This window comes from Benincasa hispida, chromosome 12, assembly GCF_009727055.1.
Source record: "Benincasa hispida cultivar B227 chromosome 12, ASM972705v1, whole genome shotgun sequence".
In the NCBI taxonomy this organism is placed as follows: Eukaryota; Viridiplantae; Streptophyta; class Magnoliopsida; order Cucurbitales; family Cucurbitaceae; genus Benincasa; species Benincasa hispida.
This window is the reverse complement of record NC_052360.1, coordinates 50,786,447-50,858,535: the sequence shown is the minus strand read 5'-3', so window position 1 is coordinate 50,858,535 and position 72,089 is coordinate 50,786,447. Positions and strand designations below refer to the sequence as shown.

At 34.0% G+C, this 72,089-nt stretch overlaps 5 protein-coding genes across 9 annotated transcripts; 2 read left to right on the top strand and 3 right to left on the bottom strand.

The window, feature by feature from the left end:
• Positions 1-17,596: 17,596 nt before the first annotated feature.
• On the bottom strand, positions 17,597-20,473 carry LOC120067896. 4 transcript variants are annotated; one of them, XM_039019517.1, is made up of 5 exons: positions 20,295-20,473; positions 18,618-19,385; positions 18,332-18,517; positions 18,122-18,247; positions 17,597-17,986 (listed from the first exon to the last, which is right to left on the bottom strand). In XM_039019517.1, exons 1-5 carry the CDS (start codon positions 20,340-20,342, stop codon positions 17,879-17,881), a joined length of 1,236 nt encoding a protein of 411 aa, XP_038875445.1. In that variant the 5' UTR covers positions 20,343-20,473; the 3' UTR covers positions 17,597-17,878. The 4 variants fall into 4 exon arrangements, with proteins under 4 accessions (XP_038875445.1, XP_038875444.1, XP_038875446.1 ...); XM_039019516.1 differs by lacking the exon at positions 20,295-20,473 and adding an exon at positions 19,526-19,724; XM_039019518.1 differs by lacking the exon at positions 20,295-20,473 and adding an exon at positions 19,554-19,739 and having other exon boundaries at positions 17,598-17,986.
• Positions 20,474-26,058: 5,585 nt separating this feature from the next.
• Positions 26,059-30,310, bottom strand: LOC120067782 (oxidation resistance protein 1-like). 2 transcript variants are annotated; one of them, XM_039019364.1, is made up of 8 exons: positions 29,896-30,310; positions 28,774-29,252; positions 28,597-28,669; positions 28,439-28,519; positions 27,979-28,042; positions 26,727-26,814; positions 26,554-26,638; positions 26,059-26,305 (listed from the first exon to the last, which is right to left on the bottom strand). In XM_039019364.1, the coding sequence occupies exons 1-8, from the start codon at positions 29,998-30,000 to the stop codon at positions 26,267-26,269; spliced, it is 1,014 nt and encodes a 337-aa protein (XP_038875292.1). In that variant the 5' UTR covers positions 30,001-30,310; the 3' UTR covers positions 26,059-26,266. The 2 variants fall into 2 exon arrangements, with proteins under 2 accessions (XP_038875292.1, XP_038875293.1); XM_039019365.1 differs by having other exon boundaries at positions 28,774-29,247.
• A 24,319-nt stretch (positions 30,311-54,629) lies between these two features.
• On the top strand, positions 54,630-56,619 carry LOC120068131 (plasmodesmata-located protein 2-like). The gene is made up of 3 exons (XM_039019829.1): positions 54,630-55,742; positions 56,060-56,173; positions 56,265-56,619. Exons 1-3 carry the CDS (start codon positions 54,950-54,952, stop codon positions 56,270-56,272), a joined length of 915 nt encoding a protein of 304 aa, XP_038875757.1. The 5' UTR covers positions 54,630-54,949; the 3' UTR covers positions 56,273-56,619.
• Positions 56,620-58,488: 1,869 nt separating this feature from the next.
• On the bottom strand, positions 58,489-59,309 carry LOC120068132 (mitochondrial import receptor subunit TOM9-2-like). Its single transcript, XM_039019830.1, has one exon. The coding sequence runs from the start codon at positions 59,146-59,148 to the stop codon at positions 58,837-58,839; it is 312 nt and encodes a 103-aa protein (XP_038875758.1). The 5' UTR covers positions 59,149-59,309; the 3' UTR covers positions 58,489-58,836.
• A 9,948-nt stretch (positions 59,310-69,257) lies between these two features.
• On the top strand, positions 69,258-71,738 carry LOC120092818. The gene has a single exon (XM_039051021.1). The coding sequence runs from the start codon at positions 69,705-69,707 to the stop codon at positions 71,376-71,378; it is 1,674 nt and encodes a 557-aa protein (XP_038906949.1). The 5' UTR covers positions 69,258-69,704; the 3' UTR covers positions 71,379-71,738.
• Positions 71,739-72,089: the final 351 nt, after the last annotated feature.

The following is a 72,089-nucleotide window of genomic DNA, read 5'->3' as shown; positions in this document are numbered from 1 at the left end:
TGGAGATGAAGTCGAAGGAAAAGAGAAATGCATTGAAAAACACATTGTATTAATTTCTTAATTCCAAAATGTTATACAATATAATATGAGAAAAGAAAGGAAAAGAAATGACCGGCTGGAAGCAAAGATTTGCTTTTAGTAGATGTGCGTCAAGGCTGTCGGTGGTGCCATGGATGGGTGGAGCAGCTGACTTTTTCGAGATCTAGCTCCGGTTGAAGGCTCCGATCGTCACTCAGAATGGATGAAGGAGGTGAAGAACTCTCAGCCATCTTCTCACGCAGTTCATCTGGATCATGGGAAAAATCCCCGTTTGAAGGGATAATCACTGGATGATTTGGAATTTTGCTCATCGACTTCTATTTATAGAGCTTGACCATCACCAGCATTAATTAGACTGCTCTGAGTCTAAAATTCGACATGTTTGTCCTTTCTGAACCTCTACCACTAATGGCGTGGTAGGTGAAATGTCAACATCATCTTTGGATTTTCTCGAGGTAGATGCGTTGATGCGTTCATTCCACCTACCTTGCGTTGATCCCGTTAGTTGCGTCATCTCAATCATTCAATGACCACATTCGCTTAATACCACAACTCTACACGATGACCGCATTTACTTGATGAGCGCAACTCCCATGCGATGGATGCATATGGCTGATTACCTCAACATCCATGCGTTGATCGATGCGTTTGCCTTGCGATGGAGTATTTCTCCGCATGCGGTCATCTATGCGATGGTCCGGTTTCTGTCTCTTATACACATCTAGATGTGTATAAGAGACAGCCGCAACACCCATGCGTTGATCTAATGCGTTTGCCTTGCGATGGAGTATTTCTCCGTATGCGGTCATCTATGCGATGGTCCAATTTCTGCGTTTGTATTCATTTCCTGCATTGGCTACAAAAATAGAACATTAAACGCATAATTAACACAAAGTAATGGGTTAGCTGAGATTCGCCATGCTGATCGATGCAAACTCCTTTTCTCATGAATTCCTATCATGATCGACGCAATTTCTGCCTAACAACCTTCATAATTCTAAGTAAAAGGACTAAGATGGCATGCATTTCTGCATGTCATCAAGACCGTTAACCTTAAGTTCCTTCCATAACACAAAGTTGTTTAAATCTGCCGTAACTCAATCTAAACGTCAACAAATTTCTTCAAAAGAAAATTCCTAACTTTGGTACCTTCGATTAAGGCATATCAATCTCAATAGGATTAAGAGATTGGTGAAGAATGGACTTCTAAGTGAGTTAGAAGAAAATTCTTTACTAGTGTGCGAATCTTGCCTTGAGGGTAAGATGACTAAAAGACCTTTTATTGGAAAAGGTTATCGAGCCAAAAAGCCTCTTGAGTTAGTACATTCTGAACTTTGTGGTCCTATGAATGTGCGAACCTAAGGTGGCTATAAGTATTTTATCATTTTTACTGATGATTACTCTAGGTATGGGTATGCTTATTTGATGCAACGGAAGTCTAAATCCTTTGAAAAGTTCAAAGAGTTCAAGACTGAAGTTGAAAATACATTGGATAGACGGATTAAAACACTTCGATCGAATTGAGGTAGAGAGCTTTTGGACTTGATATTTCAGGACTATTTGATAGAACATGGAATCATTTTCCAACTCTTAGCATCGGGTACACCTCAGCAAAATGATGTAGCGGAGAGGAGAAATAGAACCTTGTTGGACATGGTTCGTTCGATGATGAGTTACGCTTCCTTACCGGACTCGTTTTGGGGTTTCACAGTGGAGATCGCGGTATACATTATCAACTGTGTTCCTTCCAAGAGTGTTGCGAGAACACCTCTGGGGTTATGAAATGGGCGTAAAGCTAGTTTACGTCACTTCCATATTTGGGGTTGCCCGACACAGGTGAATCTCAAGAAGGTGGAACCACAGTCGAGATTATGCCTCTTTGTAGGCTACCCCAAAGGTACACGAGGGGTTTTTTTTTATGATCCATCGAAAAATAGGGTGTTTATTTCCACGTACGCTACTTTCTTGAAGAAGGATCATAACAGGGAGCACAGTCCACGTAGTAAAGTTGTGTTACGTGAGCTTTCCAATGAAACTATTGAAACTTCAACAAGAGTTGTTGAAGGACCTACTTCATCAACAAGAGTTGTTGATGATAGTTCATCTAGTAGATCTGTTCCACCTCAAGAGTTGAGGGAACCTCAATGTAGTAGGAGGGTTGTGCACCCGCCCGTTTGCTATCTGGGTTTCATGAAAATCCTTGCTATGGTAGTAGATAGCGACGTTGAGGATCTGTTGTCTTATCAGAAGGCAATGGAGGATATAGACTGAGATGAATGGGTCAAAGCCATGGATCTCGAGATGGAGTCGATGTACTTCAACTCAGTATGGGATCTTATAGATCATCCTGATGGGGTAAGACCTATAGGTTGTAAATGGATCTACAAACGCAAACGGGATATTGATGGGAAGGTGCAAACCTTTAAGGCTCGACTTGTGGTAAAGGGTTATACCCAGGTAGAGGGAATCGACTATGAGGGGACTTTCTCACCTATTTCCATGTTAAAGTTGATCCACATCCTCCTGTCCATTACAGCTTATTATAATTATAAGATCTGGCAAATGGACGTCAAGACGGCCTTTCTGAATGGCAATCTTGAGGAGACCATTTACATGGTGCAACCTAAGGGATTCCTAGTCCAAGGTCAAGAGCAAAAAGTTTGTAAACTAAATCAGTCCATTTATGGGCTGAAAAGGTGTCTAGATCTTGAGACATACGGTTTGATACTACGATCAAATCGTATGGCTTTGACCAGAACGTTGATGAACCTTGTGTCTACAAGAAGATTGTCAATACTTCAGTAGTTTTCTTAGTGTTGTATATAGACGATATACTACTCATTGAGAATGATGTAGGTCTACTAACTGTAGTTAAGAACTGGCTAGCGACCCAATTCCAAATGAAAGATTTAGGGGAGGCTCAGTTTGTTCTGGGTATACAAATATTTTGGGATCGTAAGAACAAAGNTAAACAATTGCTTACCTTTACTAGACGATCGCTTAGTGCCCAAGCTAACTAAATGGTCGCTTACCTTTTGATAGACGATCGCTTAACATTTACTACACGATAGTGTACCCCGACCTAAACGATCAAGCACCCGACTATACGATAGCTCCCCTTTCTCCCACTTGCTTGTTCGTAGTACATGATTGCTTTTCCTCTTCCCCTCTACCAATTCCATCAAAGTCCACCCTTTGGATTCTCACTCTGAGAATACTAGGGGCTTCGAGTGGTGGTATCGTCCCCGTTGCCTTGTGTTAGTGCGTCGCTGTTCGTGTAAATGATCGTGGTGGTGCTAGGCGATTGCTTGCTGGACGAAAAAGAGCGAGAGGAATTAGTTCACAGTTGGACCGAGTTCTTATGAAGAAATTCTTCAATTGGTAAATTCTTTCGGTCTTTTGTTTTTTTATCTTTTAAAGCATGCTAGTCATTAGAGTTTTCAATATATATTTGTATGTTAGAATGTGTGTGTGAAAATTTTGTTACAATGAAATCGGAAAGACCCACTTCCGCTCATAGGTATTGCCCATGGATAAAGAAAAACTGTTTCAACAAAAAAAACGAGAGTTCCTTCAATTGGTATCAGAGCCAGGTTAACTTCAATTTCCTTCAATGAAATTGAATGTTCTGTCTAGGCTGGGGTATTTAAGTTGATAGAAACGTAACACCCTTACCTAGGAACCTACTTGGAAAGATGAATTAGATAGATTTGATGTATGCATGTAAGTTAAGAATAATCCATTGAAGTGGACGAGAGAAGTCAAGTTGGTTTTATTCTACAATCTCTTCTGAATAGTTTTATGTAATTCTGAATGCATTAAAGAATAAAATTGAATACAACTTGACTACTCTACTGAATGAACTATAGGCTTATTAGACAATGTTAAGCACAAAGGGTTTGAAGTCAGATGTAAATGTTATTACTGCCGAGAAGAAAGGAATGTCCTCCAAGCCTGATGTTGCCTCCTCCTCGAAGAGTAAGAGTATACCTGTGAAAAAGGGCAAAGGGAAAGGGAAGAAGAAGCCTATTGGAAAGAAAGGCAAGGATAATGCTGCAGATATAGGGAAATATTTCCATTGCAACAAAAAAAGGCACTAGAGGAGACACTGCCCTCGGTATCTTGTCAAGAAAAGAGCAGAGAAAGGTAACCAGGCTAACTTGACCTTGGGACCATTTGCTCAGCTCATCCAGTGGGAGAAGTTGCTACTTGGTTTTGCAAATCTTAAAGAACAAATTGTTTATATTTTTGTGATAAACGAAATGTTCATTTTCAAAAATTATTTTTATTTTAGAAACCTCTGTTAAGAATTAAATTGTTAAAAGCCATCTGTAAATATTCAGATATTTAAATGGCTAGATCAAAGTATAGAAAGTTTAAAAGATTTCTAGATCTGACTGTTAACAAAGAGTTGTTGAGATAAGTCAGATGCATTTTGCTCAAAGAGTTTAGAGTACCTCAATGTAGTGGGAGGAAGTGTGTTTCCTGGCCATTATTGAGAATAAGATGCAATCCTCATATAATTTTATCAAAAGCCTATTGTATACTAACATGTTTACAATGATTCTCTCGACTAAAGTGTTTGAGAATTACCTAGTAGGACTAGGAATACCATATAACCTAGGGCAAGTGGGAGAAATATTGGGTATAGAGTTACCGAATGATAAAAGATGGGTATGGGATGCCTTAGTTTATTGTATTTCTCTATAAAACTCAGAAACTCAGTCTTATATATCAGATATATAAGTTACCACTAGAGTTTTAGTCCAAGTGGGAATTTGTTGGGTTTTATGTCCTAAAACTCGTGGTATGTAAACAATGGAACTTATTCTGAAAAATTCAATAAAGGTGTTATTGATTAGATCTATTGCTTGAATAGAAATCCAATAAACCTAAAAGTCCCTTGACTATTGAATGAGTACTTGAATTTTATGTGGAGACATAAAGGTGGATCAAGTTCATATAAATAGTCAAAATGATCTTTAGTATATGAATAAGGTTGGGTACCTTATTCTGGTAACATTATTGGATGCGACCCGTTCTGTAGTTGTTACAAGGAGTTGTAAAGTGTTACAAACGACATGATCTTAATTCGTTCATGTTGAACATGAGGAGTGGGGGTGTCCTTATGCAAAAGGGTTTGTATAAGATCGGACCATGAAATGAGTCACTCTTACTTTACAACGTTGTTTACTGTTTAAAACTGACTATTTCAAAGCGATGACCTAGGTAACTTGACCTTAATCCTGAGCTAACTATGAACTCCTGTTTATTCGGGATTACTCTTAGATTTGCATAAGTGAGGGTTGGCTCAACAGCACAGGCTCAATAAGACTCCCATTTCAGGGGTAAGATCGAATAGATAACTGGGGACATAGGATGCAAGAGGGAATTCACTCCTACTCGCTTTTAGGGATAGTAGAGAGGTTGTTCCCTTAAGTGTTGATTCTGAGGCTTGAACAAGGGATCCCACCCTTTCATTTGGCATCAGAGGGACTCGATTTTGTTGATTGGATCACAAAACAATTGTTTATTAGGGGATCAGTGGAGACTTAAGAAACAAGAGGTAATTCGGGGGTAAAACAAAGATTTGACCTAGCCGTTATTACGAACAACTTGTGAAGGTTTAACTTACTAATCATAGTTATATCGAGTAGACATAATATATCTACAGGGAGGGGAGTTCAACTACTTTAGTGAAGTGACCCATTAGTTAATGAATGAGGGTTAGACCGGTCTAATGAGTTTAGCCTATTAATCTTAGATCGTTGCAGCCCATGATCTGTAGGTCCACGATGTCCCCCTACTAGCTCGAAAATGGATTAGCTCTAGAGTAACGTGATAAATTAATTTGAAATGTTCAAATTAGACTCAAATGGAATTGGAGAAAATATATTTAAATATGATTTAAATATATGAAGATGAATTTGTGTAAAAATTAATTTAATATTGGATATTAAATTAATTAGAATTATTTAAATTGTTTAAATAATTATTTATTAATTTTATTAGAAAATTAATTTATGAAATTAATTTGTAAAATTTATAAATTTTGGTTTTAGTAAAATATGATTTTAAAATCAATTTTGGATTATGGAAATAGAAAAAAACACAAAAAGGAAAAATGAGTTTTTCTATCTTCATCTTCAAGTAGCTTATAATGAACCCACCTCTTCCTTCATTTACTCCAAACATAAGCTGCATCCTATGCAACAAATCTCTTTGCATATTAGTCTGCAATATATTGAAGAGATTGGAGGAAAGTGAAGGTGATTAACCGATAGATTTTTTCCTGAAAAATTCGGATGAAGAAGCTGTTCTTCATTATGAGTTGTTGCAGTGAGATTTCTCCATATTCCCTTTGATTTAAACTTATTTTAAGTCTCACAACTTAATCTAGAGCACCAAGAGAATAATAGGAAAGATCTTGTAGTGGTCTACACAAAGATTAGAAGCATTTAGCAGCCGAAAATAAAGATTTCAACGGTTCGGCCAAGGTATGTTCTTGAAACCTATTAAACTCTGTTTTAACATGTTTCTTTTCTGCCAAAATTAATGAATTAGAGTGCTTATGGATCCTGATATCTTCCGCTGCATGCTGGTGTCGTTCCAACAAATAGGGCCATAATATTGTTGAATTATCTGCCTGATTCTTACAATGAAATTAAAATGGCTATTAAGTATGGCAGGGATAGTCTCATGATGGACATTGTTTTAAATGCCTTAAGATCAAGAGACTTAGAATGAAGGAAGACTAAAGGAAAATAATCTGAAGCCTTAATGACAAGGGGAAAATCAGATAAGAAATCCACAAAAAATTCAAATCGTGATAGATCAAAGTCTCAAGGAAAAATGAAGAAGTGCTTCTATTGCCATTAGGAAGGTCAGATTAGGAGGAATTGTTTCGAGCTGAAAAATAAAAGGAAAAATGAAAATAGAAAAGAGGATGATATTCAAAATGTCAATGTGACAGAGAACTACCTAGAAGCTGGTCCTCACTATTTCGGATGGCAAGTTCAAATCAGAATGAATTCTTGACTCCAGATGTTCTTTTCATATGATTCCTAACCGAGATTGGTTTCAACAGTTCAAAAAGATCAATAGAGGAAATGTTCTTCTAGGAAATCATCAAGAATGCAGTGTTGAAGGAATTGGAATAGTGCTGGTGAAGATGTTTGATGGACAGATCAGGGAACTCACCTTAGTAAGGTATGTTCCTCATTTGAAGAGAAATCTTCTTTCTCTTGGAGTTTTTGACACTGCAGGATACTTTTGTAGACTTGAGAATGGTACCTTAAAAGTCATAAAAGGAGTGATGGTGAAACTTAAAGGAAAGCTTTGACATGGACTATATGTTTTGGAGGGAAATACAGTAGCTGGTGCCTCATCAATTGTTTCACAGAAACATCACATAGAAGCAAGAATATGGCATCAAAGGTTGGGGCACATCGGTGAGAATGGTTTAAAACATCTTTTCAAGTAAGGCTTGTTGGGAACAACTTTAGAAATTAGTCTAAGCATATATGAGCACTGCATCTATGGCAAGTCAACCAGAGTTTCATTTAGTAAAGAGCTGCACACGTCTAAAACAATCTTAGAATATATGCATACTGATTTATGGGGTCCTGAACAAACTCCTACAATAGGTGGGGCACGTTTTTTCCTCTCCATTGTTGATGACTATTCAAGAAGGGTTTGGACCTATTTGCTGAAAAAAAAAGTTGAACCTACAGGAAATTTGTTGAATGGAAGAATTTGGTTGAAAATCAAACTGACAAGAAGTTTAAGTCATTGAGGACTGACAATGGTTTGGAATTTTTTAACAATGAATTCAAGCTTCCGTGTGAGAGAGATGGAATTCAAAGACACCTTACAGTGAAAGGAACACCTCAGTAAAATGGCCTGGCTAAAAGGATGAGTCGTACACTGCTGGAAAAGGTAAGATGTCTCATGTAAAATGCTAACCTACCAAGGAATCTTTGGGGGAAAGCATTGGAAATAGCCACTTACCTTGTTAATAGAAGTCCTTCTTTAGCTATAGAGTTTAAAACTCCCATGGAAAAATGGACAAGACATCCACCAGACTTATCTAACTTGAGATTTTTTGGGTGTGTTGCATATGCATATTTCAAAGAGGGAAAGATAGAAAATCATTCTAAAAAGTGTCTGAAGGAAATCGAACACGAGGATTTCCATGAGCAGCGGAAAGATCATTCCAAATTACAATCATATATGAACTTTACAATTACAGTCATAAACAAAAACATACGGTTATGCATTAATTACAGAAATTACAGCATGATAATACAAAAGCTCAAGGACAAAAGCTGCACACTTTTGTAGACTCGTCGCCAAGCTCCTTGATCACGAACGCTCGATCACAACAACACAGCAACCACAAACGTTCGTCCAACACGACCGCTACACTGCAAGAACACTGCGCACTTGAACTCAACAATTGCCTAGGTCATGAACATCCCAACAACACGAACGACCTCCATAGAACCTCGACAGTGTCGAGTTGTGTATGACACCACCAAGAAGGCTACCTTGGTATTCTCGGTGTGGACTTGGTTTGAGGCAAAAGATAGAGGAAACAACAATCGTATAAATGATTGAGCAAGTGGGAGATGGTAGAACCTATCGTATAGGTCGATGCTCAATCGTTTAGGAAAAGTTGAGCGATAGTTTAGCTCATCGCTTAGTTGCGTATCTGTCGCCTACAAACACTCCACCATCGTTTTCTTTATCCAAGTTGTCGCTTAGTAAATCCAATTTACTTGACAACTTCCATAAGAATATTTCCAAGAGAGGAAATCTCAAATTCACAAAATCCAACTTTATTAAAATTAGGAAAACATTTTCCCTTTTATCCCACGGTTACCATGAAACCACCATTAACCTCCCACTCAATTGGTTATTAGAGAAAAAGAGTTAATTATCCAATAATTAATATTATTATAAATATAAATGATAACCAACTTATCATACTATATTTATAACCTATAGTTTTAATATTTCATCTTATGAAACATATAAACCATAACTCTTTTTCCATGGTACTTAATGTAAATCTCATTTACATTAATCCTCCACTAGATGTATCTCATACATCATACCGATCATATCATATATAATCGAATTACCTCTTGTCAATTTGAACATTTCAAATCAACACTAAGAACTGATCCTCAATTGAATCCATTGAGCTACTAAGGGGGACCTTATGAACCTGTAGCTCAAAGCTCTAACAGTACATGAATAACTGAGTAAACTTTTTAGTCACGGAATCTACCATCCATTAACTTCCAGGCACTCTACTAAAGGCACTCCACTAAAGACCGACAACTGAACTCTTCTTACCACATATGTATTATGTGTCCACTTAACCAATCAGTAGTGCGACAACCCTTCACAGATCGCTCGTAAGTACAGCTCGGCCAATAACCGTTATACCCCTGTAGTCACATCTAACTTCTTAAGTACCACTGATCCCTCTAATGAACAAAGTCATAGTTCTACTATGACTGAGTTCTCTCTTCCAAAGAGAAGCTGTGGCCACTATGTTCAAGCCCCGGAATCAGCCCTTAAGGGAGCAATCTCTCTATTTATCCCTGCTTCAGAAAATAAGTGAATTCCATCTTGTGTAAGTGAGTTCCCAGCTCCCAGATTAGACAAGTCCCCAAAAAGGTAGGCATGTTGAGTTGGAAATTTGGCCACTCTTACCTATATTAATTAAAGGATCGTCATCAAAGGCAGGAGTTTCCAAAACACTCAAGATTGAGGTCGTGTCACCTATGGTCGTTTAGGTGAGATGTAAGTCTCTAGTATCAACGACGTTATATACAGAGTCTAGTCATCTCGTGGTTCGGTCTTATACAAACTCTTTGTATAAGACACCCCGCTCGCACGTCTCCACATGAATGGTTAGGATCTACCATCTGTAATAGTTTACAACACTTGCAAACCTCTAAAAGTGGGTCGTATTTGTAGTGTCACCAGGATCAGGTATCCCACCTTAATCCTTATACTACAAACCTATTTAGGTTATCACGGGCATGATCCACTTGTATATCACATATACATGTTTAAGTTTACATAAGATAACCATGGAACTTTGTTTATTGGATATGAGTAAATGCCAAAATGAAATAACAGTTATTTTATTCATCAAATAATGTGTATCATTACAAATAACGAGACTCCGGGAGAATCAAAGACACTACAGTGTCTTTTTTTGGGCTACCTTAAAGGTGTAAAAGGCTATAAATAATGGTGTGTTGTAGAAGGACAAGAGAAATGCATCATTAGTAGGGATGTAACCTTTGTGAGACCAAGATGGCATTAAAAAACAAAGAGAATAAGACTGCACAAGAGCCAAAGGCAGTATCTGAAACTTATATTGAGTTTGAAGTACCGAGCTATACTTCAAATGAATCTGAGAACCAGGAAAATATAGAAGATATCTCAGGTGGAGATAGTTTAAGCAGAAACTTCTCAAGGAGATAATCTTCAGTCATACACTCTGGCTAGAGACAGACTGAGAAGGCAGATTAGGGCACCTTCCAGGTATGCAGATGCTGATATAGTTCACTATGCATTATGCATTGAGCTGAAAGATGCTAATAATGAACCACTAACCTTCGAAGAAGCAGTAAATTCTAAAGAAAAACTCAAATGGCAGCGAGTAATGCAAGAAGAAATAGATTCTTTGATCAAGAATAAAACTTAGGAATTGGTGGACAAACCACTTAAGCATAAGATGATTGGATGTAAGTGGATATACAAGCTTAAACATGACATTCAAAACAAAGATTCACCAAGGTATAGGGGTAGACTAAAACGAAGTATTTTCATCTGTAGTGAGACACGCCTCCATCAGAATACTATTATCATTGGTTACTAAATAAAACATGGAGTTGGATCAGCTGGATGTCAAAACAACATTCTTAAATGGAGACATTCTGAAACTATCATGCATCAACCACCTGGATTTGTAAAAGTAGGAACTGAAAATAAGGTATGTCTTCTTAAGAAATCCTTGTATGGTCTAAAGCAAGCACCTAGGCAATGGTATCTTAAGTTTGATTCTTTTATGCTGTCATGTGATTTTAAAAGAAGTATGTTGGAAGATTGTGTGTACTTTAGACATGAAGTAGGAAGACATTCTGTTTTCTTATTGTTATATGTTGATGATATGATAGTAGCAAGTATAGATAGACAAGAGGTGAATAAGCTAAATAATGACTTAAAAGGGGTCTTTGACATGAAAGATCCTGGACCTGCAAAGAAAATACTAAGGATAACAATTGATAGAAATAGAGATGTTGATACTGTGAAACTTTCTCAAGAAGCATACTGCCATAAGATGCTTACAAGATTTAGAATGAATGAATCTAAATCAGTTACAAAACCTCTTGCATCTCATTTTAAGTTATCCCTTGAGCATGCCCCTAAATCTGAGGATGAAAGAGATCAAATGCAAGTTGTACCATATGCTAATGTTGTAGGAAGTCTCATATACCTTATGGTCTGTACCAGACCAAATTTAGCTCATTGTTTAAGTGTTGTCAGTAGATATATGGCTGATCCAGCGAGTTATCATTGGCAAGCAATCAAGTGGATCCTGAGATATGTTAAAGGAACTGTATCATATGGGTTGTTATATACTAAACACTTAAGTAATCAAGATGTCCTCACAGGTTTTGTGGATACAGATTATGCAACTGATAAAGTCAAGAGAAGATCTTTGTCCGGTTTAGTTTTCAAGTTCTTTGGAAACACAGTGAGCTGGAAATCATCCTTACAATTAGTGGTTGTTTTATCAACCACAGAAGCTGAATATATGGCTCTAACTAAAGTATTTAAAGAAGCTATCTGGCTTAATGAGTTAGCAGAAAATTTTCATATTTTCTTAAAGGATGATTTGGTGATTTTTTGTGATAGTCAAAGTGTAATTTTTTTTGTCAAAGAATCAGACATACCATGAAAGAACCATGCATATAGATGTTAGATTCTATTTCATAAGAGATGTAATTGCAAAAGGAAGAGTAAGGATTGAGAAAATTTCATCTTCTGAAAATGCAGCTGATGCCTTGACAAAGACTTTACCTGCTTATAAACTTGAGAGTTGTTTGAAGGCTCTCAAGGTTGGTTCTTTGTGAACACTGTTATTGGGAAAGATCCTAAATTTTTCTTACTGATGTATTATGTAGCAAGGTGGAGAATTGTTGTAGTTTTTGCTAGCCTAATACATTTGGCCCTTTATTATATTCAGTAGGCCTATCTTCTTTTAGCACATTAATTTGGCTTCTTATTGGGCTTGATATACTCTTTGTAGTCTGCAAGGAAAGAGTATTATTATTATTTCTTTTAGGCCCATCTTAAAGTTGTTTGTGAATGAGCTAGAAGAAGGAATATTCCTCCACAAATCTGTTATAGAAGGTTGCATGGGATTGGTTGATTGGTTGAGGTATGTCACTTGAATTTATTTATCCTTCCAGGGATTTTATTGTGTGTAAAGTGGTCCCAGCTGAAGCGTTTCCCCTGATGTAATTAAATGGTTGGTTGAGCAAGCATTCGGGGGAGCATCGAGGAAGTGAGTAAGCATGCATCGAGTAAGCGAGTAAGTATGTAAGCACGCAAGCTTTCAGGTGAGCAGTGAGCAGTGAGTAAGCGAGCGATCGAGCATTGAGTAAGGTGCTAGCGAGGATCGAGTATGAGTATGCAAACTTTGAAGCACTAGCTATTTAAGTGTTTTCTTCTTGTTGCTGTGATGATCGACTTTGTATTTCCTCTTCCGAAAAGAATTCCTCTGTATTCCTGTTATGAGTATCAATAAAGAAGATTGAGAGTCTCACATTGAGATTAAACTACTATAGTTTCTGTGTTGTTTGTTCTTTCTCCTCTTCTCCTTTTATTTTCATTCGAGTATTTCTGTTGTTACAACACCAAGCTGAAAGGTTAGTAAGTATAGTTCAGGTCAACAAGACATATTTTCCAATTTAATAAGCAACTTACGGATATTAGGTTATAGGCAAACTGAGGAACGAACAAAACATCTCGTAACAACAAGCTATTCATTATTAATAAACTCAATGAAATTTGACGACCATTCGACAACACAATAGAAACATTATGCACACAACTCTCAATTTCGAAAAATAGTACGATTATGACAAATATGCCTAGAATCCCCCCAAGTTGATGATCCAACTATCACTTGTTATAGTAGAAATAGATGCTAAGGAACAAATACCTGAAGTATGAGTTATGGTGAAGTCTTTGCAACATGTAAATGTGAATTAAGAAGATCCATAATTCAAGTTGGATAAAAGAAAATTGGTGCAGTAGCGTGTGCAACAACAGTATTTGTACTAGTCTTTCAACACGTGCTATGCAATTTTTAAATGAATGTAGCAGAATTATAATAACTAAAGGGCTGTTTTTAAATATAGAAAAATAAATCAAAATATTTATAAAACATAGCAAACTTTTAGAACTATCAATGATAGACGCAGATAGACACTGATAGACTACTATCAGTGTCTCTCAGTGACATTGTTAGACACTGATAGAAGTCTATCAGTATCTATCAACGTCTATCATTTATAGTTCCAAAATTTTGCTATAAGTAAATATTTTCAATAATTTTATCATTTGAAATAATGTTTCATAACTAAAAGTAAAATTTCACAAGACAACTAAATTCAACAAATTTACTTCTAAATAAAACCTTCTTTTTAGAAACTCAAACTTACATGATTCATATAAATATTGATTTTTTTTTTTTTTTATCATAACAAATCGCGACAAAAAAAAATTTGAACCTCCAAGTACACAGAGATAATAATTGGTAATTATGCTAATTTAGGTCTTATAAATAATATTTTTTTTTAAGAAAAGACGTGAGGAAATTAAAAAGTAATATATTTGACAGCTAATGTTTAAATTGAAAAAGTAGAAAATGTAGTAACAATAAAACAACATTATCATTATTTTACAAAAATCTAAATTTAAAGAAGGAAAAATGTGAGAATATTAAACTTGATGTTTTTGGAAGTTAATATTTAAAAGTTTAACGTGTTCATAAAACATATTAAATTTTTTTAAAGATAGTATCAATTAAAAAAAAATTGAAAACATCTTTCGAGAGGTACATACACTTGAGATTATTTTTCTTCTTTATCTCTCATTGATCGGTGTTTAAAATCAAACTAATGACAATTTTTTAAAATACATATATTCTAAAGAACTTAATTTGATATTTTATTCTAAAAAATTATATTTACAATGTGATCATCTCTTTTTAGTAAAAAAAGAACCAAACAAATAACGGAAATCATGCAACAACGGGAACATTCATATTTGATGGCCTCAAAAAAACCCAAGAATGGTGTTAAAAGCCAATTTTCATTCCACAAACATCTGCGAGTATGAGTGGAAGAGTGGAAGAGTGTGCACAACATTATTAGAGACTTTTAGGATGTGACAAAGTCATTAATAATCCCTTCCACTTTGTCGGTCAAATATATAGAAAGTTGTTAGAGAAAGGAATTGAGAGAGGAAGAGAAATAAATTAGGGGTGTTCAAAAAATCCGGTAATCCAACTAATTCGGACTACCCAACCCAAACTGCAAGAGTTGGGTTGGGTTGGGTTAGGTTAGAAATTTTTAAAAATATTAAATTCGGATTGGGTCTCGAGTTACCCCATTTCAAGGTCGGGTCGACCCGACCCGACCTGTATATATATATAATGAAATAAAACATAACACCGGCAGACCGAGACACGAGACCGGCAAACCGCCTTTGGTAAATGATCGTATAACATTTGGTAGGCGATTGTATAATATTTTGTTACTCAGCAATCGTGTTGGTAAGCGATCGTATAGTATTGGGTAGGCGATCGTATAGCATTGGATTGACGATCGTATAGCATTTTGTTACTCAACGATCGCCTAGCAGAGCTCAGCGATCGTGTAGCATTTGATAAGCGATCGTATAGCATTTGGTAGGCGATCGTATAACATTTTGTTAGTCAGCGATCGTGTAACATTTGGTAAGCAATAGTGTAGCATTTGGTGAACGATCGTATAGCATTGGGTAGGCGATTATATAGCATTTTATTACTCAGCGATCATGTAGCAGAGCTAAGCGATCGTGTAGCCGAGCTCAGCGATCGTGTAGCATTTGGTAAGTGATCGTATAGCATTTAGTAGACGATCGTATAGCATTGGTAGGCGAACGTATAGTATTTGCCAATTGGTAAGTGATCCTGTAACAGAACCAGTGACCCAACCCGGCCTAATCCAGAAATTTTGGGTTAGGTTGGGTTGGGTTGACTACTAGTAGGGTTATTTTTAACCAACTCGAACAAAATTTTTCCAACCTGGACTATGTACACCCTTAAAATAAACTACGACTTTTTTTAGAGAGAAAACGGTGCTTATCTATTATTCTCTAGCACACCAAATCAAAAAAATGAACTTCAAGAGGAATTGAGTTGAGTGAGAAAGAAAACAAATCGAGAGAAGTTTTTTTTTTTTTTTTTTTTTTTTTTTTCAAAGAGGAGATGCTACTTATATAATTGCAAGAGTTGGTAATGTTGTAAAACTATTAAAATCCAAAAACTTTGGAAACTCCAAAAGTAACTCTAATTAAATGTAAATGCATAAATTCTAGAGTGGTTTCTTTTAGAAATAAATGAACAAAGACTTTTCATATTTTGCCTTCTTTGCATTTGGTTACATGTAATTATAATAATTAATAATTAGAAACCATTTTATTAATAAGACAACTCAAATAAAAAAAAAACAAAAAACAAAAAAGGGAATGGAATGAAGAAAGAAAAGAAGAAGAAAAAACCTAAACACAAATGACGCAACCAACGTGGGTGGCGGTATTTAAAATTAGGAAATAATTAATGTGAACATTTGAATTGAAATAACAAAAGTACCACCAAAGTAATAATGAAAATGATTATAAGGGCATAATTGGCACAAAACTTTCTTTCTATTGTGCGTTTTATGTATAATATAGATGATCAACCACGTATATTTTTATTCCATAAAAGAAACAAATAGGAAGTTGACTATCCTTCTTGCAATAACGATGATTAAAAGAAGTGTTGATATTTGCAATGGTGAGCCAAGCCACAAGATCAGCAGGAGAATGTAAAATATCAGTAGGACGATGATGCTCCTCTTGAATAAGAAGATAAAAACAGTTGTGATAGATGGCAAAGCCTACATAAGAAGAATCTGAGCTTTAACTATCGCATAAGAATCGTTCAATCCTATCAAGAAGGTCATTGAGTATTCGGAATCAAGATGAGTGAGAAAAGGCTTCAGACATCCACAGGTGCATTCATTGACTAGCCAAAGATCATGAAGATCCTACCAAATTGTTTTAAGTTTTGTATAACAGTTAGTAAAGCACCTTGGCAAAGAGTAACAAGCTCTTTATGTAGTTGATACATGCTTGTGCCATTGGATTGCTTGAATCGTTCATGAAATTCATCCCAAACCTCCTTGACAGAACCAGTGTAAACAATACTAATAGCAATTTCTTCGGAGACAAAACTCCATCAAATGGTTTCTTGAGTTTTCCTGTGAGAGAACCAGCCTTATTCCTACCAGCAATGGCCCATGACTCCATGAAGTAGATAACAGCATCGGGTAACGGTCGGTCCAAGAGAATTATGAATGAAATAATGATTTAATTGTGTATGAATTTGAAAAGTAATGGTATTGGTTGAATTAAAATAATTTTAGATCCAGTAACTTCAATCTTCTTTTCAGCCACTGGAACTGGGATGAAAGATGAAGAAGAAGAAGAAGAAAAACACGCAAAAAGAAGAAAATGGAAATTAGAGTGCATGAAAGAGAATCCGAAGCAAAATATGCTCTAATATCATATCACGACGGGACAATGTATTTCTCAACTCATTAATAAAATAATCCCAAGAATACATACATACATTTCTCAGAGAGTAAATAAAGTAATATGAAACCTCCCCATGCAACTAACTAATAAAAGTATATGTTGTAACCAAGATGAGATGGTAACTAACAAAAAGAGAGAGGTTATTGGATTGTTATTCGACGTAGCTTTGTGTCTACTCTACTCAAAATTGGTGGAAGTTAAGTTCTAAACATTTTATCCATATGTTTTAGATGCTATTTTCAAAACATGTTTTTTTTTTTTTTTTCAATTTCTTATAATATCTCAAAAACTTTCAAGTTATATTTTTTTGTGTCCCTATAACTTCAAAAGTAAAAATTCATAATTAGTTCTTATAGTTTGATATCACTCTCGAGAATTAATTATAATTTTTAAACACTAGGAACTAAATTCTAAGTTTCTTCGAACGATAGAAGCCAAATTAGTAATTTAATCAAAATAATTTGAGATTGAATATGACCGTGAAACATAAATATGAAGTGAAAACCTTAAAACAAATAAAATGAACATGAGAGAGTTGTTGTATGGTAACAAACCTTATAATTAAATTTGAACATATATATTAATTATTGCAACTTTGAGGGCATAAACCCCTAACATGTACAAATTAAGGATTTTGAATTTGTTGATGAGATATCTACAAATTGAAAACTTCTAAAGTCTGATTGCTAGGTGGCCTGACTCAAACTTATTTCTATTTTATGACCCTTCTTCACTATCTCTTTCTACTACATATCATAATTATTATTCTTGTGTTCATATCTGTATTTGGGTCCTGCAAAATTGTAGTTTCTTCCTCTCTTCTCCTTTTTTTTTTTTCTTTTTCTCATTTTTTTTCTTTTTGATGATTTATTTTTAATAAACAACATAAAAAAATTCAAATCCAAGACTGGATTGGATAGTTGCACTTGAAGGAGTTCACTCCACTGATATGAGCAAAGATATCTGAGGAATCAACCATGCTATCTTCTTCCTTCACAACTACCTGCAAAACAAAAACCATTGATATATATATATATATACACATATATATACATATAGTTCTTTTTTTTTCTCTCTAAAAAACTCTGTTCTCCCAAGTGGAGAAGCTTTCAAAAGTTGGCTCAAAGAGGAGCTTTACTTCTTCTTCTTCTTCTCCTTCATGGTTGCTACAAGCAGCCCTGTGATTCTCTGCCAATTCGTCGTTCTTTGCGAACCGTCCCCGAACCCTTGGCCGGCTATCTGCCAGCGTTTTTCTGCAGGCATACTGTTGATTTGCTTCCGCCATTAGAAAGATTTCAAGTTTGATTATAAAGAGGGGAGGGGTGAAAAAGAAACAATGAGTGAGGACCTTGATTTTCTTGCTGAAGTTCCTTTCATTTCTTTTCTTCATATACCGATGAATCTTCTCCTTTCTCTCTTCCATGGAGAGTTTTCCTACTTTGAAAGTACTGTCCTTTAAGCTTGAGAGATCTGATGCTAAAGAAGTGCAGTTCATTGCCCCAGCAGGCAGTTGTAGATTCTCATTGTTAAGCACCTTTTATATAGAACAAAAATGTTGAGTGACAATCATTTCGGTCTGTTTATTTTGTCGTTGTTGAAGACGGAGTATAGTCTAATAGCATTTAGTTAAGTACCTGAAGGTCTGCTGGATTGAAAGTCCCCTGCATACAGTCTTGGTTGTAGAGTCCACAGTTGTCTCCTTGATAGTCGAGGTCTTGTGGTTGCAATTCTGCGCCAAGGAGAGAGAACATTCCACAACTTTCGACAGTCGATGTAGCAGGAGTCATTGATGTAGTGGGGAGGTAAGTTGCCATGGTTGCTCCGACAAACGAGCATGAAGGGGAAGAAGGATTCAGTGGCATGTAGGAAGTCAAGGAAGACAGGCAATCATCGACATAAATTGACGGTAGATCTTCGTCGATGAGAGTTCCAACTGGAGCCATAGGACACTGCACAAGCCCCTCAATCATGGGATCTATTAATGGCATTTGAGACTGCACTTGAGAAACGTCGAACTGCCCCGACTGGATGGTGAGATATTGAGGGATCGAAAACGAAGCCGATGGAGAGAAGTCTATGGAAGCAGAGATATCATTGTCAAGTTCTTCTTGGGAATCAAAGATAGCAGTCAGATTACTAGTACTGTTGGTTGTTATGTTAGTTGCAGCCGATGCGTCATTAGCAGGTACAAACGATGCAGCAGCGGCAACAGTATTGCCATTGTCATTGCCGTTGTTATCTGTTTGATCCGGGGAATTAGATAGATTTGTAGTATATGGTGAATTCTTGTCGTAACAACAATTCGAGCAAGAATTGAACTCGGAGCTCTGAAGTGTCTCTGCGAACAGCTCGGGATCACAGAAATCAAATATTTGCGCATTGATCGGACTCGAGATTTCATCCTGAAAAGACAATATCAAAAGCCAACATCAACTTCTACACCAATGCATACAAAAACCAAAAACAAAAGGGGACTAAACAAGAACAAGAGACGGTATATTTTGATAGATCAACAAGAAGAAATCTAATTCTACCAATATGCCTTTAGGCACGGCTTCAGAGAAATCGACCTTTGTTTCAAACAAGCAAGAAGCACCATTCTTCATATTCACAACCGAACCGAGGAGAATTATAAATAAAAACACGCAAACACATAAAGTCTCTCTTCTCAAATATGCAACTTAGTAAAAGAAACAGGATAAAATATATATACTAGAAGATGAAGATAAGGTATTTAGCATAACAATGTTAAAAAAAATGTAAACCAACCAGAATTTTCATAGGATTTGGGTAAAACAATATGTAATGCACCAAACTTTTTCAAAAAGGAAGGGAATGGTCTCTAATGCTGCATGTTTGTTGTGCAAAGTTGAAAAGGATGTGCATTTATGCTCATGTGATATGTGGGAGTGCAAAAGAGAAAAAAAAGCTTCAAGCTAATGGAATACTAAATTTGGCTGGACTAGTGGTAAAAATTTCCCAGTCTGGACAAACAAATAGAATTTAAAAATCAACTCCAACAACACATCCATGTGAGATGCTTGTCAAGCATGGATTCTCTCTCATTTATCTTAGATATTTTGAATAAGAATCCAACCCAGAAATGTTGTAACAAGAAGACTTACAAGCCACATGTTTCCACAACAATCAAACCCATTTCTCAAGCACAAAGAACTCAAAATGGGCAGCTAGGAATTTTGTCATAAACCTTATAGGCATTCATGAAAATGAAAACCCAATATCAAAACCAAAGCTGACTCAAACATTCACGAATATTGTAAAGCAGAGATGAAAGCGTTATAAAATATTACAATGGGAAGCATTTGCTCCGGTGCAGAGCGGACAACGTCCTGCAACATAACTTCAAAGATAAAAGGAACAAAAAACCAAAAGGGTTTGTTTTAAAATGAAAGAGAATGGAAGAAAGATGGAGTTTTGTGAAGCAAAGAAGAAGTTTGAGTGAAATGGAAGAAACAATGACAATAAAACTCCATGAAGCAAAACAGAAATAACAGAGGCAGAGCTTTTATAGAAAAGGAGGAGAAAGGGAAATTTGTTTGTCCTGTTTCTGTGTGATTTTTTTTTTTTTTTAAATAATTATTTTAAGAGAGAGAAGGAAAATTTGTTATTTTTAGTTAAGAAGAAAATGGGGTGTACAAAGTTAGTTGGTTAAATTATGGGACAATTTTTTTCTTTTTTTATTTATTTATTTTTTCTAATTTTGGAGCTGTCCGTACGGAACAGTCAGCATGGCATTCCACGAGTGGTCAACCCGATAGTCACGGTGGGCCATTCTATATCTTGGTTTAACGTTGTATTTTGATCTCCTTGTGACACGTGGACAACTTCTGTCTTAGGGAAAAAAAATATATAATTAGTTGTTTAAATTAAACAAATACAAGGTTTTGGTTCTCCAATTTATATATTTTCAACCAATCAAGTTTGCAAGGCTTAAACCATCTTCGAAACAACGTTGTAAATGTTTGTCTAGCTGTTAGAGTTGTATCAGCATTGGTTTAGAAAACATTACTATGAAAAAGATTAGTTGATTTGATATAATTTGATTGTTTTCTAGTGATTATAGGTGATGTAGCAAGCAAAGCATAATCATTTATCTAAACAAAAAGATGACGAGACATAATTGGTTTTTCATTCTCTAATCCATGAACTAGACATTTCGCTTATAATAATATGTTCATATTCTAGACACTTTGGTTTGCCATTTCTTTTTATTCATATTCTTGATGGACATAAGTTACATTTATCTTACATAAACAAATTTCATAACAAAATATCTCACCGCTAATACATAACTATTATTTTATCTTAAAAGAAAAAAGATCTTCTATATGACTAAATTTTATGACCATGTTATATAATTTTAAAACCTTAGAAATATGAAATAATATCAAATCACCCAATGAGAAGAGGACACCTGGCCACATATATATAATAATAATAGTTGTTATTATTATTATAAAGGAAAGAAGAAGAAGAATGAGATAAGATTTGATTTTCTAGAGTTGGATTGATACCTAAGCAATCTTGATCACTTGTCATCTCAATCTATTTATTGATGTATTCATATGCTTTTTTTTTTTTTTTTTTTTTTTTAAAAAAAAATTTTTTATATGCTATTTTTATTTGGAAAAAAAAGAATTCTCATTCTTGTTTGGTTGAGTGAGAAGAGAACCTTGACTTGATTTGACCAACATGTGTGATATAATTTTACCATCCTTTACAAGATATGATTTGATTGAGAATATAAAAATGTTCTAATCCTAAACTTTTATATTTACTCATCTTTGAGATACCTTGGTAAATTTTCAAAATTGCATTTGATAAAATTCTTATATTATCTGTCTATGGATAAATATATAAACCATAGAGTTCAAGTTGACATATTTTAAATTAAAATTTCAAGTTCCTACCTAAGCTTAAAAGGTGGATAAGATGACAATGTAAACATTCGATTTTAAGTGAACTAGTAAACAGATTTTTTATTTTATATAAAAAATAGGGTGATTTTCAATATCAGTTGAATTTTGTAGACATTATTTTCATAAATTTGAAAATCGATGGATTGTAATACCATGAATCTCATTTATTTATTCAATCCTAAATATTAATAATTTGAAGAAAATAGGTATTTTGTGGTTTTTTTACAATATGTGGGATGGCGAATCGCGAATCTCTAATCTCAAAATTGATAATACATATTTGATGTCAATTGAACTATATTCATTTGACAAAAAAAAAAATATGTATTTTGAAGTATAATTTGATGAAACTTGAAATTTTATCTTTAAAAAAATAAGTCATATATAACATTAATAATGTGTAAAATATAAATACTACACTTCTTTTTTAAAATAAATAAATACTACAAGGTCTTTGATTTTAGTTAAAAGGGAAGAAAATACATCTTATGCAACTACTTTGATTTGTGATTGAGAGAGAATTTGTTTCGTCTTATTACCTTCTTTTAGAAGAAAAAGAATTTTTTATCCCATATAAGAAGAAGTTCATACATATTATTTATTCATAATTATAAATATTTGAAATATGAATGAAAAAGAAAATATATAAATCATGTACTCAAAAGATAGATAAATCATTTTAAATAATAAAATTGCTTAAAATGCTTACAAATAATAGCAAAATACCACAATCTTAAATCGCAATAGACTGCTATCTATGTCTATTATGATCCAGATAGATACAAATAGTAATCTATCACAATCTACCTCGATCTATTGCAGATAGACAATAAAATTTTGTTATCTCTATAAATATTTCAGTTCATTTTTTTATATTTAAAAATAGCCTAAGATAGATCGCAATGAAAAAAAATCAATCTTACATGATCAAGAAATCGAACGTTTGAATCTCTCACTTCATGTGTTGTTATATTTTAAAAAAAATATTAAAATACCATTTTGATCCACATACTTTGAAATTTGTTCAATTTTAATCACAATATTTTCAAATGTCCAATTTTAGTCTATGTACGTTCAATAAATCTTAAATTTAATCCATACTACTAATTTATTATAGATTTTTCATTACTTTTTATTTTTTTTATTAACATTTTTACTATAAATTTTAAAAACATATTCATACATTGTATTTCTTTGCATGAAAATCATTGTTATTATTTAAATAATTTTGATAAAAAATTAATGTTGAAAGTACATAAACTAAAATTAGACATTTAATAGTACAATGACTAAAATTGAACAAATTAGAGAGGATAGAGACCGAAATAGACTTAAAAAAGAAAAGAAAAAAAAAACCATACAAAACCACGTACATTTCCATTGTTACAAAAACACAAAAAAATGAAACTTTATACTCTTCTTTAAAATAAATAAATAAACAAATAAACCATACCTCTTATACTGTAATTTAAAGATATTTTTAATTGATGTGTTACCACGAAAAAGGAAGAATTAATCAACATTATAGTAACGCGATATTTCTCAGCACCAGTTGAGAGAGGATCAAACCATAGTAGCCCACTATACTCACACCCACTAAACTTTGGAAACCATTTGCAACAAAATTTAAAATAATAATAACAATTATAAAAAGCCAATGTTGGATTCAGATTCAATTTTCTTATTTGTTTAGTTTGCACTAAAAGTAAACCAATAGATTTTGAATACAATTCATAACCAAATTACATGTAATTTTCCTTAATTACAAATTGAATGTACAATAGATTATGCTAAAATTCAACGACCTATCGAAATATTCTAAAGTTCTGAAACTAAATAGACACAGCGAAACGAGGTTCTACTTGAAACCAAACAAAACCAATTTATTTTATAAATATCCAAGATATGGACAAACAACCAAGATTGTTATTATTGGGTAGATCTTCAAGCATTTGCCACATTTGGCAACAAAATTCCCTTTTAAAAGAGCAACTAAACTTTTCTAATTTAAGTAAAACAAAAAAATAATAATAAAATAAAGAGAGAGAAATAGGAAGGTCATGTTTGTAAGTGGTTCAGTTGCCTAACTCAAATTCCTCCATGTTTTGAACCTTATGCTGTTTTGCAGTTCAGAGATATTGTTCCAATCCATAGATCTTATGGACACTTTTTGCCTTTACTAAAGATGAAAACATATTCCAAGCGTTGAGGGGATGTGGGGATGCAATTTCTACAGTATTTTTGTGTACCTATTCAGAACTCGTCCTTTTGCTCCATAGATTTATAACCCAAATTTCAAGGATCCTGTGTTCATTTTCCTGGTTTTGTTTTCAGGGGAAACAAATTCTTAACACAAAGATGATGCTTTATGAATGCCAATGAATAAAAGCTCATGAAATGTGTCATTTTTAAGGGAAAGAAGAGGGAGGCCCTGGCTGAAAGGGAATAAATAAAACTATATAATGCAATGCAACTTTGTCAGTAAAATGTTTGATTGAAACAAAGGTTTACAACCAAATTACAGAACACCTACAAAGGCTGTCTTACTTTTTAAATGCCCCTATAATGTCAGGATTTGGTTTAGCAAGTTCTACATATTCTTGTTCAATTGCCCCCCTCCGTCGCTCTCCTTCTAAATAATGACATGGGTACTTTGACAGAAGATTATTCAAGGCATCCAAAAATCATATCAAATGACCTTAATTGGTGGATAAGGCTTTCAAACTAACGAGAGAATCCCATTTTGAAAGGGCACCTTATCAAGTATACTTGTGTGAATCATTGTGAAGTGAATATATTCAACTCTTTTAAGTTTATGGCCCTTGGCCCTTTTTTTATTTTTGGCTCTCTTCACTGATATACCCAAACAAACTTGCAGCTACTTTTTCCATAACTGCAAGCTTGTCATATCCAACTGTCTCCCCTGTTTCTCTCTCTCTCTTTATCTTGTTTAGGAAGAAGGGGAGTGGGGGCATCCATTCGGCTTAATTTTCATTTTTCATTTTTTTTTTTTTTGGTATCCGAAAGTGTTCAGGCCAGCTTATGCGCACCTCAACTAATCTTACAGACGGCTTAATTTTCACTTGTGACCAGGATTTCTATTAGCATGCACACAATAGGATCAATAAATAAAAGACAGTAGATATTGGTTCAATATGATGAAGAGAGGAGAGAGCTCTTACCTGTCCATCTGCTATTGGCAAGTGGTGAAAGTAATAAACTGCACATTGACAATTTAATTTATGAAATGTAGCCTGATAACAAGAATGAATTTGTACCATAGCGTGTCAAGCATACTGAGAATCTACCATCAACAATCCAGGGAATCAAAACCCAAGAAACACATTGATCCATGAGTGTAACTAAACCAAAATCTCACGAGAAGAAACCAATAATGTCTAAGCCTCTAGATAAAACAACCAAAGCCTTAAATTAACACACATCATTCTAAGAATCCAGAAAATACTTGCTATGATAAATGAAAATACTCAAAGCTCTCTCTCGCTCATTCATATGGAGGGAATCCTCAAATTAGAGGGATCCAACTTCACAAGAGGGGTCACCGTCTTATGTCTTTTTCCTCCTAAAAGGAGTAAAAAAAAACTTCAATTCTTACAAGTTTCCCATTCTCTCCTCCAAGAAGCAAGAGGGAGCTTCCTCCTGGGAAGAGAACTCGTTGAGTTTGTAGTTCGACGTCAAAGCCAGTCAGGTTAGAAAAAAACCTCATTGAAATAAGAGGCTCAATCGAAGGTCTAAGGTAAACAAAGTAACCTGCCACCTAAAACTGAGGATTATGGACTCCTAAACCTGAGTAGTCTTCTAAAGAGATGCCTACATCACAGTTTGATTTGATAACTAATAAAATTTGCTCACGTCAAGTTAATTCCTGAGCTTTCTAAATTTCTTCTTTTTCATTATTTGCTGCATTGCTAATGAGAACCAAGTGAAACGGATGCCTATCAATGTTCATTAAGGGGTAACTAGAAACGTCAGTACTATGTTCTGATCGATACTCAATAAGAAGCATAAAATTTCATCAGTCAAATTAACTAATTCTTGACATTATGGTCTACGCTTGGAACTGACAACTGACTGGCGATTAAGTGTAATCAACAGTGCAATAAGAAATAATTGCTAATCTGATACATCGATGAATTATATTACACCAAAAAGTTAAGGGGATGAATTATATTACACCAAAAAGTTAAGGGCTTCTTTTAAATGATAGATAGTTTAAATTGAATAATCAATAAAATAGTTAAAAGAACAGAACGGAGAATGAATAATATAATCACAAATAATTAAATATAATCACAAACTTGGAAAGGAATTACAACAAGTCTTCAGGTCAAGTATCTTGACGCATGTGCAAAACCCCACAACTGCAAGAACCACAAAAGCTAATGTAAAAGCCAGCACTTTCACTTTAAATTACTAAAGGTATAGAGGAATAAGGCACGTGCATAGCAATGGCCAATAGAATACCGTACTGCGTCACATAAAGCACATGATATAATGAAAGGTGACTTATTGAGCACCAGATCTCCCGTCGAATTTTACAATATTTTTAAATGATGAATCTTTAATTGGTGGATATTCGAGCTATGCATGTTTGGGAATTTAATTTTACCTCGACATTTTTTAGCTCAAACTCTGGGTTATGTGCCAAGCATAAGCTACCAAATGTGTCACATGGTCCGCTAGTTCCACTTAACCTTGTTACATGAAAGAAAACATTTTAGTCAATTCTCCGTATAGCAAGAATGGTGGACAAAAGTTCCAAGGAAAAACCAAGTAACTCACAAGTCACCATCCAAACATAACGCGAAGCTACCACCGCCTCCAAGTGCCAGTAAATCGTTCAAGCAAATATAATAATAGTGGTTGGCTCCTGCATCAATGCCACAGACAAAAAGAAAAGAATTATAGCCTCTTTTTTTTTGGGTGGGGGGGGTGTGGGGGTGATTGGCTGGGAAGAGATAGAAAACAAATAATGAGAAAACCCAAAGGGGAGCATGCAATGTATCAAACTCCACCCCCTTCCCTCGGACTAAATTTTCAAAAGGGAGGGGAATTCACAAAGAAACTCTTCCTCTATTATAGAACAGCAAAGCAAAATCAACTACTCATCAGAGCATGGCAATGTCCACTTGGAGCCCAACTAACTCTAAAAGCAAATTAAGACATCCATTTAATATGATTCAAATCATTTGACACTTGTTTTTAGAGAATCCACCATTGAGGCCCAATACCATAGACAAGGTCCTTTGGACAAAGTTGATGATAATCCTCTCACGAGCAGCAAAAATACAAGAGAAAAATCCTCGAGAATTCAAAAGAGACAAATACGACTATCACTATATCCCAAGTGAAGACAAACTCCTTGTCTGATAAAGCAAGGACATATCGACAGTCTCCTTAACAGAAAAGTCTCACCTCAGATGAAAATACAAGAAAGAAGCCCTCTCACATAGAGAAAATAGAAGAAATGCATGCCGCTTTTGTGGAAGAAATGTAATAAAAGCAAGGGAAACGAAAAATGGAGACTGAATTTCCTCAACATTGATATATTCATATACATCCACAAACAAAGGAACACGTATATAGATGAGGTAAATTGATTATAAGCTAACTAATATATCAAAGGGATAGTTGCAAATATAGCAACCAGAACCAAAGTATTAGCAGATATAGCATAATGTAAAAAGATTTACAAATATGGCAAAATTTAGATAGTCCATCAGTGATAGATCATATCGTTGGTAGGAGTCTACCTATGATAAACCATATCACTGGTAAGAGTCTATCAGCAATAGAAGTCTACCACTGATAGACTTTGTTATATTTGCAATTTTTTTAAAATGCTTTATACATTTGGTTACTATCCCTGAAAATGTTACTCATTGCAATTACCCTATATCAAAATCTAGAATTCACCGAAGAGAACTTTCATAAATTGAAGACATGAGCAACAGATAATATAAGACTGATATTTAACATGACAGTGAATCCTCCAATAACAAACACGTGTGGCAAGCAAAAACAGAATATTCACCAGTTGCTCGGAAAAGCCTTGGGTCACCATATTTCGTTGTAAAAACAAATGTCTGGTGTGTTCCCTATCAAATACACAACCATAAAAATTAGATTATAGTTGCAATATAATGGATAAAGAAATAGAGGCCTATGTAGTTCATAATAATTTCAATTTACAGATTAGCTTACATTAATTCCGGAGCAATAAACTATTGTGAAAAGAAGCCATATTCACCACAGAATTCTTATGAATATAACTTTCTATTTCTTTTCTTTTTATGGCCAAAGACAACATAAGTTTAATAGTTAATATTAACCTATTGAAAGTGAACTTGAAACTGGGAAGAACTTTATAATTTAATATGAAGCAACTAAAAGAACTTCTAAAAGTCAATTGCCTTCCCTTTCCCCAGGATAAAAATTGCTATCAGTTTGCTACCATTAAGAAGGGATGGGAGTTACAAGAAAAAGGCACCAACTTGATATTTTCTTTTGGCTGTAGGCTTCAACGGGCATTCTAGAAGACCACCAAATATAGCACCTCGAGTATCTCCAACAATCTAGATCAAATAACTACAGTTTTAGCATTTAAAAGCTCCACCATCAGTGAAATAAATACAGTCATCAGACAGCATACCAGTAAACAAGGGCCAGGAAGATTGTGGCTGTTGCGAATAAGAGTTTGAAGAGATATACCATGCTTCATCGTACTGCCCTTCATTTGAAATGTAACGAATTGGAATCACAGATCAAATAAAAAATTAAAAAAGTTAATTCATTACGGGTTAAACCTATAATATTTCAGCTAAACTACCTGTACAGTAAGACCCATTTGCACCCTTTCACAATGTTGGGTAGACAACATCCGAGGAATTCATACAAGTCTGAAGTGATAAAAGCCGACTCGTCCATGAGGTCTGATAAAGGATTTCTTGGAGTGGATTGCTCCATAGCTTCTTCAAATCCATCTGAACTACAAGTGCTCTTTCGGGATGCTGAGTCATAATCAACTCCTAGTTTATTCAGTTTTACCTCCTCGTATGCTGAACCACAATCCTTATTTTCACCCTGATTACTAGGTATTTCTTCCTCCTTGCATAGTATACTACATTCTAAACGAGTATCTGAGCCTTCCTCCTGGAAATCATTGTTTGCATCACAATATCGAACTGAGGGAGATTGAACTGCATCACTGTCTTGACGAGAACCGGAAGGTTTAGATCCATGTATGGAAGGGATTACTAAGGATAAATATGAAGACAATGATTTTCTTCCTTTCGATTTTGGCCTGGCCTACATAATTGAAACCATGTCACAAGCCAGTAAGCAATTAAATCCACAAATGAATCCATCAGAGAAAAGAGAAAGCATAAAGATTGAAACCTTAGCTCATATACTAGTTTTTCCCATCAAGCAGTTCTAAACCCCAATATTAGGGAGTGGATGAACTGAAGTAACTAAGCCTACGCCATATAATTGCAAGTTACAATTACAACACAAAACTTCTGCTCTTGTTAATCTCAGCCTCAGGCCTATTACCTTATCAAGTACCCAAGCCATTGCAATTCAAAAAAAAAAAAAATAAATAAAGAAAACCAAAAAACTACTAGTACTAAAAGATGTAAACAAATGTGAATCAAAACCCAAGAACACTTATATGAAACCTAATTCAGGCCCTAAATACCTCAACCATAATCCCTCCTCAGTCTTATATCTCGTTTCCTATCAGTACTTGCCAAAGAATACCCAAACATTATGGTCTGTGGCAGATATTTTTTTAAAACCCTATATGAAATCATTAATCCCATATCCAAATACCCACAAAAAACGCACAATGCCTAATCAAACAATCTCTAAAAAGCACACAAATCCTTCCAGTATATCATTGAAGCCAAAAACACCATAAATCGAACAAACAGAAGACAAAAACAAGAACCTGAGCATGAGGATCAGGCGCCCACGGTTTAGGGGATTCGGAGGTAGTGGAATTAGAGAAGAGGCCGGAGAACCTCTCGGAGACTTTCTCCTTCAGAGCATACATTTGGTTGGGTGCAAGAAAAAGAAAGAAATGAAAAGGAAAAAAGAGTAATTGAATAATGATTCAAAGTGGGGTTTATTCTTCAACCTTCACGGTTCTGGGTGTTCTTCAATCTTTGGGAATGGGTTCCCCCAAGGCCATGATTGAAGAAACCAAACAGAAAAGAAGGTACGAAGGCGGTGGCGTGTGGCGATGAATCACAATCAAAATCAACAAAGAAATTGAGGAAATTAGAAATGTGGAGATGTGATCTTCTCTGTCAAAGATTTTCCCACTCGCCTTTTGGCGCTGATTTTGAAACTTCCTTTCCAGTTGGCTTTCGCATGTTCCATTTTAGGATCCTAACTTTTTTATTTATTTTTTGGGTTTTTCAAAAATTAAAAAGAGAAAAATAAAAAAAAATATTTACACAAAATAGTAAAATTTTAATCTTCTTTGATAGTGACCGATAGATGTATACCAATGCTAGAAACCGATAGAAGTCTATCGCTCTATCAGCGTCTATAAGTATTTTTTCTATTTCTATAAATAATTTGACATTTTTCTATCTTTGAAAATTTTTCATTTTTTTATATATAAATATTTTGTTAAATTATCGTTAATACCTAGTGAACTTCGTATTTTTTTCAAACACATCTTGACATTTGAAAACAACTTTCATAAATGTTTTAAATGGTTAACTTAAGTTTGAAATAAGAGAGAGGATCGAAACAATGAGATTGGTTTAGTAGTATTGGCATGCACTCCGATCCAAGAGATTAGAAGACGAAGAGTAGTCCACCTATCACCTGAGACCCCTTGGTTTTTCCAACGTGAGATTCTCAACACAATCCCCTACCCCCATAATTGTTATACTAAAAAAAATGGAATTTTCCTAAATATTATCCTTTAACTTGTCAAGTAGTATCAATATTTATTCTAAACTTTTAGTTTCATCAAAATGTACCTCAAATTTAGAAGAGAGTTGCACTCTTAATTCTATTAAAATTTGTTGCAATTTATAATCATTATAAGTTTTTTTATATCTATAAATCTATTAAAATATATTTTAATATGTGGGGGCGGGGGGAATGGTATATATAAAACTAAATATACTAGCAAACTAATTACATCTCAATTACTAGAAACAATACACTTAATGTATATTTAAACTCAAACGAAATTCCGATGGTATGACAATGCTTAGATATGAAAAAAAACCAAAAACTTGAAAGAACATCAAAATCTTTGGAGACTCAAACCGTGGTTGATGCACACTTCTAATAAGTGTTGTCCTAAAGACAATTATTCGCATGCACGGACTGCAAGCAGACTACAGCGATCATCTCAACAGGATACAACGACTAACTCCAATAGAACTGCAACCTCCAACTACTCGGATATGGCAGAACTCTTTGATACTTACTTTCAACTCAACTCAAGAACAAAAGAAAGAAAGAAAGAAATGAAAGTACTCTTCACTTTGGAGTGGGATACTACAAATGAAGAACCAAGTTTCTATTTATGGCCTAGCAACTTATTAACTCTCCAAAATACAAAATAAAATCAATATAAAAATTGAAACATTTGTCGATTTTAACTCAATTGAGTTGTTATTTGTTAAAAATCAAAATAATTCATTCAATTTGAAGAAATTACAAATTTAACTTTCGCACATGTTAAGTTTGTACATGAAACATCATTTTAATTGGAAATTTCAATCCAATTTGAAAGTTTCTAAACAATGAATTTAATCTACACAATTATATTCAATTTTATGTTTCGAAACATACATACATACATATACATACATACATACATACATACATACATACATACATACATACATACATACATACATACATACATACATATACATACATACATACATACATACATAGATGTGTGTATGTGTATGTGTGTGTGTGTATACAAATACATACATACATACATACATACATGTAATTCCTCACATGAAAGAAAGTGGAAAAAATCAAACAAAAACCATTGAGAGCAAACGTACCAAGTTATGCATCAAGAGAGGTGTCTTCTGGAATTGAACCTTCCTTAGTGAATATCCATCAAATTTACCGAAGAAATAATGAGACTAAACTCTAGAACTATCCTTCTCATTGGTGAATTGAGACAACAGATATCACACACAACTCATCTTGTATCTTTGAGTTCTATACATTTGTGTCCATTTTGGTCCTAGACAAAATCTTAAATTCACAAGAGCTTTAGAGAACATAAGTCATTTGAAAAATTTTCATAGAAGTGACCCCATTTCTACTCTCATATAGGTAATATTTATTAAGAGCATCCTATCACTACTCCTCCTGTGAAAGAAGATATCAATAAAACCTAAACATCAATAGATCGCACACTTTAGAACATCATAGAAATGGAAAGAAACTATAAGTTTCTTAGTGTGTCAACTATGAATTATCCAATTAGTTTGTCTATTGAACCTAGATCTTAGGAACTCTAGTAAACTAGGTTAGGTTACCACTAGATAGCTCATTTCATAGGCTTTAGCCCCATTTCCCTCGATGTATATGTGATTTGCTCTCTTGACAATCATTTCTTTAAAGGATCTACAATATTCTCTTTCGAATTCACATAATCAATCGAAATTATTCCGTTAGAGAGTAATTGCCTTATTGAATTATGCATGTGTCTAATATTTTGTGATTTGCCATTATAGACAGTATTCTTGGCTCTCATAGAATCACTAAATTGCCCAATACATATTGTTAGATTTTATGCCCTAAAACTCATAGATAGTAAACGTTATTAGTTGACCATCATCAATAAAGAGTTATAGATGTTAAATCAATAAATGTTATTATTTGTGTTGCTTGTCTATTTTTGTCTTAATAACCTTAAACCTAATAGACTAACATCCAAGGTTGTCTTATGAGTCTTGAATTGTATGTAAAGACATACAAGGATCAATGTTCAAGATACAGCCTGAAGAGTCTATAGTATAGGGATAAGTTTGGGTACCTTATCCTGGTAACACTATGAATACGACCCACTTTGTATTTGATACAAATGCAATGATCCAACACGTTTATGTAGTTGACATGCGAATGAGGTTATCCTTGTTGGGATTAGTGTCCTAATTCTCCCAGAGTCTCGTTGTTTTGTAAAGATACATATTGTTCAATGAATAAAATAAGTGTTATTTAATTCTGGCATTTACTCATATCCAATAAACAAAGCTCCTTGGTTATTTTAGTGAACTTAAACATGTATATGTGATATACAAGTGGATCATGGCTTAAGTGATAATCTAAATAGGTCTGTAGTATAAGGATTAAGGTGGGATACCTGATCCTTGTGACACTACGGATATGGCTCACTTTGTAGAGGTTTGCAAGTGTTATAAACTACTACGGATGGTAGATCCTAACCATTCATATGGTGACGTGGAGCGGGGGTGTCCTATACAAAGAGTTTGTATAAGACCTGAACCACGAGATGACTAGACTCTGTATATAACGTCGTTGATACTAGAGACTTGCATCTCACCTAAACGACCATAGGTGACACGACCTCAATCCTGAGTGTTTTGGGAACTCCTATCTTTGAGGGCGGTCCTTTGATTAGTATGGATGAAAGTGGCCAGATTGTCAACTCAACATGCCTACCTTTTTGGGGACTTTTCTCATCTGGGAACAGGGAACTCAATCCACAAAATGGAATTCACTCTTTTCCTGAAGTAGGGATAAGTAGAGAGATTGCCCCCTTAAGGGCTGATTCCGGGGCTTGAACATAGTGGCCACAACTTCTCTTTGGAAGAGAAGACTCAGTCATAGTAGAACTATGACTTATGTTCATTAGAGGGATCAGTGATACTTAAGAAGACAGATGTAACTACAGGGGCATAACGGTTATTGGCCCAGCTGTACTTACGAGCGATCTGTGAAGAGTTATCGCACTGCTGATTGGTTAAGAACTATGACTTATGTTCATTAGAGGGATCAGTGGTACTTAAGAAGACAGATGTAACTACAGGGGCATAACGGTTATTGGCCCAACTGTACTTACGAGCGATCTGTGAAGAGTTATCGCACTGCTGATTGGATAAGATGGACACATAATATATATGTGGTAAGGAGAGTTCAACTGTCGATCTTTAGTGGAGTGACTGGCAGTTAACGGATGGTGGATCCCGTGACTAAAGAGTTTAGTCAGTTATTCACGTACCGTTGGAGCTTCGAGCTACAGGTCTATGAGATCCCCTTGGTAGCTCAATGGATTCAGTTAAGGATAAATTCTTGGTGTTGATTTGAAATGTTCAAATTGACAAGAGGTTTTTTAATTATATATTATATAATCGATATGATGTATAAGATACATCTAGTAGAGGATTGACGTAAATGAGATTTACATTAAGTACCATGGAATAGGAAAAGAACTATGGTTTATATGTTTCATGAGATGAAATATTAAAACTATAGGTTATAAATATAGTATGATAAGTTGGTTATCATATGTTTATAATAATATTAATTATTGGATAGTTAATTATTTTTCTTTTAAATAACCAAAGTAGTGGGTGGTTATTGAATCATGGTAATCGTGAGGTTAAAAGGAAATTGATTTTCCTATTTTGAAATGAGATTTTACAAAAGTTTGAAAAAGTTTTGAGTTTTCTCTCCGCACAAAAGAAACTCACAGGGTCGTCAAGTAAATACGAATTTACTAAACGGCGGCTGGGCGAGTTAAACGATTATGTAGAGTAAAGCTAAACGATCGTGCAATATTTACTAAATGATCGCATAGTTTTGCTAGACGATTGTTGGCCCAAGGTAAACGATTGTGTAGTATCTGTAGGCGACAGACTGAGCTAAACAATAGACTAAATGATCACATGGCTTTTGCTAGACAATCGCATAGCTTTATCTAAATGATTGGACATCGACCTATACGATAGGTCTTCGCCTTCTCCCACTTGCCCAATCGTGTACGCGATCGGTGTTTCCTCCTTCGTCTACCTCATACGAAGTCCAAATATAGCCCACCCTTTAGATTTTCACACCGAGAATACCAAGGTCGCCTTGTTGTTGGTGTCAGACTCAACTTGACACCGTCGAGGTTTTCTAAAGGCTGTTCGTGGTGCTGTGGAGGTTGTTCGTGTTGCAGAGGAGTTCGTGACCGAGGAGAACGTTGAGGACGAGCGCAAAGTGTTTGTGCTGCTGTGTTGCGGTCATGTAGTTCAGGCATTCGAGGTTGCTGTTGTTCGAGTGATCAGAGTGCGCAACGGAGCATGGAGACACATCTTCATATGTGCGTAGAGTTGCTTTCTATGCATTGTAGTTTTTCATGTTGTAATTTCTCTATATGAATTGTATAACCGCTTGTTTAAAGTCGATTGTAAATATATGTTCATTCATGATTGTAGTTTGGAATAGTCTTGTTCCGCTGCTCATGGAAATCTCAGAATCCGATTTCCTTCAATCCTATGCAATGAATTTTCATAAGACCGGATCGCGAAATAGTAACCATTAGATGTAACACCGTTAACTAGTTAGGTTACTATTTCAATAATGACCTAGGCAACTTAGTCTTAATCCTAAGTATATTATGAACTTATGATCACGGGGGATTGTCCTTTGATTTATATGGGAGAAGGTGGCCAGTTCACCGATCCAAGATGCCTACCATTTTGGGGACAAGACCGAGTGGATATTGGGAACATAATAATACAAGATGGAATTCACTCCTTCCCATCTTAAAGGTAAGTAGATGAAAGTGGTATCTTTGAGACTTGAACAAAGGTTCTACCCTCTCATTAGCTCGAGAGGGGTTTCTATTTATTGGTTGAACCATAAATAGGTTGTTCATTAGAGGAGCATTGGTACTTAAGAATCAAAAGTAATCCAAGGGTAAAATGGTAATTTAATCCAGTTGGAGTTACAAATACTCGTGAAGGACTAACTTTCTATTATTGGTCTATATTTGTGGACATAGAAATATATTCATAGTGAGAAGAGTGCAACTGTGGGTCTTTAGTGGAGTGTACCCACAATTAACAAGTATTAATTAATTTGGTCAATGAGTTTAGCCAATTAATTTCATATCTTTGGAGCTTTTAATCTAAAGGTCCACTAAGTCCCATTGTTAACTCACTAGAGAATATTTAAGAGGGATGATTTGAATTGTTCAAATTAATTTGATGAAACCATATGTTAATGTGATTAATATATAATTTATTATGGATATAGTCTATAATTTAAATTAAATTGGAAAGTAATATTTGAATAATATTCAATTAATTAATTCAGTGAATTCAATTCACAAAGAAATAATTAATAAAGAGGTATTACACATATACATACGATGTTTATGATAATTAAATACATATACATTAAATTAAATTTAATATATAAATAGTTATTTAATTGATGTGCAAATTAAATTAAATAAGTATTATTTATTTGAGCTAATTAATTAAATAAGTATTAATTAATTAATTAATTGTGAAAAAAAGGAAATAGAAAAAGGATTAGAAAAATGGCTTGGTTCTTCTCTATATAAAGACTCTCCTATGGCCCCTTTGGGAAAAACAAATACTAACAATATACAACAGTGTTATTGTGTAAAATTTTCCCTAAGCCACAAAGAGAATCTTCTATACTCTCCAAACCCTTTTCTCCTATCTCTCTCCTAATAGTTGGATACCACTTATCCCTCTATTGAAATCCTAGAGAATAACAAGGTTACTCTCGTGGTAGTGTTCGAGATTGTTCAAGAAATCGTTCGTGATCAAGATCATTGGAGGAATCGTTCATTGGAACTTAAAGAGAATTATTCATAAAGATTAGGAATCTACAAATGTAAAAATGATTCTAATCTTTTCCCAAAGCATGCTAATTTACATATTTATATTTTGTTTCAGTATAATGAATCTGTTTATGTAAAAATCGAATTGCGGGATGCAAGGTGTTCTCACACAAACGCTTCCAATGCGGAATTTGATTCCTTCAAATACATGTTACACTTACAGGCTTTAGCCACAATCTAATATCTCCAAGAAAATTTCAGAGCCATTCAACTTCTTCTCTTGCTTTATCAAGAGCTATAAACTCGTATTCCATAGTAGAACATGCCATACACGTCTGTTTGAATATTTCCACGATATAGTTGTTTCACCTAAGGTAAAAATATACCCATTGGTTAATTTAGTCTCCATGCTATCAGAAATCCAATTAGCATCATTAAATCCTTCCAATATATGTAGATACCTCATATAATGCAATCTATAGTTTAGAGTGTAATTCAAGTACCTTAGAACTATGACTAACACATTCTGATGATCATGCCCAGGGTTACTGGTGTATCTTGCTAACCTTCTTACTGAATATGCAATATCAAGTCTTGTACAATTCATTATGTACATTAAGCTACCAATAACTCTAGAATATTCTAGAGAAGATACACCTTCATCATTATTTTTTTCAACTTACAATTTGGATCAAATGGAGTAACAACAGGCTTAAACCCAAAATGATCAAATTTTCTTAGCACATTCTCTATATAGTGAGATTGAGAAAGTATGTATCCACTTGGATTTTTTGTTATCTAAATTCCAAGGATAACATCAGCATGACCAAGGTCTTTCATATCAAAGTTGGATTTCAACAACCTTTTATGGAATCAATGACACTTCTATTTGTGTCTATTGTTAATATATCATCCACGTACAAACAAACAATGACATATTCTTGTTTATGGTTTTAACATAGACACATTTATCACACTCGTTTATCTTAAATCCACTTGATAACATAGTGTGATCAAACATTTCATGTTATTATTTAGGTGCTCGTTTCAACCCATAAAGAGACTTAACAAGTTTATAAATTTTGTCTTTAAGTCATTTAACAACCCTTCAAGTTGTTCCATATAAATTTCTTCATCTAAATATCCATTTAAAAATGCAATTTTTGCATCCATTTGGTGTATTTTTCAAATTTTGTAAAGCTGTTATTGTAATTAACATCCTTATAGATTTAATCCTCGTCACTGTAGAATAGGTATCAAAGAAATCTGGCCTTTCTTTTGGCAAAAGCCTTTAGCTACCAAACGAGTGTTGTACTTATCATTAGTGTTGTTAGCTTTTAGCTTTCTCTTAAAAATATGTTTACTCCAAATTGGTTTACTTCCAGGAGGTAAATCAACCAACACCCAAGTATTGTTTTGTAAAATGGACCCTAGCTCCCTATCGATAGCTTCTTTGCAATAAGGTGCATCAGGATATGATGCAGCTTCTTGAAAAGTCTGAAGTTCACCTTCTATTATATAACTTATAAAATCAGGTCCAAAAGAAGTAGCTTTCTTAGCTATTTTGCTTCTTCTAAGTTCAAACTATTCTGATCGTCTTGACCTTTCGAAGTGTTGAATTTGATGCCCTAAATCTCGTAGGGTCCTATAATTTGTAATTGTAATGTACAAACATCTTATTTATTTAATAAAATATATGATGTTTCATTTCAATTTTAGTTACATTAACCACAAACCAATAAACTAAGATCCAAGGTTATCTTATAACTTAAACATGTATGTAGAGACGTACGGGTGGATTATGTTTAAGTGATAACCTAAATGGTTTGTAGTAGATGGATAAGGTTGGATACCTTATCTTGGTGACACTACGAGTATGGCCCACTTTGTAGATGTTACAATTATTGTAAAGCGCTACAAATGATCTGATCCTGATAACTCATGTGGAGATATATGAGTGGGGATATTCTGTATAAAGGAGCTTGTATAAGATCGGACCACAAAATATTTAGTCTCGTTATATAACACCGTTCATAATAGAGACTTATATTTCACCAAGATGACCATAGGTAACATGACCTGAATCCTAAGTGAGTCATGAACTCCTACCTATGAAGGCGGTCCTTTGATTTGTATAGGTGAGAGTGAAAAGATCTTCGACTCAATAAGCCTACTCTGATTGAGGAGCTGGGAACATAGCTACACAAGAAAGAATTCACTCCTTTCCCAATATTGGGGTAAGTAGATAAATTTCTCCCCTTAAGGACCGATTCTAGGGCTTGGGCAATGTGGCGCCACACCCTTTCCTAGCTTGAGAGGGGTTCGATCATAGTTAGACTATGATTTATTGTTCATTAAAGGGATCAGTAGTACTTAAGGAGTTAGATGTAACTATAGGAGCAAAATGGTACTTTTGGCCTAACTGTACTTACGAGCAATTTGTGAACGGTCATCATACTGTTGACTGGTTATATCCAATGGACACAAAAATATATTTGTAGTGCGAAGAGTGCAGCTGTCGGTCTTTAGTGGAGTGTCCGACAGTTAACGAATGACGAATAATTTAATTAAAGGAGTTTAATTAATTATTCACGTACCATTGAAGCTTCTAGCTACAGGTTCATTAGGTCCCCTTGGTAGCTTAACGGAATTAAATGAGAATCAGTTTTTGGATTAATTTGAATTGATCAAATTAATTGAGGAAATTAATTATATATGATATAATTACTATAATGTAGTTGTTACATTATAATATAAAGTATACTTGAGAGGAAATGAATATTTGAATATGATTCAAATATTAATTAAATAATTAAATATAAATGTTATATTTGATATAACATATTAAAAGTCATTGGTAAGAGAGAATTGAAACTATAGGTTATATTGTATTTGATACAATATAGAAACTATAGGTTATATGTTATATTTGATATAACATATAGTTTAATATATATTGTATGATAAGGTAGTTATCATATATATATATATATAATATTTTATTAAATAAATTTAATTTAATTTATTAATTTATTTAGAAAAACTATTTTTTAGAGGGAGTTGTAATTCCCTCCCCTCCTTTTGCTCTCTCAGACGTGTGGTGGGAAAGTGATTCCCGATCTTCTACAGTGTGTGAAAACAGAGAAAGAGATCAGAAGAATTCTCTCTGGAGAACTATTTTGTAGTTTTTCCCTTCTCCCTCCTCTCAATCAAAACCTTCATTCTCATCCAAAATAGCTAGAGCCCACAAATTCCTAAGTTCTCATCCCAAAGAATACCAAGGTTTCCTTCGCGGTGGTGCCCAATTGAAGATTGAGAATTTTTCACAGTGAAGATTAGATCTTCAAAGGTTAGGGTTCTTGAACCTATTTTTTTTATTCTTCCACATTTTCATTATGAGCATGTAGTAATTTCTGTACTAAATGCATAAATTGTATGTTCTTCTTTTGTAAAATTATGCATTCTGTGAAAATTGGAAATTGGGACAATCTGCTTCCGCTCAAGGACCTTTAACCAGGTTCCTTCACGATGCGTTGGCCTCATTAATTCTTTTGGCACCAATAATTTTGTATTCTTCTTCCTTTAAAGGAAATATATCCTCAAATAATTCAGCTTCAATAGATTCCATTATGGTATTATTATTAAGATTATATATTTTTTATTTGATACTATGAATCTATAAGCAGTACTATGCATTGCATAGCCTATAAAGACACAATCAATTGTCTTAGGTCCAAGTTTGGTCCTTTTTGGTAGAAGAACTTGTACCTTTGCCAAACACCATCACACTTTCAACATTTTATCTGAGGGTAACTTTCCATTCCACACTTCGTAAGGTAGCTTACTGGCCTTCTTATATAGAATTCTATTTAATATAAAATTTGCTGTCAACAAAGCTTCCTTTCACAAATTATGAGGTAAACATGAATTATTTAACATGCAATTAACCATGTCCTTTAAAGTTCAGTTATTTCTTTCAGCTGCACCATTTTGTTGTGGTGTGTAAGCTGTTGTGATTTGATGGATTATACCATTAGCATCACATAATTCATTAAATAATGATGATTCATATTCACCACCTCTATCTAATCTAAGTACCTTTACTTTCTTCTCAAGTTGATTTTCAACTTTTGCCTTGTATGTTTTAGAAACATTAAAGGTTTCATGTAAACCCCTAAGCTTGTCTTACTAGTTAATTAAGTTTAAGTTCTCTTAATTATGTGTTTAAGACATGAATTAGTAATAATGGAAAATGATGCACTAAGTATGTTTAATGAAGATTACATTTGAAAGGCTAGGAGAGGAAAGATTTTCTAAGTGTTGCTTGTATATGTGACCAAATGGTGAACCTGGTCGACACATAGAAAGTGAAGAATAATAAAGGCAAGCCAGAGGAAGGGCAAGAAAATATGCTAAGTATAGAAGTTTAAGCTCTCGGGTAGAAAGGGATACAATGATGCCTAGTGGTAAGATGGAGAAATGGTTGTATGAGATAGGTGTTGAGAGCCATGGTGAGTTCAAAAAGGTAAACACATAGAGGATACGGCAGGGGAGAAGTTAAGTCAATGGCTAGATGGGTCGCGAGACATAAGGCGTATGTTGACTAAGGGTCAAGCCTGGGTGTCGTGCTTGCGAGGCGATGGCCAAGTGGTTGAAGCTTATGCAGCGGACAAGGACGCGCGTATAAGCTTGAAAGAACGTTGAAAACAGTAGTGGAGGCTTAGAAGTGTTGATAAGCAGCATGCGTTCATGTGTGGGTTTAAGCCGTGAAGGCATGACGCAAAGGCTGAGATACTTTGGCCGAGATAAGGGAATGCGTTGCAAACTTAGCCAATGCGATGGTTTAATCACCTAGGCATTGGTGAGGAGACGGAAAATTTTAGCTTAATCACTGAGCTTAGTGGGACAACTGTCGTGTTTAGATGCTCTAAACATATTTAGTGGGCTAGCTATCATGTTAATCATACATGATAACCATGCACTCCTAAGTATATAAGGGAGGTTGAAAGAAGAGTTCAGTTTGGTTGAACCAATTGTGTTAAAGGAGAAGAATTCAATTAACTTAAAAACTTCATTGAGGTTGAAAAGGGTTGAAGGTTCCGAGAGGAAATTCTCTGATTTTGGGTTAGAATTTGAAGAATTTTCTAAGGGTTCAAGAGCTTGTAGACTTGATTGAGCAAAGTGAGAAGATTGATGAAATCTGGGCTCGTTAGGAAGAATCGGGAGCTCAAAATTTGAGATAAGGAAGTTAAGATAATTATGAATAAGTTTTTAGAAGGAAATTTCTTGAATTAATGTCTGGAATTTAAGTTATTCATGCGAGAAAGTTGAAGTCTGAAAATTGGTGGTTGAATAAGTAGGCAGCTACTTACGAAGAATAAGCAGGCAGCTGGAAGCTCCAATTAAGGCGTTGGCGAGTGCATGAGCGTACATGCCTGTGGTGTGTGCAAGGGGAGAACACACATCCGCAAAGCAGAGTTTTGGCTAAAGTCAAAAAGAGATGTGTGAGCAAAAGCACGAGACATTAGCACGGTAAGCATGTCTTAAGGCATAAGCAAACGATTGTGGTCGTATGGCACCCATAAGCCAAGTGCAAAGAAAATTTGCCTAAGTATGGGATGCGATAGGAGGTGAAATGTGATGGTGGGTGCAATTGATGGTTAGTGCAATGGTTACCTTAAGTTCAATGTTAAGCTTTATTGTTTAAGTTAAACTCAAAAGGGAGTTGGTGCATTAACCCAAGTATTCCCTAATGTTACAGGACAAACGCATATAGGAGAAGCCTTTCATCTGAGATGGGAAGTAGCCAAAGACTGTGAGTGACAAGTTTTAATAGATGTTTTTCCAACGTGATTTTCATAAACAAATCTTAATGGATAAGCATTTCATATGTTTTATATCACGATTTTTCCAAAGCATGCCTGAAAAATGAATGTTGAATGCATAATCGATGTTCTCAAATGTTGAAGTTATTTATGAATTTAGCATGCGTTTTATAGTGATTCTATGCTATGTTGTACCACATGATGGAAGTTTTCTAAGGAAACTTTATGAGCATATTCCATGTTTTACAAGGCACTATGCATTACTATGAAATCATGAAGTTTAATCATTTTAAATGTATACTCTGTATATGTTCTATGCATTTATATGTCTAAGCCTTGTACAAACCCTACTCCAACGTTAGTACCGAAGGTATGGTAAGGTACCTAGATTCTAGTGATATTAGGGATATTTGACACCGAAGGTATGGCAAGGTGGTAAAGGTCCACTTCGGCTCTACGTGCATGTATGATGACATTGATGAGATTGAGTAAAAAGGCTCTCTCTTTCAACTAAGATTATTAGGGATTGATTAAGAGGGCTCTTGATAATTGGTAGAAATACAAGTTATTTATATCATCTTACTTAGAATATGTGGAAATAGGAAGGAAAAGTTGCGTCAAACATATTAAAATTGGCTTAGAAATGCAAAGATTGTAAAGTATCAGAAACACACCCGCTGGCCGCATTGCGATGGCAAAAAGGATGTCCAAATCTTTTTTTTTGTAGGTAACAGGTATCACCGCATGCGACGATTGCTCATGGACAAAAAGAGCAACGCATTCTCAAAGATTTCTGAAGTTGTACAACTTTTCTGATGTATGACCTGACAAATTGAACGTGGAGCAAAACGGACATTCCCACTAAGCCTCGACAGGAAAAAGTAGCTTTTCAGAGCGGGATCACTGATGTAAGAGGTGCTAAGGTCTATAAATAGCAACATCAACAGTCAGCACAAAAAAAAAGGAAACACACGGAAAAAGAGACGAAAAGAAGTTTTGTGCAAGGGACATTCTTCCCTCGAGAACTCTCCTGAGAAGGAAGTTCTCCACCTCATTCCTCCATCACGTCGATAAGCAAATAGCTCCGATCAGGATTTGTGCCAAGACATTGACACGCTGCTCTCAATTGTTCTTACTTTTCGTTCATCGATTGTTGTTTATTGTTCTTACTTTCCGTTCATCAATTGTTGTTCATTGTTCTTACTTTCTGTTCATCGATTGTTGTTCATTTCTTTTCTTTCATTCATATCTCTGTAACAAACGCTTTATCTTTACCAGTTAATATCATTATCATGTTCATGTTCATCTCTCTGTTCACCATAACGCATTCATCTTCCATTTATCTCACCCTGAGTAACTAAACCTCCAGGGTGTGAGGGAAGGATTGAGCGAGTAAGTCAATCCATGTTGAAGAAGTAAGCTAAGTTTATTTAACGCATGCTCAATGGCATCTTCACCTACGAGAGCAAAAGTGAAGACGCTAATCCACCTCTCGAAAGAAGGTTGATAGAATGTGTTAACTAAAGCAAGAAGTATTTCTAGAGATGGAAACAACCTTGCGTTCGAAAATGTTTGTCCCTGATCATCATAGAGATATGGTGACGCAGGCGATCACCGAGAGGTGTAAGCCAAGGGAAGATGGAACCTTAGTTACTTCCTCAACAGGATTGACAAACTTACGATATTCTTTTCGCTAAACCGTTCTCACTCTGATTCTATCCACAAGACTTGCCATCGCATTCTCTCACACACACTTTACACAACTTCAGATTTATTTACCTGTTTATTCATTTATCATCGCATTTTACTCTTTACCTGTTTATTCATTTATCATCACATTTTACTCTTTACCTGTTTATTCATTTATCANTTATCATCGCATTTTACTCTTTACCTGTTTATTCATTTATCATCACATTTTACTCTTTACCTGTTTATTCATTTATCATCGCATTTTACTCTTTAGCACCTCACAATCTTAATTTGATTACGGTCACATATATCACATCATTGTTGTATTAGTATTGCAAATCCTCGTGTTCGACCTCAGATCATTATGAGAAACTTGCGGTGGAATTATACTTGGTTTCATCGCAAGAAAACTTGTGACACGCATAAACTACATGAACGCATTGATTGGCATTCTACATTAAATTTTGTAGCATCGCATATATTATCTGGTGGCATAATTAAGACATTGTATATGCCACCGCACAACAGCTCTCCCGCATGATCAGACAGTGGAATAATGGAGTTTTTTTTAATGATGTTAATGAGTTTATTTTAGGGTTTCACAAAATGTATCTTATGATTTCAATTTCATTTTCAAAACCCTGATTATGGTTTTATAAATATTTTTCAACATATGTTTTTTATGATTTAAAGTATGATTTTTATTTAAGATAGTCACTCACTGGGCTTCCTAGCTCACACTTTTAAAATATTCTCCTCCCCATGTAGCGATCGATGTCCCAGAATTAGCTATTCTACTAGTCAGTCACATCCTAGATCACACAACCAGTGAAAGTTTAGGTGGCTCATTATGTTTTGTCTTTTAGTTTATGTTCATGTCAAGGGAAAGGAATCTGAGGAAAGTTTGTGATGTATATAAATCTGGTCTCCGAGCTGTTATATATTTGTTGATATTTCTGAGTAGCAGTAAACCATGTGTTGAGTTCTATAATATTATAAATTGTTAGTCGAGTTGAACAGGTGTCAGTTATACAGGTGTTCAGGAGTTGTGGGCAGTAGTTGTCATAAAAGGATTGGCAATTGCTGTCTTCACATCCCTTCTCGGATTAAGAGGGTAATCTGGGGAAGGGTGTGACATTTCATCTTTACTATGTAATAAACATACATAGCAATATTTACTATAATCATCAATGAATGTGATAAAGTATCTCTTATGACCTCGTGTGGGAGTACTTTTCATGTCACATGCATCATTGTGGATTAACTCAAGTAACTGATTACTTCTTTCCACAAATGAAAATGACTTTCTAGTAAACTTTGACTCAATACAAACTTTACATTTGTGTCTATTATCAATGTTAAAAATCAACAATAGTCCTAAGCTTACCATTCTATTTAAAGAACGATAATTGACATGTCCCAGTTTAGAATGCAATACATCATACAACTCAACAATATGAGCAGAAAAGTTGATATTATTATTATTATTATTATTATTTGGCATTTGTGCCAGTATATTCAATTTGAACATATGATCACTCAGATAGTCTTTCCCTACATATATACCCTTCTTTGTCAGAATAAATTTATCTGACTCAAATGCAAGTTTGAGCCCATTTTTATTAAGTAGAGTCCTGACCTAGATTCTTTCGAATCACATGCCACACATCATTGAGGGTAAGTATCTTTCCATAAGTCCATTTCAACAGAATCTTCTCTTTGCCTTCCACAGAGGCGGTTGAAGCATTTTTCATGTATAGCTTATCACTGTCATCTAGCTTCTCATATGTAATGAACAATGACTTGTTCTTACAAATGTGCTTAGTAGCACCAATAACAATCCACCAATCTTTGGTGTCTGAAGCCATATTTACCTCAGAAATGAGACAACCATATCGTCATTCTCCACGATGTTGGCCTAATTGTTGGAACTTTGTCCCTTCTTGTGTTTGCACATTGTAGCAGTATGACCACTCTTACCACAAACCAAGCCTCGAATGCATTTGCTAGCACCATTCCTTGACCTATGACTCGCATTTTTCTTCTTGAAATTCTACTTATTGGGTTTTTGTTTTACAGCTTTAGCAATGTGAGTCTTGGCTTCAACTTCTAGCGAAGTTTTATCTCATTTTCCATTATCCTCTTCTATACGGTGTTTTACTGCGAGGTTCTCCATGGATAACTCATTTTGCTTGTGTTTGAATAGCATTTGAAGTCCTTCCAAGAAGGAGGCAATTTCTCAATCATAACAGCAACTTGGAATGACTCACTAATGTCCAATCCTTCACTTTGCAAATCATTGATGAAATATTGCAATTCTTCCATCTGATTGACTACCAACTTGGTATCAATCATCTTATAATCTAAGAAATTTTCAATAATAATTTTCTTAGTACTAGCATCTTCCAGCTTATACTTCTTGTCTAATGCCTCCACAATAGTTTTAATGTATTGTAAGCATTGTAATAAATATTATATAAAGTGTCCTTAAGATCACCAAGTATATAATTATGGCACAGAAATTCTAAATGCATCCATGTTCGTTTTGCAGCTTCCATTTTAGGAGTTATAGTTCCTGATAGGGTAATTGGGCAATCTTCCTTCAAAATGTGAGCAAGATTCAATGTGGTGAGGTAAAAGATCATTTCCTATGGTCATCTCTTAAAGTTGTCTCCCTTGAACTTCTCTGGTTTTTCAGCATGAGGTTTGCAATGGGTGATCCCATCATGGCAGAAGTAGCGACATTGGTGAAGTTTGCAGTCATCAGTTCAGATATATTGACTGTCTTCATATTGTTAGGGGGAAATGGTATATATAGAAATGAATACACTAACAAACTGGTTATACCTCAATTACTAGAAACAATACACTCAATGTATAATATTTAAACTTAAATGAAAGCTAGATGGTGTGACAATGCTTAGATATGAAAATAAACAAAAATTTCAAAAAACTTCAAAACCTTTGGAGACTCAAACCGTAGCCAAAGCACGATTCTGATAGGCGTTGTCTTGAAGACAATCATTCGCTTTGCACGGGCTACAAGCAAACTACAGTGATCGTCTCAGCAGGATACAACGACTAACTCTGATAGAACTGCAACCTCGAACTACTCAGATCTAAAAGAACTTTTGGATACTTGCTCTCAACTCAACTTAAGAACAAAAGAAAGAAAGAAAGAAATGAGATAACTCTTCACTTTGGAATGAGGTTCTACAAATAAAGAACCAAGTTGCTATTTATAGGTTAGCAATTTAGTAACTCTCTACCATAGTACAAAATAAAATTAAATAAATACAAAAATTGAAATATTTGTCAATTTTAACTCAATTGAGTTGTTACTTGACAAAAATCAAATATAATTCATTCAAATTGAAGAAATTACAATTTTAACTTTCATACATGTTAAATTTGTAAATGAAACATCATTTTAATTGGAAGTTTCAATCCAATTTGAAAGTTTCTAAACAATGAATTTGATCTACACAACTAAATCCAATTTATGTTTTCAATATGTCCAACTGTTTCACTTTCTTTAACTATATATATATATATATATATATATATATATATATATATCCAAACATAATATACTTTGAATAAATTATAAAATATAATGTATAATAACAAAATGATAAGATTGAAAAAAAAAAAAAAGAAAACACACTATTATGGCTAAATTTTTATTAGAATTTTTTAAATGAACAATTTATTTAATTAGTTAAGTCTATGATAGTCAAATTTAGACTTCGATTTATGCAAAAACTGGTATTATCATAAATAGTTAGTTGTAGAAATTCTGACATTACTTTTTATTAAAATTAGAAATGGAATGAAATGTTAGAGATGTCCACGGAGCGAGGTGGGGTCGGGGATGTCATTCCCCATTCCCGTCTCCGCTCCTCATTTCATCCCCATCCTCGTGAAATTCCACAGGGATCGAGGCGGGGATTCCCGCGGGGAATTTTTTCACAGTTACCTATATTTTTTCTTTTTTTTTCTGTCAAAAGCCAATTAATTTAAATCACTAATGTCAGCAAATTTTAATTTTAATTAAATGATTAACTTTATCACTAAATTGTTTATTATGGTTAGTTTTATATGACAATTTGAATTTAAAGATAAATTATTCAAATTTTAGCCTAAAAAAACTAATTAATTTTTTTAGTTGAAAGAAATAAATATAAATCAAATTATTCACATATATAATCTAAATTTAAACATTCAATTTAAACATATTCATTATTTTTCCCAATAAATAATCAAATTTGAAATTTAAATATAATTTTTATATAATTAATAATAACATAACATTAAATAACTATACTAAATAAAAGCTAATCGGGGCAGGGATGAGGAACGGGGCAGGATCGGAGGCTCATCCCCGTCCCCGTTTAGCTCACGGGGAACTTTTTTTTCTCTCCACTCCCTCCCCATTTCTCGCCTAATCGAAGAATCCCTGCCCAGTTTGAGACAGAATCCGTCCCCATGAGAAAATTGGACATCTCTATAAAATGTCACCTACCTATGAAAGAGTCAATGATAAAAATGTTGCACTTTGGTGGCATTTTGCACTTCATTTCTTCAATCTTTCGTAGTCATTTGGATGTCATAAAACAAAGACATTAGAAACACACCACTTTAAATTTTCAAGTCCCTCTATGAAATCACTATCTTATTGTTAGATGAGATCTTGAAAGAAATTTAATTAGTTAAATTTGAACTTCATATTTTTATTAGTTTTAGTATAGTGAGTACATTCTCTGATATTTTATCATTTGATACTTTCTCTTGAAAAGTAAACTTTAATCCTTATTTCCTTAAACTTGTTATTCTTCTTGGATGATCGGTCTCTAACATTTCTGAGTTTGGAAGTTGCATGATCCTCAAATATTCAAGAGAGTTATATTCTTTAGAGTTGCAATCTTTTAGTCTACTTCAATCTTCAGGTCTCCAGATTATCAGATGTTTAGAGTTTTATAAGAGTTATATTCTTTAGAGCTACAATCATTGAAACTTCATATCTTCAGAGCTTGGAGTTATATTTTGTAGATCTTTAGATTTTCGACCTTTCGTTCTTACAATCCTCCCTCAAAATGAATGAGTAAGGTTCTCCATGGGCCTTACATGGACTTGAACCACTATGGACTTGAACTGGGTTGGACTTTAGACTCGAGTAACTTTAATTATTCGATCTAATCCAATTTATAATTTTAACGATGGGCTTGGGTATTTGTTGTGATGACAAAACTCACAATTAGCTTAAATTTTTTCATCAACGTTTATGTTTCCAATTCATTATCTTGTGAATTTTTTGTGCTTCTTTTTTCCTTTTTTTCCTTTTTGGGAAAAGTATCAATTTTTTTGGTTTTCATTGCAAAAATGATGGACAATTAGGTGGTGAGAACTTTTTATTACTAACTAAATTTGAGAGCGATGATGAAAATGGTTGAAGAGAGAAGTGATTATCTATTCCAAATTCGTATGCATGAATGTCAATCACAATTATTCATTCAAATCAAATACCACTGTCTATCTATTTACGAATCTTTCAACTTTTCCACAAAATAAAAGTGAAAGTTTCACTTCCATTGATTACCATAGCTCAATAATCTAACATATACTTCATTTTTCATCATCCAACAAAGCCATCTTAACCAACAATGACATTGAATCTAATTATTGAAATGAAGAAAAGAAAAACTTCGACGAACACAGAAAATTAAAAGAAAAAAAATATTGACGAGTGAAAACGGTTCAGTTCGATTCGGTTTGGTAGTCAAATCGAACCGAGTTTTTTAAAATGTGAAACTGAACTGAACCGAACCAAACCGCATATATACAGTTCGGTTCGGTTTCAAATTTGGTTTTGGCATTTTTTAAAAATTCATGTTATATTTTTTTTTTAAATTAAAAACGGTTCAGTTCGGTTCGGTTTTGTTCTTTAAATTAAAAGCGGTTCGGTTAAAATTCGGTTTTACTCTCTATATATATTTATATTAGTTAAAAACGGTCCGACTCGATTTCAAATTCGGTTTTCGAATGTAAAATCGAACCGAATCGAATTAATTCGGTTTTAAAATTTCTTCAAACTGGATCAAATCGCATTTTTCGATTGGATTCAGTTCGATTTTTAGAAACGAGCACAAGAATGAAATGAAGTGGAGATACAAGGGATGAACAAAGCATTATACATAGGAAATGGAATCTAATAAATGACACGATTTAATTATGAATTTAATGTAGGCGTTAAATAGATGAGAGAGATTCAAACATAATTAAGAAAAATTAATGGATTAAGGTTCAATCTTTTTTTAACACAAAATTAATTCTCATTTTAAAATGAGGTAGCCATATACTGAATAGTTAAAATGATTTGAAGTATTGTTTCTTTTCTGTTAACATTTAATTGTAATTAGAGATAGTAAGTATATGAATATTGAATAGAGAGCAACTTTTCATATTCTAACTTTTTAAAATTTATTTTTTGAGATAAATATGAGTAATTATAAATAATTTATTTTTATTAGTGGCATGTTTAGTAAATTTAAATTTTGATAGAGTGATAATCTAAAATAGTTTTTTTAACTTTTTAATATAGTATAGATTATAGATTAGTTAGTGAATGAGTGGGAGTTGAATAGCCACTAGAAATTAAAATATTTAACTAAGATTAAGGTCTATTCAAAATGGAAGTTAATACCATGCGACAAGTTTAGTGGTAAGAGTTGAAAATTTTCCAATTTTATTTTAGAGGTTGTTTTAAAAAATAAATAATCAAATTATACTAGAGCTTATGTTGTATCATTTGATTCGAGTACTTTTATATTATACTATGTTAATACATACATCTTACTGAGTGTTTGATTGTCATGTACTAATAATTTTAAAATAAAAATTTAATGAATGGTAAAATATGATCGATCTTTAATTCTAAAGCTCCGTTTAATAGTTATTTGATTTTTTTATTTTTTAAAAAAAATTAAGCATATAGATACTACTTTCATCTCGAAATTTCTTCTTTTGTTATCTACTTTTTACTAAATATTTAAGAAATCAAGCCAAAATTTGAAACTAAAAAAGTAGCTTTTAAATACTTATTTTTGTTTCTAAAATTTGGTTAAGAATTTAATGATTATACCTAAGAAAGATATAAATCCTCATAAGAAATGACAAAGAAATATGCTTAATTTTCAAAAACATAAAAACAAAAAACAAAATAGTTACCAAACGAGATCTAAACTATTACTAGTTTTGAGTTTTAATTAATGCGACTTTCAAAATTTATAAAATAGATTCATCTTTCCCTTTAGAATAATTGTTTTAAATGGTAAAACAACTAAAACTATTTTCAAATATAACAACATGTCATTATCTATAAGTAATATATCGTAATAAATCGTGATAAACATCTATCAGTATCAGCGATAGATGTCTCTCACGGTCTTTTATTGATAGATAGTACAATTTTGTTATATTTATAAATAAATTGACTCATTTTTCTTTATTTTTATTTGAAAATGACTTTCCCTTTATTTTTTTTTAGAAATGATAAAAAGGAAAATTACGGAAAATGAGAGCCATTATATGGTATTGTCTCATGGTACACAAAATGTCCGAAGAAAACGAATCTTTAGTATTTTGATGGGCCAAGTGGGCCCACTTAAATCTGGGCTTACTTTTGGGCTGGATCTGAGCTGGCACTTCCAACCTTTTCTACCGATGGAATAAAAGTGTAAAAGTAGTTTTTTGTCCATGTTTTTCAATTACTTAAATCACAAAATTGATTTCTCTAGCTTTGAAAAATTTTAGAATTTGATCTTTATGGTTTTAGTGTTAAAATTTTAGTTTTTATAATTTGGTAAAATTTTATAAATAGTCTAATACACACTAAATTTTAATTTTCTTCAAAATACAGAGATCAAATTTATAGAAATTTTAACAAATCATATGGATTAAATTCCAACCTTTCGATTTGTTTAAATAATTATTATTTGATGTCTTATAAAAACAAGTCCAATACCAATATGAGCATAGCCCAATTCGCATAATGCTTATACTATCAACCTTAAGATCGAGGTTCAATTCTGCCAAAATGAATATAGTTTAATTGACGTAGTGCTTATACTATCAATTTTGAGGCTAGAGATTTGATTTCATCACCCTACACATTAATCTAATACCTTTCGAAAAAAAACCCTAAACCAAATCGTTGTTTCTTTTATTGAATTATCATTCACAAGTAAAACATATAATTTTGATTGAATGAGTAATTTATTTATCATGTATTGTTATTTGTCTTCTTTAATCATGCGATGTCAGCCATTGTTTTGTTAGCAGCTTTGACAACACGTGTTAACACACAAATACAAATTTTATGTCAAAATGAAAAATTTTAGACTAAATGTTTGCACATGACCTAATTTTATATAGTTGAATGGAATAGATATCAATTTTTTTTTGTACAACTTCATGGGACAATGAATCGAATCTTTTACTTCTAGAATGGTGGGTCATGTCAGTTAAATTCATTTTGACTTTTGTTTAAACTTATGTTTTATTGATAATAATTAAGACAGTCATCTTTATTTACATGCATAACAATTTATACATAGTTTAATAGATAGAAAAATTAAATACCATCTCAAAAGTCAACGGTTTGATATTCCACTCTATAATTCTTGAACCAATAAAAGGAGAACTTCATCTATATACAAAGAAAACTCGGTTTTGATAAGAAAAAAATGAAAATTTCCAAAACATTCTGATCCTCATGTTTAAAGAAAATAATCCATGATAGTTACAAGTAGCCAATGATCTTCAACACACATGCAAAACAATATAATATCATTTTAGGTTTTATATACATTATGATACAACAAACAAACCCAATGAATCTTTGGTCGCCAGAATTAAGAACTCAATTAATCACATGGAATTTGGCATAACATAGTACAAGTGTAACAAACAATACTTAAAATAATGGAAGTATAACTATTTAGGATTTGGACAATTTGAAACAACAATTTTTTTTCTCTTTCTTTAGTGGAAGTTTGGAATCAGTGTAATGTTAAGTTCTTCGGTGAAAAAAAAAAGTTGAACCACGGCTAATTATAGTGGACTTTTAATGTGACCAAGGGTGACCGATGGACGGTTCTTTGAAGGTTAATTTAGAAGCCTCTCTCATATATCCTCAGACATTGTAAGATTTTGCGTGCTAGTAAAAACTTCAAACAATGAAGCTATATTGGAAGTAAAATATTCAAAGATTGTCTAATTAGGTGAAACTTACTGAAATAGTTACTTTTTTGGTCGAAATTGTGACAACTTTCGAGATAGATTTTTACTCTCAATAGGCCGAAACAAACTCATTGATTCTTTGAAAACTTTTAAAGAGGAAGACTAACTTAACAACAAACTCCAACTAATTCTTGATGAAATTCAAGCTTATCATCAACAACTTATATATGGTTTTCTTTATGCTCCTCAAAGTTGCAAAATGGTTGCACATAACTTAATCAATCATGCGAGAACGAGGAGTACCGTTGACATTTGAATTGAAAAATACATATGGTAAGTGTTTGAAACTGTTTCAAGACATTTTTGCTCCCTTTAATTGTGTAGATTCCATTTTGTAAACATTTAGTTTCTCATTTTTTTTAAAATTAAGTCTACTTCATCCCGAGTTGAAAACTAAAAAGTAGTTTTCATATTTTTTTTTTTGTTTTAAATATTGATAAAATGTAGATAACAAAAAACAGAATTTAGAGATAAAATGAAGGTTTAGGGGACGTTTGGGACAATGAGTTAGTTATTATAGAATTTTAATTTGAAAAGGAAATAGTAAACACTGTAGTAAATAATAAAAAAAAATGATGAATATAAAATAGTAAAAATTGTAGTAAATAGAAAATACCGTAGCAAATGGAGATTTTGAAATAGTGTTGACTATAGCTAATGAGAGATTTTGAAATAGTTTTACTATAACAAGAGGTGTCTATCATATTTTGATAATAACTCTTGTCCCAAAGGCTCCCTTGTATGTTTAATTTTCAAAGATTAAAAAAAAATGATTATAACTGATGAGAAATCTTTTTTCTTTGAAGGAGAAAAGAACTAAGGACATGGATGTGGACTAGTAAAAGTGTAGTCAAACTAAGGAAGCAAACACTCTGTCTTTCCACAATTAGATTCCCTTTGCCATTTATTACCATCCAAAACCACACCTCTCGCTCAATCAAACACCCAAAATTCTGTATTTTCAATTCAACATTTTGTTCTCATTCTCCATGGAGACCTTAAAAACTTCATTATTTTAATACTCATTGGTTTCACTGTTTCACTATCTCAATAAAAATGCATTTCCCCTCACTTTTTTCCTTTCCCCCCAAGTTTCAGTTTCTCAGTGCTCTCTCCCTTTCTCTCTCTGAGGTGGGGACTGAAGGAGGAAAAAAGATTCCCCTCTCTCCATCTCCACATTTTACAGAGAGGTAAGCTTTGAAATGAACTAACCCTCCATTTTCATAAGAAACCAAAGCCGTAAACTACTGCATTTCCACTTTTCATCCGATTAAACCAAAACCCATCTCTCAAATCCCACACGATCCTCCAATGAAATCAAAATCTCTCCATGATTTGAAGCATTAAAGGCCAAACTCCAGATGGGTTTTCACTCCAGACCCTTCTTGTTCTTCTACTTCTTCTTCCTCCTCCTGTTTATTGTTTATCTTGCTAGTCAGGTTGAATCTGGTTCTGATTACACCACATTAGTCTACAAGGGCTGCGCCAAACAAGGATTCTCAGATCCAAATGGCGTTTACTCACAAGCCTTGGCTGCTTTGTTTGGCTCTTTAGTTTCACAATCTGCCAAAGGCTCAAAGTTCTTCAAAACCACCTCCGGCACCGCCCAAACCGCCATCACCGGCCTTTTCCAATGCCGAGGGGATCTCAGCAACTCCGATTGCTATAACTGTGTAAGTAAGCTGCCGGAATTGGCCGATAGTCTGTGCGGCAGAACTATTGCCGCTAGAGTTCAACTCTCAGGCTGCTATTTGTTGTATGAGTTTCCTGGGTTTGTTCAGATTTCAGGGTTTGAAATGCTGTATAAAGCTTGTGGGGCTACGAACATTGCTGGAAGTGGGTTTGAAGAGAGGAGGGACACGGGTTTGTCTGTGTTGGAGAATGGAGTGGTGAGTGGCCATGGATTTTACACTACTAACTATCAATCTCTGTATGTGTTGGCACAATGTGAGGGAGATTTAGGGGATTCAGATTGTGGTGAGTGTGTGAAGCATGCTGTGCAGAAAGCTCAAGTTGAATGTGGAAGCTCAATTTCAGGGCAAGTTTATTTGCATAAGTGCTTTATCAGCTACAGTTATTACCCAAATGGGGTTCCAAAGAGATCTTCCTCTCCTTCATCTTCTTCATCATCATCATATTCTTCACCACCATCAGGTAAAACCCAGAAACTTCCATGATAGAGACTAAATAAATTTATGCTACATATTCTTATCCACTGATTTTATAAACTCATGGTTTGAAATGAATCATCATTTTGAAATTACACATCTACTTCTATAAATCTCAAAGGCAAACACGTGTGACAGAGACTAAATAAATTTATGCTACAAGAGTTAACATTCCCTGAAGGAGCTTATCTTCATTACTGATAAAAGAGGATATATGTTTCCTTCTCTTTTGAATCTCAACTAAACTTGTGTCGTTGATTTTTAGCCACTGTGTTAATATGAAAGGTTTACATTTGCTGTTAGGGATGGGGCAAAACACAGGGAAGACAGTGGCTGTGATATTAGGAGGGGCAGCAGGAGTGGGATTTCTGGTCATTTGCTTGCTTTTCATTAGAAATTTGAAGAAGAAACATGATGGTATGCATCAAGACATGAGCTTGATTCAACTTTCCCCCATTTTTGTTTTGAAAACTTACACTGATTAATTGACATTATCTTCTATCTGCAGATTATTGATACAGAGGAAAGAGTGAATGTTGTTCTATTGAGGTAAAGAAAAAAAATCAAATTGCTTTCATCTTTTTTTACTTTGTTTTATAAAAAGGATGGTTTCTGGTGGGGTCTGGGATTTTTTTGAGTTGAGAAAGACTGTTCTTACCACTGGGGTCAAGACATTTTTTGTGAGAGGAAGAGAAGGGAAGGTATTCTTCACAAAAGTGAAAGATACAAAATAGAAAAAGGAAAAAGGAAAAATCAAAACTGAAGGAGAAGAGAAGAAGAATGTGGGGATGATTGTTTTTTTTGTTTTTAATTATAAAAATATATTTATGGTTTTCTTTTAAGCCATGTGGGTGTTTATCTCTTTTCTCTAATCTCCAGACTCTGGTTTCTCCTCATAACCCAGATGTTTATATGCTTTTTTAAAAAGCTGCAATCTTGAAAACTTCAAAATCCCACCATTTTACCATAATTCTTTAGGTTGTATTAATTAGTAATTTTTTTTACTGCTATTTTAATCTTTTTTTTTTTTTTTTGGGGAACTTTCAAATATTTCATTCTTGGATCATATGGTTTCAGTCAAATTAACAACAGCTATCTGTTTTAAAGATTATTTTCAAATAAAGTGAATTCTAAATTTGACCAATAAAATTGTTCTAAAACTTAGAGAAGTTTCTCTCTTTAAGGTTTTAAAAAAAGCTTGCCTCTTCGCAAGCCAAGAAAAAACATGCGATATGTTGAGATGTTATGGTTAAAAAAAGATAATTATTGATAAAAATTAAACAGATCGATCACAATATCAAGCTTTTAACCGATATATCAATATGTGTTGAGGATCTAGAGGTTTGTGTTTTGAATCCTCTTACTCTACCCCATTTACCAAAAGAACTGGCACAATAAAGTCATCAAGATCTATTTGCAATAATTTTTTTAACTACATAAAAAAGTGTTCTAAGTGAAAATAAATGTTCTAATCACTTGTAGAGTCATTTCAAACAAGACCTTAAAAAGGCTAATCGATGTACGATACTATTATAGAAACCCCAGGAGATGCTATTTAAATTCTTATGCGGTCTTTTCTATTATATTAAATAAACAAGGCAAATATTTTTCTTAAAAAAGATAGAACATTGAGGATCTCTCCTGTTTGGTCCTATAACATGTATAAGCTTTAATTGATTCGGTAACTTCATAATTCATTGGATGTTCCTCAATACTACAAATATTCTGCTAGAAGCACTATTCTAAAAGACATTTTCAAATGCACTCAAAAAATCAAAATTGAAACTAAAAGAAAAATCTTGTAATAAACTCGTGGAGAAATCAGAGATATACTTAGAAAAAACCCCATTGGAAAAAGAAACAAATATCTTCAAAAGCATTGAACACATGAAGCCAAATAAAATCCAATCCAATCCAGAATGCAGCCACCTCAAAAGCGCATACCTTAAACTCGAAGGCTCACTGGACTTGACCAGATTTCTCCATTTCTACACAATCTTCAAAACAGAGGCAATAGAGGGATGCAGATAAACTAGTTTTACGACAATAAAAGGAGACTATAAATTGCATATGGTAGGAATAAAGGGAAACAGCTCAACAACATAATTCTGCCAGAACAAAATGGTTTCTGTTCCTGTTCAGTCAGTGAGCATTTATGGATTGTCAGAGTTGAACAAAACAAATATGGTCCCATCACATGTTCAGACCAATTCAGAGATGCCATAATTTCAGAAAGTCAATGTTGTTTGAAATTGGGTTTCAATTTACAGAAGTTTCCAGAAAAAACCACAAAATTATGAACTTAGTAGCCTCCAACAGTCCAACAGTGAAAACTGATAAGCATATTAAGCAATGGAAGTGGCAATCAGAGACTAAGAATGAAAGAAACAAATAGGAAAGATTGGTTGTAGAGCTAGAGCACCCAGAAAGGAGATAAATCAAAAGGATGTTCTGGTAAGTGTTAACTCCGAATTCAATCAGGCAAATGAACATTATTTTCTAACCCGTGACACAATCAATCGTTAAGGTTGTAACATTAACCGAGAAATCAGCATATAGATAATTGACCTCATAAATGCAGTTCATTACAAAAGGCAAAGTATAGCTTTAAATATCAAACGATTAGGCATATGAAATTAAGAGCATAAAAACATTATAAAACACCACGATGGCCAATCTATTTGTAGCTCATGAAACACTATTAACGAAGCAAAAAAATCAATTCGTAGTGCTTGAATTTTTTTTCATTTTTTTTTTTTAATTTCTACTGATTTCTGGGGGTTCAAACGATTTCTCACAAAAAAGGAAACAAACATAAAATAAGTTTACAACATCAATAAAGAGTCTTATGCTAAGAAGAAAATTTAAATTGACTCTGAATTCAATTCATATAATATCGCAACATAACTCTTAACTCTTTAAAGCCTCAGTCTCTAACCGGCAGTCACAAACAAAGGAAACAGAGGTACGACATTGTACCCCATCGACATTCCAAAATCAAATTCCATCTAAAGCCCATAAAAACCCTAAACAGCAACATCATCGAGTAGCCTTAACCTGAAGCCATAATCAAGGAAAAATCATTTAGAAGCGGCGGTGGCCGGAGTACCAAGTAAACTCGCCTGCTGCATCTCGAGCTCATTGAACTGCTGTTCGCGATCCATCTCAATAATTAGTGGCACCACCAAGATGAGAAAAGTCGTCCCAGCAATCCAAGCAGCTTTGCCGGTGCTACGGAGGAGTTTTTGAGTAACGAAGGCAGCGTCGGAAGCTGTGCTCTTCGCCCGTCGGACGATTTGGGAATCGGAAACGGAACGGGAAACCCTAGACAGGACGCCTAAATTGTCATCGCCATTGGTGATAGAAGGTCGCTTATTACCCCGAGACGCCATGAAAAGGATACAGAAGAGGAATTTGAAGCAGTGAAAGGAAGAATCAAAGTGATCTAATGGATACTGATCGCTTTCTCAAACAGAGAGAGCCGAAAAATTGTAAAGGAAAGTTTTTTAGAAAATGAAATTAGGGTTTTGAATGTCTGAAAATTTGGGGGAAATCTCTAAGTTTTGGGTCATTTGGATCTTGAAGTCAAGAACATCCCGATAGGTAGTATAAAAGAAGCCCAATTTCAAGGCCCACTATACTATTTATTATTATTATTGTTATTATTATTTAATATTAGGTTTAAATACTATTTCGATCCCTTAACTTATGATTTTTATTCATTTTGGTCCCGTACTTTTAAAATATCCATTTTAATCCCTACACATTTAACTTTGGTTCATTTTGATTCCTATACTTTTAAGTTCATTTTGGTCCTTAAACTTTGAAAAAGTTATCATTTTAATTATTTAAAAATAAAAATTAAAGACCAAAATTATACATTTTAAAAACACAAAAATCAGAATAAACTAAACTTGAAAGTATAAGGACTAAAATGAATATTCTGAAAATATAGGGACTAAAATGAATAAAAGTTGAAAATATAAAGACCAAAATAAATTTTTTACAAGTAGAAAGATTAAAATCAACCAAAAATTAGAGTAAAGCGACCCAAACAGTATTAGCATAACTTAATTAATTGTGCAAAGTTGAAATTAAACTCATCAACAATATAATGAATTTCTTCATACTAATCTTAAAATTAATGATTTATAATTTAAAATAGAATAATAAGTCGTCATAAATTATTTATATATTCTTTATGGAATAGCTTGATGAGATGACGTCTCATGATTTAGTTTCAAACAATTTCAAGATAAGATTAGCCAAGTTTTTTCACATGATTAATACAATTGCCAACTTCTAAAAATTAGTAATTTGAAATTGTAAACGTAAAAACTACTTGACTGTTTTATTATTATTATTATATATATATTTTAAAAAAAGTAGAATGAAACTTAATTAATGTAAGTTTCATTGTCAACATGAACATAATTTAACTTACAAATCTTGAGATTGGAGATTTGCTCATCCACCCTACCTATTGTATATATTTTTTTTAACTAATTAGTAAATTATAATTTTGATTTAAATGTTAAATATTTGAATCCTTACATCCACATTGTCGAACTCCAACAACTTTTTGTTTTTTTGAGTGGACAATATACACAGTTGTTTAAAATTTAGAGATGGGCATGAAATTAATTTGAAATTTCAAATAGAAAAAATAAATAAACTTATTAGATTAAAAACTAAATTGTTATGTAATACTATTGAAATCAACTTTACAAGTGTGTTATAACTATTCTTTGTAAAGTCCTATATAAGTACAATTTAGCTAACTGATTGAAAGTACTGTAAATGAAAAAGAATAAAATCCTAATCTACTTATCTGTATTCTTCAAGAAACTCTACTAGATTGAATGAATCTCAGTTCCTCCGTGTATGTAGGCTCTTTTATGGCCGAACCAAGATTGGTGTCTTTCTTCTTCCTCTTCTCTTTACTCTTCATGCACAACAATTTGATCTTCTCCTTTGTCAGATCTCTCTAAGAAAATCAACAGCATCTTACTATTGTTCTTCCCTCTCCCTTGAGCTCTCTGCAATAGAAAGAATGAAAAAGTGAGATAATCATTCGCCTTTAGACAAGTGGGTGCTGTAGTCTAATCTTGGCCATCAACGTGTAGGGTCAAAAAGTGCTTTCACACGGATTGTGCTTTCAGCACATAGTTTTAATTCAGCTTGTAATATTAGCTGGTTTTTTCAAAGCAGATTGGTTTTCTTTAGTTTGGGCCTCGGGTGTTTCATGACATTTCGTGTTAAAAATAGCCCAACAAAGTGGTATCAGAGCCTGCAAGAAACATTCAAGATCAGTCAAGAATTAAAGAAAGAAGATCTTGGAGCATTCAGAATTTTAAAGAAAACACAAGATGGTAGTAGCAAGATATAACATTGAGAAATTTGATGGGAAAGGAAACTTTGGCTTGTGGAAAGCCAAGATCATGGTTGTTTTGGGGCAACAAAGGACATACAAAGCCCTTGAAGACCGAACCAAATTATCTACCACTGCAACAGAAAAAGAAAGGGAGAATATGTAGCTAATTGCTCATGGAACGTTTGTCCTAAACCTATCAGACAGTGTACTCAAGCAGGTCATTAATCAAGAAACAACCTTTAAGATGTGGACGAAGTTGAATGAGTTGTATGAAACAAAAAATTTGTCAAACAAACTTTTTTTTAGAGAGAGATTTTTTTACTTTCAAGATGAGCTCTTCAAAAACTTAGACAGAAAACCTTGATAATTTTAAAGAATTACACAGAGTTCAAGAATCAAGGTGAAGATATTGAGGCTGATAATGAAGTCTTTGTGCTTCTAAATTCACTTCTAGACTCTTACAAAGATGTCAAGACAACCCTAAAATATGGAAGAGACTTGGTTACTACTGACATAATCATTTCAGCACTCAAGATCAGAGAAATGAAGCTATTAACCAACAAGGAAGAGAAACCTAGTGCTGAAGGTCTATTTGTGAAAGGGCAAAACAATAATAATAAAAAAAAAGGGCAACATAATTCCACATAAGAAGGCAAAGAAAAATCCAAGATTATATGCAAATATTGCAAAAAGTTTGAGCATCTAATCAAGGATTGCAGAACCTGAAATGGAAAAATGAACAGAAAAACAAACAAACAACAATAGAAAAGTCAGTCAAACCAGTAAGGAGAAGCTTCAATAGGGGAAGTCTTTTTTTTTTCTATTTAGATGCCCTAGCTACATCAAATTAAAGGGCTGATGATGTTGGATGAACTAAGAACCTAGATAGGGTTCTAGATTCAAGGTGTTCTTTTCATATGACACCTCACAAGGATTGGTTCAACACATACAAAGATATAGATAGAGGTTCAATATACATGGGTAACAATAACTCATGTCCAGTAGTTAGAATAAGCTCAGTCTCACTCAAGCTAGAAGATGGGACAGTCAAATACTTAGAAATGTCAGATATGTGCCTAAGTTGAAGAGAAATTTGATTTCACTAGGCATGCTAGACTCAATTAATTGTGAGTACAAAGGGAAGGAAGGCTACTATGATGTATTGAAATTGGTAAGCCTATCCTCAAAGGGATCAAAATAAATGGGGTCTATGTTATTCAAGGTGTTCAGAAAATGCACTCAGCCCATAGTTGTGACTACCAAGGAGCCTACTGAGGGAGATCTTTGGCACAAAAGACTTTCACATATCAGTGTCAAAGGCTTTCAAGATCTTGCTAACCAAGAAATTCTACCTAAAGGAATTCATCAGAGCCTATCTTTCTACGAGCATTGTGTGATAGGCAAGGCTACTAGGTAAAGCTTTGTTAAGGCCCAACATATAACTAAGGCCATCATTGATTATGTGCATTCAGACCTTTGGGGCACTTCACCTTTCCAATCCTTAAGTGGTGTCAGGTATTTTCTAACCTTTGTTGATGATTACTCTAGAAAATGCTGGATATTATTCCTAAAAACTAAAGATATAGTGTTTAAAAAATTCAAAGAATGGAAGACTATGGTTGAAAAACAGACTAACTGTCAAATAAAGTGCCTAAGGACTGATAATGGACTTGAGTTCTATGTAGAAGAGTTTAATGTTTTCTGTAGACAGCAAGCGATTGTTAAACACAAGACTGTGAGGTACATACCTCAGCAAAATGGGATGACAGAGAGACTAAACAAAACAATTATAGAAAGAGTAAGGAGTATCTTATCAGATGCTATCCTACCAGAGAAGTTTTAGGTTGAAGCAGCCTCCTATACAGTCTATACTCTCAACAGATGCCCTCATGCCTCACTTGACTTACTCGCTCCAGAAGAAAGATCCATCTAACCTAAATAACCTAAGGGTGTTTGGGTGCACAGGGTTTGTGCATCTGAACAAAGGGAAATTAGCTGCCCGTGTAGTAAAATATATGTTTTTGGGGTTCATTGAAGGAGTGAAAGGCTTTAGATTGTGGCATCCTATTGAGAAGAAGTGTGTAACAAGCAGAGATGTCATTTTTAAAGAGACAAAAATGTTTATGCAAAGACCTAGCTCAAATGATTCAACACCACAAGAGAGGACAAAGACAATTGAGGTGGAGCACTCCTTATTGCCTACAACAGATCCCTCAAGCTCAGATACGAACGACAGCGCACGAACTAGCACGATCAGGGACGACACCACCACTCGAAGCCCTTGGTATTCTTGGAGTGAGAATCCAAAGAGTGGAGTTTGATGGAATTGGTAGAGGGAGGAGGAAAGGACGATTGTGTAGAATGGCAAGCAAATGGAAGATAGTAGGTGACTATCGTATAGTCGAGTGCTTGTCGCTTAGAGAAAGGTACATGATCGTGTAGGTTTTACTAAGAGATCGTCTAATAATTAGTAAGCGATTGTTTAGGAAAGCTCGGGCACTAAGCTAACGTTTAGAGAAGGTGAACGATTGTTTAGAAATCGCGTGTGATCGTTTAGTGTGCGAGTGTGCGATCGTTTAGGCGATGGACACTATCGTATAGGCTCTTAATTAACCGATCGTGAAGTTTCCACACCTTGAGCAATGTTTTCGAACTCTTTGAAAAAATGAAACCAATTTTCATTTTATTCTTCAGTTACAATAAAGGAAATCAATCTTCCCACTTTTGCATGATTTAGGAGAAATTCTCGGTCAATTATCTCATTACCGCCTATTTAAATAAATAATGAATATAATCATATTATATTTCTAACCTATAGTTTGATATCGCATATCTACTATAGTAATTTCTCCTCTATTTGATATAAATCATATTTATATCTAATTTTCTCCAAAATAATGTATCTTTTACATTTAGTCAATTATATCATATATAATTAACCAGTTCAATTATATCATATATAATCGAACTTTCTCTTGTCAATTTGAACATTTCAACCGGCCCAAAAAATGATTCTCAACTTTATCCAAGCTACCAAGGGGACCTTATGGACCTGTGGCTCGAAGCTCTAACAGTACGTGAATAGTTGACTAAACTCTTTAGCTACGAGATCTACCATCCGTTCTGCTAAGTATTCCACTAAAGACCAACAACTGAACTCTTCTTACCACAGATATATTTTTGTGTCCATCGGATATAACCAATCATGAGTACGATGACCCTTCACAGATGTTCGTAAGTACAGCTGGGCCAATTGCCGTTTTGCTCCTGTAGTTACATCTCACTCCTTAAGTACCACTGATTTCTCTAATGAACAATACAACATAGTCTATGTGTGAACACCTCTCAGGCCAAGAGAATGTGTGTGGCACCACATTGTTCAAGCCCTAGAATCAGCCCTTAAGGGAGTTATCTATCTATTTGCCCCTACTTTGGGAAATGAGTGAATTTCATCTTGTATACCTGAGTTCCCAGCTCCTAAATTAGACGAATCCCCAAAATGGTAGGTTTGAGTCGATAACCTGGCCACTCGCACCCATACAAATCAAAGGACTGTCCTCAATGACAGAAGTTCCCAACTTACTCAGGATTGAGGTCATGTTACCTATAGTCATCCTAGTGAAGTGAAGTCTCTATCATGAACGGTGTTATATAATGAGATGTTAACACTTCGTGCTCAGGTCTTATACAAACTTTTTGTATAGGATGCGCCCGCTCGCATGTCTCCAACACGAATGATCAGGATCAAATCATCTATGACAAGTCACAACACTTGTGACCATTCCACAAAGCAAGTCACATCCATAGCGTTATTAGAATAAGGTTTCCCTCCTATATCCATATACTACAGACCATTTTAATTATCACTCAAGACATGATCCACTTATATGTCACCACATACATGCTTGAGTCACATACAGATAACCAGGGATTTTAGTTTATTGGTTTGTGGTAAAACAAATAAAATAAGTAACCGAGCAAAATACAAGATTTGAAGTAAATATCATATATTAACAACACAAGTGATCATACAAACTTTTTACAAACTACAGGACACGAGACTTTAGGGCATCAACCCCAACAATATATATTTATATATATAAAATAAGTTAGTTATTATATATTTATTAATAAAATAAAATTTATTAATTTAATTTTAAATTTCAAAATTAAAGGGAGGGAGTTACAACTCCCTCTCCTTCCCTTAATTTTCTCTTATCAGACGTGGGAGTGGAGGTGGTTTTATTTTTTGGGTGATCTTCATCTTCTTCACAAGAGACCTGAGTTTTTTCTCTTCAGAAAAACATACAGAAGACTCCCTACAACAAAACATTTTTTCTCTCTCAAACTCTCTTCCTCTTCCAAAATCTCAGAGCTCACACACTCTTGAGAAATTCTCATCCCAAAAGAGAATATGAAGGTCTGACTTGTGGTGGTGGCCATTTTGGATTGTGGCTGTTTGAGGAGGAATTTCGTGAAGAAATTGGTTTCTTTAAGGGTACATATTTTTTCCAACCCTTTCTCTCTCTTTTTCAAAGATACATGTTGTAAAATCTTCATTAATGCATAATTGTATGTTCTATAAAATTTGTATTCTACAAAAATAAAAATTGGGCCGATCCCCGCTTCTATTATGGAACTTCACAGTTCCTTCATAAAAATGTATGTAGAGACATACAGGTGGATCATTATTAAGTGATTACCTAAATGGTCTATAGTAGATGGATAAGAATGGATATCTTATCCTGGTGATTCTACGAATTCGACCCGTTTTGTAGATATTTATAATTGTTGTAAAGTGCTACAAATGATCTGATCCTAATCATTCATGTAGAGACATGTGAGCGGGGTTATGTACAAAAGGGTTTTTATAAGACTGAACCATGAAATAAATAATCTCTTTATAAAACGCAGTTAATAGTAGAGACTTACATTTTACTAGGATGACCATAGGTGACATGACCTGAATCCTGAGTGAGTTGTGAACTCTTGCTTATGAAGGCAGTCCTTTGATTTGTTAGATGAGAGTGGTCAGATCGCCGACTCAATAAGCCTATCATTTTGGAGATTTTTCTGATTGGGGAGCTGAGAACACAGTTACACAAGATGAAATTCACTCATTCCCTAATGTCGGGTAGATAAATTGCTCCCTTAATAGCTGATTTCGAGGTTTGAACAATGTGGCGCCATACCCTCTCTTAGCTCAAGAGGGTTTGGTCATAGCTAGACTATGACTTATTATTTATTAGAAGGATCAGTGGTACTTAAGAAGTTAGATGTAACTACAAGGGCAAAACAGTATTTTTGGCCAAACTGTACTTACGAGCAATTTGTGAAGGGTCATCGCACTGTTGAAAGGTTATATCCAATAGATATAGAAATATATCTGTAGTGCAAAGAGTGCAGCTATCGTGGAGTGAATGACAGTTAATGAAAGTTAAATAATTTAATTAAAAGAGTTTAATTAATTATTCAAGTACCATTGAAGCTTCAATCTACAGGTCCATAAGATTTCTTCTGTAGCTCAACAATGTTTATTGAGAATTAATTTTGGATTATTATGAATTGTTCAAATTAATTAAGAAAATTAACTATATATGATATAATTAATTTAAATTAATTATATGTGATATAATTAATGTAATGTATTTGATACATTATAATGTAAAGTTTACTTTGAGAGGAATTAAGTATTTGAATATGACTCAAATATTAATTATATCGATGAGATTTATATAATTACATTTAGTATAAATGTGATTAAATTAAATACCATGTATTATTGAGAGAAATAAAAACTATAGGCTATATTGTATTTGATACAATATAAAAACTATAGGTTTTGTGTTATTTGATATAACATATAGTTTCTGTCTCTTATACACATCTAGATGTGTATAAGAGACAGATATATATTATATGATAAGGTGGTTATCATATATATATATATATATATATATTAAATCTATTAAAAATGAATTAATTTTTTGAAAATTAATTTTAGGAGGGGGTTGTAACCCCTTCCCCTCTTTTCTCTTTGGTGGAAGACGTGAGTGAGGCAGTTTCATTTCCACGAGAACTTTATCTTATTCACAGAAGATTTACAGAGGTGATACTTTGTTGTTTTCCTAGAATACACACTCCTAAGAAAAAATTTCTCTCTCCATCTACCCAAAAGATCATAGAGCCCACAACTCCTATGATTCTTATCTACTGAGAATACAGAAGGTTCACTTTTGGTGGTGTCCCTTTGGTTTATTGTTCGTGATTTTCAAAGAGTTCTTGATCGTGGTTGTTTGTGACCAGAAAGGAGGAATTACGTGAAGGCTTTGGGTTCTTCAAGAGTATGTCAATTTCTAACCTCTTCCCTCTTTTTTAATAACCATGTTGTAAATACTATGTTGATGCATAATTCTTGTTCTGTGAATTTTGATTATGTGAAATAATTAAAATTGAGAACGATCCCATTTCCACTGTGGACTTCACGATTCCTTCATGATATTATCTACATTGGGCATAAGCCCTCATGACTTTAATTTTGGTTCCACCTTAAAAGGCCTTATACTAATGTAGATAATTATCCTCACTTATATACCTTCTGAGATCTTGAAAAAAAATACATTTGTAAAATATTACACATTTCATAGCTAGACAATATCTCAAACTACTATTAATTCCTACAAGCTTCCACAAAAAATTGACGGAATTTACATATATTCATACTACAAGCAAGTTGAGTGATAGTCAAAATAATGTTATAAAAATTTAATTTAAAAGTAATAATAATATTTCATGGAAATTAAAGACCAAACATAACAATTTGTGAAATAAATCATGCGTAGACTTTGTCAAATATAACATGTTTGTTGGAGTTAATGTCCTAAATCGAGTGTATCTTGTAGTTTGTAAAAACAAATTATATATCTAATAATATAAGATATATTTTATTAATGTTTAGATTGCATTAAATCAACCAAATAAACTAAGATCCAAGGTTATTTTATGAAACTTAAACATGTATGTGGAAATATATAGGTTGCTGTGCCGTGGAAGAACCACTGCCTTAAAAACAATTACGGCGCGACCTTGGTACTAGAAAAGACAAAAATTGTTTATCTTTCTTTTCAAAGCTAAGAGCTATTTAAATAAAATGTAAGACCAGTTTCTTAAAAAAAAAATAAAAAATTTGAAATTAATTTTAAAAAAGATTTTAGAATTAATTGAAATTAATTCTTAGAATAAATCACCAACAATTAATTTGTATATTTTTTTTTTTGCTATGTTAGTCATGTCCAACAAAAAAAAAACCAATCCAATCCAACTTATATACTCCATGTTTAGATTAAAGAAATTTATAATTCAAACAATAGTTTATTCTAAAAAGTGTCTCAAATCAATATGAAAATTAGGGGATGTTAAAAAAATTTGATGATCCGAAAAAACCGATCAACCCAACCCAACCCGTGCGGTTTAGGTTGGGTTGGGTTTAAATAAATGAAAATTTTATGTGTTGAGTTGGTTCATGAGTTCACCTAATATAACCAAAACCAATCAGAATCAACTCGAATTTATTATTAACTTTAAAATATTTTTTTTATTATTTGTAACACAGTTATTATATATATATATATGTATATTGATTTTAATTTTATTCAATTTCAATATTTTTTTGAATAATTTATTCTTTAATAACTCTTTAAAGTATTTTTTGTACTTAAAATTTTCACTATACTAATTTAAATTGAGTTGTTAATCTTAATTCAATATATGAAAAATAATTAAATTAGAATTTTACATATTTATGTTTTGCATTTTTTTAGAATAAAATTTTAAATAAATAACCAGATTAACCCTAACCAACCATACCCAAATATTTAATAGTTGAGTTGGGTTGAGTTCATTTTTTAATAAAAGTTATTTGAATTGAAGTCGAATAATTAAATTTTAATCCAACCCATGAACAACCCATATATTATCCACCAGAAGTAGAAGGTTAAAATTTCCATCAAGTCCCCGTCAAACTAAAAATATAATATATATATATATATATATATTTTTTTTTTTAAAAAAAACCAACCATAATTCTAGAAGCAAAGAGGAGATAGAAGCCCTTCAGTGACACTCTGTCCCAATATATTAGAAAATTTGAGAAATACAACCCCACATCTAATCAAAAGACGCCACGTCGTGCTTAAGCAACAACCCCATAATCAAATTTAGTTAATTCTCTGTCTCCCACCACTCCTCTGTTTGGATGAAAAACCACCATTGAGAAAATTTCTACTCAAAAATAAAAACTTCTTCTCTTAACCGATCAAACAAACCAAATCCTCCATTCCTTTCGCCTCTCCTTCCTTTTTTTCTTTCTTTCCTTAAAAATTTGTCCAACAAGACACACAGCAAATCACAAAATCAAATGCCCCCTCTTCTTCTTCTTCTTTCTCCTCTGTTTTTCATTCTCCCTTAAATGCCTTCCCCTCCTCCCTCCTTTCCCTTGCCGGCGCTCTTCAGCCGGTCCCACCATTCTCCCTTCTTGTTCTAAACTTTCTTCCCCTCTAACCCTTTTCAAAAACCATGTCTATTTTGAACCCTTTTCAGCTTCTAGAGCTTAATGTTATCTCTGCTCAGGATTTAGCTCCGGTGTCTCGTTCTATGAGGACTTACGCCGTTGCTTGGGTTCATCCTGACCGGAAACTCTCTACCCGTGTTGATACTCATGGTCATAATAACCCAACTTGGAACGACAAGTTTGTGTTTCGTGTTGATGATGAGTTCTTACATTCCGACACGTCGGCGGTGATGATTGAGATCTATGCTCTGCATTGGTTTAAAGACATTCATGTTGGGACGGTGAGGATTCTTGTTGGGAATCTCATCCCTACTCCGCCGCGGCTTCATCAATTTAGTCAACAACCACAAGTTGGAATGCGATTTGTGGCTTTACAGGTACGGCGGCCGTCGGGTAGGCCGCAGGGGATTTTGAATATTGGGGTTGCTCTGCTTCATAGCTCGATGAGGAGTATGCCGTTGTACTCTCAATTGAGTACCTCAGCGATTGGGTACCGGAATCTCATGGGGGAGGAGGATCCATTTGCTAATCATCATAGTAATAACAACAATCATAGCCATGGAACTCCCACGGTGGTTACTCGCCCGGAGATGCGACGGTCTAAGAGCGATACGAGTTCGATGATGGGATCAGAGCTTCGAGGGTCGGAAATGATGGGAAGAGGAACAAAATCGAAAGCGAGTTCTATGGTGAATGGGTCGGAGGTTTCGAAACAGAAGAAAAAGGGAAGATCCAAAGCCAGTTCGATGATTAGTGGGTCCGTTGTGATTAAAAAAAAAGGAAAATCTCGAAAGGCGAGTTCGATGATTAGTGGGTCAGGGATTGAAGAAGCTTATAATGTTACAAATGGGAAGAATGGGAAATCGAACCTTGTAATTGCTGGGAAGAAGGATAAAATTGATCAATACAGCATTTTAAGCGGCTCTGAAGTTCACCCAATTGAACCACCGACGAACAAGAAGGAAAAAGCAGCACAAAAACCCAATTCTAGCGAAAAATCCCTAGATTCTCCGCCATGGAAAAAGCCTTCCAATGATAAACCCGTTTCGGATTCGCCGAGAGGTAAACAGGGTCAAGAAACACCCAATTCGAGGTTCGATAAAATGCCCTACGCTACGCCACTCAGAACCCCACAGAGGCTAGCCGCCAGCGGCGGCGGCACTGCTAGAGCAACTCCGATGCACGATAAATTTGCGACACCGAGAAGATCTACGCCGTTAGGAAAATCATCTTACACGAAATACAACGAATTCAATTATACAACACCGAGGAAATCGTTTTTGGGTGGCGCATTTTTAACCGAATCGGAGCTCGGTCCGTCGCCGTCGGAGGTAGCGGCACAAATGGCCACACAGAAAATCGATGACGGTAATGAGAGCTCGATTGTTGGTGGGTTGAGCCTGAACGACAGCGTCGAGGGTCTACAATCAAAGCTGGAACGGTGGCGGACGGAGCTTCCTCCGGTTTATGATCGCGGCGAGTTATCTAGCCTTCCAACGAGCGAAACCCGACAACACAACCGCCGTCACAGTGACGGCGGTGGCTTATTTTCCTGTTTCAGCAACATTTGCGGCTGTGAATGCTCCATCGTTTGCGGCGGATCGCCAAAGGCTCCGAAGAAATCCCCTAGCGGCCGTGTTGTCCGGAGCCCGTCGGCGGACCAAGTGAGCTTCATTTAAAAATGCGAGAAGACGAACGTTTTTCGGGTCGGCTCCACCAAACCGGACTGAACTAAAACCGAACCGAATCGTTTTGACTTTTCTAAAGACAAGTTTGACCCTAACAGGATAAGAGGAGACACAATATAGAGAGACAACCAGCCAATATCATTCTTTCTCTATATTTGTTTTGGATTTTTCTTTTTTCTTTTTCTATTACTCAAATTTTTAATATTTTTTTTAAAAAAAACCTTTAAATCTAAAACAAAAGGGAAAGGAAATTTTACTTCATTTTCTATAAATGTAATTGGATTGATTTGTGAAATATTCTTTTGTTTATTCTTAATAGAACCCTTCTTTGTTCATGTGTTTGATAACCATCTCTTGAATTACTATACTATATGTTATGGTGATTTATATGTGTATTAATTTTTATTATTCTTCAATGATAAAAATAAATAATTATACCTGTGGTGGTGCATGTTCAAATTGATTTTGATGTCAGTAAATTTGAAAGTTTTTCTAAAATCATAGTGATAATTTTTTCAAATTGTAATGTTGTATTTAAAAATAATATAAAACACTTCTTAAAACTGACAGGAAATAATATACATAAAATTAAGATATATTCTAGTCTCCAATGTTCGGATATTTTTTCAATTTTGTTCTTTGTTATTTCAAACGTTATTGAGAATTTTACAATGAAAAGACGGAAAGACACGTTACAATTGA

Excerpts from the sequence above, each read along its gene's own strand:
- LOC120067896 (XM_039019515.1), bottom strand. The coding sequence starts at position 19,589 with ATGAAGAATGGTGCTTCTTGCTTGTTTGAAACAAAGGTCGATTTCTCT. Across the intron at positions 19,386-19,517 it reads CCGTGCCTAAAGGCATATTG|GATGAAATCTCGAGTCCGAT; the intron begins GTAGAATTAGAT and ends TTGTCTTTTCAG. Across the intron at positions 17,987-18,121 it reads AAGGAGAAGAAGAAGAAGAA|GTAGTTGTGAAGGAAGAAGA; the intron begins GTAAAGCTCCTC and ends TTTGTTTTGCAG.
- LOC120067782 (XM_039019364.1), bottom strand. The coding sequence starts at position 30,000 with ATGTATGCTCTGAAGGAGAAAGTCTCCGAGAGGTTCTCCGGCCTCTTC. Across the intron at positions 29,253-29,895 it reads CGCCTGATCCTCATGCTCAG|GCCAGGCCAAAATCGAAAGG; the intron begins GTTCTTGTTTTT and ends TCAATTATGTAG. Across the intron at positions 28,520-28,596 it reads TTCCTGGCCCTTGTTTACTG|ATTGTTGGAGATACTCGAGG; the intron begins GTATGCTGTCTG and ends TATTTGATCTAG.
- LOC120068131 (XM_039019829.1), top strand. The coding sequence starts at position 54,950 with ATGGGTTTTCACTCCAGACCCTTCTTGTTCTTCTACTTCTTCTTCCTC. Across the intron at positions 55,743-56,059 it reads ATATTCTTCACCACCATCAG|GGATGGGGCAAAACACAGGG; the intron begins GTAAAACCCAGA and ends ATTTGCTGTTAG.
- LOC120068132 (XM_039019830.1), bottom strand. The coding sequence starts at position 59,148 with ATGGCGTCTCGGGGTAATAAGCGACCTTCTATCACCAATGGCGATGAC.
- LOC120092818 (XM_039051021.1), top strand. The coding sequence starts at position 69,705 with ATGTCTATTTTGAACCCTTTTCAGCTTCTAGAGCTTAATGTTATCTCT.